This window comes from Lissotriton helveticus, chromosome 3_1 (assembly GCF_964261635.1).
Source record: "Lissotriton helveticus chromosome 3_1, aLisHel1.1, whole genome shotgun sequence".
NCBI classification, from domain to species: domain Eukaryota; kingdom Metazoa; phylum Chordata; class Amphibia; order Caudata; family Salamandridae; genus Lissotriton; species Lissotriton helveticus.
The window spans coordinates 989,572,826-989,644,914 of NC_136061.1; the positions used below are offsets into that span (position 1 = coordinate 989,572,826).

The following is a 72,089-nucleotide window of genomic DNA, read 5'->3' on the forward strand; positions in this document are numbered from 1 at the left end:
TCCCTCCCTCTGTCTCCCTTCCTCTGTCTGTCTCCCTCTCTGTCTCCGTCCCTTTGTCCCCCTCCCTCTCTCTCTCCCTCTGTCTGTCTCCCTCCCTCTGTCCACCTCTCTCTCTCTCTCTCTGTCTCCCTCTCTCTCGGTCTCCCTCTCTGCCTCCCTCTGTCTTCCTCCCTGTCTCCTTCCCTCTGTCTCCCTCCCTCTGTCTGTCTCCCTCTCTGTCTCCCTCTGTCTCCCTCCCTCTGTCTCCCTCCCTCCCTCTGTTGCCCCCTCTCTCTGTCTGTCGCCCTCTGTCTCCGTCCCTCTCTCGCTCCCTCTGTCTCGCTCCCTCTGTCTGTCTCCCTCTGTGACCCTCTGTCTCCCTCCCTCTGTCTCCCTCCCTTTCTCTCTGTCTCCCTCTCTCTGTCTCCCTCCCTCTGTCTCCCTCCCTCTCCCTCCCTCTGCCTCCCTCTGCCTGTCTCCCTCTGTCTGTCTCCCTCCCTTTGTCTCCCTCTGTCTCCCTCCCTCTGTCTGTCTCCCTCCCTCTGTCTCCCTTCCTCTGTCTGTCTCCCTCTCTGTCTCTGTCCCTTTGTCCCCCTCCCCCTCTCTCTCCCTCTGTCTGTCTCCCTCCCTCTGTCCACCTCTCTCTCTCTCTCTGTCTCCCTCTCTCTCGGTCTCCCTCTCTGCCTCCCTCTGTCTTCCTCCCTGTCTCCTTCCCTCTGTCTCCCTCCCTCTGTCTGTCTCCCTGTCTATGTCTCCCTCTGTCTGTCTCCCTCTCTGTCTCCCTCTGTCTCCCTCCCTCTGTCTGTCTCCCTCCCTCTGTTTCCCTTCCTCTGTCTGTCTCCCTCTCTGTCTCTCTGTCTCCGTCCCTTTGTCTCCCCCTCTCTCTCCCTCTGTCTCCCTCTGTCTGTTCCCTCCCTCTGTCCACCTCTCTCCCTCTCTCTCTGTCTCCCTCTCTCTCTGTCTCCCTCTCTCTCTGTCTCTCTCCCTGTCTCCCTCCCTCTGTCTTCCTTCCTCTGTCTTCCTCCCTCCGTCTCCCTCTGTCTCCCTGTGTCACCTTTCTCTCCAGCCTCCCGGGCACACACACAGCCGCACCCGAGTACTTCGCAGGTCTTTAAAAGACCATTTACTTGTTAATAAGGCATTGTTGTAAATCGCCTGGCCCCCATAGAGCAGAGTGTCTCGGAGTCCGCGCTGCTGCGGCGGTGTTTGCTGACACTCTTTAAATTGTTTTTAAAAACACAGGTACAATGTCTGCAAGGTCCGTGGGCAGCCAAGGAAGGCGTGCCGGGCTGCTGGCGGCCCACGGGCCGTACTATGAGTATCCGTGACCTAGAGGAACCTGGAGCTTTTGTAAAGGTCCAGCAGACCTGCTCCTAACATTAATAGACTGTATCAAAAAATTGGGGTTGTGTCGTTCCTATAAAGACATATGAGGGACGGTGAATAAAGCAATACTAGTGTTCCAGTAGGGGGCAGTGCTCCAAGTAGAAGCAAGTGCCTTCATACACCCCAAAAGTTGTAATGCTTCATCATTGTGAAAGCTCCTCATTGGGCTGGTGCTTCAATGCCCGCCGGGCATCCAAAAGGGGGCTCTTTGCCGGAAGTCTTTTCGTATATGCGGTATGATGAAGTGACGGTGAGCAGGTAGTAAATTTTGCAGTGTGTGGAAGAGTTTTTTGTAGTTGTGAATTAAAATAGGTATAGTGCTATTCGATGTTAATTAACATTATTGATGGAACTCGCTACCCTCGTTAAAAATGTGGTGCTTATACAGGAGGGAATGCTCCTATTAAGACTAATCAGTGTTTAATCTGGAACATAAAGGACAAACATAACATAGTTAAACAAGAATAGGGATACACATATCAGTAATTCCTCTGGGCACAGTTTGTATGCCAGTATTAAAAGTGCTCATCCTGCATGCCCCGTGGTGATTTCACAAGCATGCACAAAGTAATTATCTTTCAGCCAATAGTAACAATGGATTTTCAAAATAAAATAGTAACGACATCTATTTGTAGAGATTAGGTGTCACCTGATGTCTGTGGAGGGTGTTGCAGTACCACTGTTTCCTGTACATCTTACATTTACTACAAAATCTAGGCGTAAATGTGAGGACATCACCGCAATCAGGGCAAAGCTCTTTGCATAAAAAAGATTGCAGATTTACAATTTGGTTTGTGAATAGCATTTTCGAGCGTGTGAGTAGTACTATTGAACTACTACTAAACGTACCATCAAATGCAGCTTGTGAATAGGCCCCTTCGTGTTTAGAAGTAACTCAAACGGCACACAACTTCTAGATAAATATATGAATACTGTTTACTTTCACTCACTGTTAATCCACAGCTAGTCCGATAAGCTTCTAAAAACCTGTTCCCATTTAGAAACAACAAAAGTACATGTTCACTTTTGGCACATTACTTTTTGGAAAGATGTATTTTCTGATTGAGGTTTTATTCACTGGATTCAAATCCCAGCATTTTACGCAATGTTGTTGCTGATAATTTGTGATATTTATCACATTTTCGGATAGAAATTTCTGAACTGTTTTTGGCAAAATGTACATTTTTCAAATTTGAAAAGGACAAAGGAAATCCATGTAGTTGAGCAGAATTCAGATCTTCCAAGATCCCACCTCTTAATTCCTGCTATATTGACAATGCTCCACCGAAAAAGGTAATTTCTGGAAACAATTATTCATGATTTTGTTGAGGGTGAAGCCTGGAATTCGATGTTGCTCTGTCTAACCCACCTTGTTCTCTGAGAAGACTAAGAAGCTGCTCCTGAGAAAACAGAGGAAAGGGGAATTGGGAAAGGCACATACCACTGCGTATCATCCTCTTTAATCCTGGTATGGATTTGTCTCATGAATTTGAGCCCCGAAAAGAAAAGAATAAACAAATAACATTTAATATTTAGTCTTCAGAACTATCTCCCACTATCTGAAATACTGTGCATGATACGCCTTTTAGAGTTGGGAAACACTCTGCAGCCACGTCTTCTTGTGAATACAAATGGTTCGCCACCCACATATACCATGAAACATTAGTCTAGGGTCTAACTCATCTGCGGTTTGAGGCTATATGCAAGCACAATCTAACGCCTAAACTGCCTTGAGTAATATCGAATTCAATTTATAATGCATTCATAGAACCAAATCAAGCATATGGTTCGAAGGTTGCAGAGGGAATGTGAGAGTATCACTCAACAGACAAAAACATAGCTTTAGTTCAGTAGAATTAATCATGAAACAATACCACCTTTGAAAAAATAACCAAGTTCACACAAACACATATGTTGGCTCTCCAACAACAATCCATTCCACTAAGAAATTCAGATGATACCATGAAGAGGATATTCCTGAGATGAGCCCAGTGCTATTCAGTCTTCAAACAGATCAAGACGCAAGCAGACCAAAAACAGCCATTGGGAAGCAAGACACTACCAGGTAAGCTACTCTTGATATGCTAGAGTTCGCACATTGCTGCCACATTCCAGTTGATATTTGTTCTCATTTGGAATTTGACTCTCATCAATTGGACAACATTTTTGTTTTGAGAAAGATATACCAGACATGTTTTCAGGGCACGAGCGGAGAGCATCAGATTGTTGCAGTTCTAAAGTAAGAATATCGTTAACCAATATTTTATCTCTCCTGCGACGCTCAGCATTTTGTTGATACAGAAACTGCTGCGTGAACCCTCGGATGCTTGCCTTGCAAGCGTCCCACATGATAAGGCATGTGGTGGAATTAAGATTGAGCTCAATAAAGTCTACAATGTGCAATTTAAGTTGGGAAATAAATAAAGTGTTTGTACATAAGTGACTGGGAAAAGAAAAGGCTCGGGACGCTGTGCGGTTCTGTTTGGTATCAAAAGAAAATAAGATGGGGTTGTGGTCAAAATTTATTCGTGGGCAGATTTCTATAGTACTATCCTTCAACAGGTTATCTGACGCCCAAACCATATCAATCCGTGAACAAAGCTTGTTGGGAGCAGAATAATATGTGTATCCTGGCACGTTGGGGAAAGCACTGCGCCACACATCCTTGATATTATGAATGCGGCCTTACTGTAATATGGCGGCGCGGGTTCTCCGCGTCCGTTGGAATGAATTGTGCCTGGTGTTAGCGATCTGATAATTCATTATACAGTTAAAGGAACCCATAATGACTAATTCGGCTTCCCACTGTAGTAATTCCATGTTTAATTGATCAAAGATAAATGCTTCGTCAAAATTTGACCCATAGACCACACAAAAAACAAATTTACATTTTTCAATTAGTATTTGCACTAAAGCCCATCTGCCATTCTTATCACAAGCGGTTCTACATATCTCAATCTTAAAGCGTTTGTCTTTTCGAATAGTGACCCCTCTTATTGATGCATTAAAAGTAGAACAAACAATCACATCATAGCCCAATTGACCAAGTAACTTCCTGTCTTTGTAGGCTATGTGTGTTTCAGACAGAAAAACAAAAGTCGGGTCATGGAGAGCTAGTTCTTCCCGGACCAACCATCTCTTAATTTTGCTATTTAACCCTGCAGTATTCCATGCAATACATTTTATGCGCGCCATTTAAAAGAAAGAGTCTGATAAATCATGTCATTCTGTAAGGCTGAAATGAAAAACATAATATTCTTGAAATAATGCCACAATTCCACTACCTGAGTTGCTCTTTCCAGAAAATACCTCCCCGCCCCTCCACCCCCCCAAACCCCCCACCCCTCCAAACCCCTCCCCCCTCTCGGGAAGGAGCATCCCCCCCTGAACACTAGCTGCCGCTAGAGTGGCAGCCGACCTGAGGAGCAGCCAGTGGTCCCTCCCCTATCCCCACCCGAACTAAGAAACTCTACGTGTGTCTAAGAGAAGAAAAGATGCGTGATTCGATGATAGAAAAGAAGAGTAAAGAGAAAAAAAGTGATTGATAAGTGAAAACTTGAGTCTAAAGTATTATGTTACAGAGTCATTTTCAGTTCTCTATAGGTTTAGGAAAATGAAGCTAGAAGGCTCTCAGCTTCCTTTACATCTGTAAAGAAGTAAATGTGGCCACCTTTGATAACGTTGAGGCGGGCAGGCTCCTGTAGGAAAGCTTGTCCACCATGAGACTTAAACGGATCTATGAGTTTACGTAGTTGCCACCTCCTGTCCATGGTAGCTTTACTAAGATACGATTTGACAAAAAAGGATAGATTTCCTACTGAGACTGGTAGATTCGGCCTAGCTTTTAATGATACTGCCTGCCTTAGCAAGTAGTTACCAAAGTGGATAAGGAATGGACGTGGAAATTTGCTATGCTTGCTCCTCTGGACGAGTGGTAATCGGTGAACTCTCTGAAGTTGGGAGTCCCAATCCCAATCAGAGAGATCCGTAAAGGCTTTCTGAAGTAAACCTACCATGAATGCCCTCGGGTCGTCCCCTTCAGCCCCCTCTGGGATACCAAAAAGCCTTAGATTAGATCGCCGTTGGCGATTCTCCAAATCTTCAACTTTCAGTTGAAGAGCAAGAAGCTGAGATTCATGTTGGCTAACCATAGCACCAGTTCTAACTGAGCCCTCCTCCACCTGAACCACTCGCTGCTGCAAATCCTCCATTTCCTGAGTTATCCCCCCATCTTAGATGTAATCTCTAACAGAGCACTCTGGAGCTTGGTGTTATCATCTCGCAGCTGTAAGAAGGGTTCTTGCGCTTCTTTCCTGTGTCCAGTCAGAGTCTGTAAGATAATGTCCAGTGGAGAATCATGAGATTCTAGCTCCAGAGATCCGTTAGAACTTTTTGTACATTGAGGAATTATAGAAGTTTGTAGAGGAAGAGACGCTGGTGGTTTTGTCATATCAGGGAAAATTTTGGCTATATTGGTATTAGCCATGGAAGTACCATTGGGGTCGATTTCAATGGTTGGGGAGACCGGGTGGGATCTCCGGAAGCTAAGTCCTGGGGCCCAACCAAATTTAGTACACTGGTTGATCCGGTTGTTCCAGCTGAGGGCGGTCGAGCAATACCTGCTATGCCCGCTTGATCCTCTGAGAATAATGCAGAGGGATCGATGCCATCAGAATCAGAAGGGCTTGTACCAGGGAGTCTAAGTGTCATGCTCTTCACCAACTCCTTCGCCTGGATCCACTTCCTGAGGGGGCTTTTCTCGACCTGCAGGTTTTTCCTTGTCGGTGGGTTTAGACTTACTGTTAGACCCAAGGTTTTCCCCTTCTTGCCCCTTGCTTTAGGCTTGGACTTAGCCTTGTCCCTCCTTTTCAAAAGAAATTTAGCTGTGTCTGAAGGGGAACCGACCCCTGTTAAATCCTCAAATTCATCACTAGAAATTTCACCCTCTACTATGCCTTTTGATGCCTCCTCCTCCTCCTCTGTGTATAGCCTTCCGTTCGGACATTTAGTTGCCTCCGCATTAATAACCAGTGAGTTGACAACTGGCCCTCCCTCCATGGAGAGATCTTCACTGGAGCAGTCAACGGAATGTCCTCCTGTAGTGATTTCTGCTTCTATTTCTTCTGTGGGGCCCCCCCTCGGTAAGCCCTCTGAGGTAACTTCAGTGTGGACAGCCATGTTGGCTGAGATCCCCTCCGACTCCACTACACTCTTCCCCCCTTTTGTGGATTTAACATAGTTAGTATTGTTAACGTGAGTAGCATTGTTCATGCCAGATGTGTCAATTTTAATATTGCAATCTTTCGCAGGAGCTGGAGCAAGTGAGGGTGAGGAAGAGGGCAGAGATACCAGCAATATCGGAGGCTTCAGGATTTTCTTACCATGTACTATGGGAGCTATGGGAGGGCCAGCCCCCCACCTGGTGGTGAAGTGGTTCCTCCTGCCATATCTGTAGTAGTAGTGATTCCTGTAGTAAAAACCCCTCTTTCGATTTTCCGTGGGATGCAGGGACTTGTGCTGTGACTGTTACAATTGATCCATCGCCCGCTGGTACCAACTCGCTGTTAACTTTGATTGTCCTCGTCGATCTGGGTGGGTTTTTTGGAGCCATCTGTGAGCCACCGCCTTGTACAGGGTCTGCACTCCCCTGCGATCCGGGACGCAGCCCGAGACCAGACCAGCTGAGGGCCGAGCCGCTGATCAGCCGAGGAAAGAGATGCCGGGCAAGATGCAGGTAAGCGCGTAGCAGCCTCTGCATCCGTCTTAGGTTTTAGTAAAGTAGATTATGCACTTAGTTAGACTCAGAAGTGCTCGTAGTGCCCGTAATGCTCGTAATCTAGAATAAGTATCAGATAACTTCGAAGCCGTAATCACCGCTCCTCCTCCATTTGCTCTGTGAGAGAGACCTCCATTAATTAACCTTCAGCCACCGGCTGCGCTGGGCATCAATTCGATCCGTTTTCACCGGAGACACAATGTAGCCACTCCCTTCGCAAGTTATTAAAATGTGTTTCTCTGTTGCTCTTCATGCGCTCTCAGGAGCGCCAGACTAGCTGCGGCATTTGAATATCAAGAAATCACGCCGTTTTCGGGCAGGCACGGGGAGCTCTCACTAGCCACTACTACTCGGCGGCGTCTTCAGTCCGTCATCTTGCTCTTTCTTCACTAGGGTTACAACTAGGGTGTTTGAGGGCTAGACTGAAAACGATTTTTTGGGAAAAGAGTTGTTTAAACCTACACAAAACACGCTTCTCGCAATACGAGAGCGGGGACAAGGTTGAGAAACTGTTGGCCTATAAAATAGCTCACGAAAAAGCTAGCACTTTGATAAAATACATAAGCGGCCCTAATAACACAATATGTGATCAACCAGCTCAAATTCTGGAGCAATTTGCAATGTTTTATGAAAAGCTGTATACCCCGGAAGCATGCCCCACCTCGGCAGCTATTAAAAAATACCTTGATTATTTTGCAGGAACATCTGAGCCCCTTGAATTGGAACAACTATCTAATAATATCAGTCAACAGGAGTTCAGACAGGCGATCTCCTCCTTACCATCCAGAAAAGCCTCCGGTGAAGACGCAATACCAATAGAGATCTATAAATTATGCTTGGATGAATTTATCCCCCTCTTCCAACAAGTTATCAACTATATTGGGGACTACGGGAAAGCCCCTTGCTCTTGGAACAAGGTAAATCTTGTGTTCTTTCTGAAAAAAGGGAAACCACCTGATATGTGTGGCTCTTATCGCCCTATCTCATTGGTCAACGCTGACGCCAAAATATTTGCCAAGGTGCTGGCCACTCGTTTGGCCCCGTATATACCAAAAATTGTCAATCCACATCAACACTGCTTTGTAATGGGCAGAGATACCACGGCACACATCCATATGGCAATAACTGCCTTTGACATTGCAGATAAGGAATCCACCCCACTCGGTATGATTTTGCTTGATGCAGAAAAAGCCTTTGACCGAGTGGGGTGGGGGTACCTTTGGCAGGTGATGAGTAATTTTGGCTTCAGCGGTAAATTTTTTAACTGCACTCAATCCCTATATGATAATCCCACAGCTAAAATCAGTTATGCCGGTATCACATCAACTCCATTCTCTATTGCTCGGGGCACCTGACAAGGATGCCCCCTCTCACCACTACTGTTTGCCCTGTCAATGGAACCATTTCTTTTTGCCTTGCAATCTCAACCCTGTATATCTCCTTTTAAGTTTGGCCCTCATACATTAAAAATTACGGCTTATGCCGATGATATAGCTATTTATTCAACTGACATCCCAGAAGCATTGAAGGGTATCACGGATGAGGCCAATCGATTTGGAGATATTTCCGGGTACAAACTGAATTTAAATAAAACTCAAATTGTCTCAAATTACAAACCTGTAGTGTTAACTGCAGGAATATGCCAGACTGCAACCTATTTGGGGGTTCAAATCTCTGACAAAATAAAGAACATAATTAAAATAAACTATGAAGCCCTATTCAAAACCACGGGGATATTATTAAAAAAGTGGCACAAGATTCCTTTAAATATTATAGGTAGAATCAATCTGATCCGAATGATTATATTGCCAAAAATTTTATACCTATTTCGCTCCATTCCTTTGGCTCTCAATAATTGTTTCATTAAAAAACTGGATGGCATATTTAGCAGCTTTATATGGGGGTATCGTAAAGCAAGGCGATCAATGGCTTTGTTAAAAGGGCCTTTGGATGTAGTGGGGCTAAACTTTCCGGACTTTAAGTTATATTTTTGGGCAACTTTTATAGAACGTCTTCGACGTCTAATTAATTTGGTGACAGTAGACAACCAATTTTATTTTTTTACCTTTATGTTAGATAGGGACTCAAATATGTTTCTTTGGACGGTTAATGATCCCAATTACTTTAAAAGGGTCAGGTGCAAGACCGCCAGGGACTTAGTTAAAATATGGAGGAATATCTTGGATTTCTGCCGCACCTCTTTCTTCCATCCTAAACTACTATTATGGGGCAATCCTGGACTCCCGGAAATCTTTAATATGGGCGTAACAAATACTTGGTCAGCACACGGCATAAGGACACTTGGGGATCTTTATGGCGCACACGGATTTTTGAGTTTTGAAACATTGAAAATTCTCTATAAAGTAACTGATTGTATGAGATACAAATATATACAGATACACGACTTCCTTATCCGAAAGATGAAACTCTTTAATATCTCGGAATCGGATATTTGGGACTGTATATATTTACATAAAAATAAGGGGTTAATTAGTGCTGGTTATAAATGCTTGAATACTTATAAAAATACCGTATGTAATAAAATAGCGGAAAAATTGAGAAAAAAGCTTGATAGTAACATTACAATGACGATGATTAACACGTCGTTGCGTAACATTAATAATGCTGTCTCTTCATCTAGTCTAAGACTCCAGCAATTTAGAACAACTTGTATGCTTTATCATACTCCAGAAAGAATTTCCAAATGGGCTGGGAACTCATTAAACAACAATGAGCGAACTAAATGCCCTAAATGCGCGTTAGTAGCAGTGGACTTGGTACACATTCTGTACTCATGCCCAATGCTATCAGAATTCTGGAGAGCCCTGGGTAAGATAATTAATCAAAAACTGAATTGCCTTTTTCCTCTTACCGTTTTTTCTGTTTTACTAAATATCAATAACATTAACACCCCACATAAGGCTATTATTACTATTATGCTGTCCTGCGCCAAACTTACAATTGCACGTGCCTGGATTTCCCCAAATCCCCCGACAATCACGGAGTGGTGGGCTTTGTTTAACGAAATTCACGGTATGGAATCTTCTTTAGCCAGACTTAGGGGCACAAAGTCAACAATGAGGTTTGAAAAGATCTGGGGATCCCGCAATAATTGATTGTTTTCTGTTTGTCTGAACTTGCCCCCTTGTTCCTTTTGTCTTTTCTTTTCTCTTAATTTTTCTTCTCTTTTCTTACTGGAATACTTCTTACCTGCGATATTTCACGTCATACAAATTTACCATGTATTTTGTTTTGAATTTCAATGATAATGCTTTTTAAGTAATGTTCATTCTGGTTTTGCTGTATGACTTTTGTGTATGTAATGGTCTTTTTGTAAATGCTTCTCTGAGTTGCAATAAAACATTTTTTTTTAAAAAGAGAAAGATATACCAGACACTCATTGTTTCTGCTTCGATCTTAGAAGTATAGAATGTTACTTATTTTTTAATTCAATATTAAATACGTGAAATCAATATTCAACATAAAAATTTTGTGTCACAATGTAAGAAATCATAAAAGCACCTAATGCCTATGTCCCGATACCTATATTGGCCCCTGTGACAAATCTTCTCCTGCTCTGACCAAAAATAATGCATACTGTGTTGATGCTCCTGACATTCACTTTGCCTTTTTTGCAGTGCCGCTGCAAATTAGTGTATTCATATTGCATGTGGAAAGCAGTTAAACTGATTGTTCATGTTGATTTTATTGTATTGTAGTTACATTTATATAGCGCTTACTACCCCTGACGAGGCGTCAAAGCGCTTTTTCAGACAGTAGCATGCTACTCCGGAACCCATAAAGAATTAGTGTTGAATTAATATAGTGAAATATGAAAGTAATTTGAGTGGTGGATAGGTTAGTTAGTTATTTGGATTCAGAAGGATAACAGAGGGATAGAAGAGGGAAAAAGGTTTGCATTTATATAGCGATCGTAACCCCTGATGGAGTGTTGAAGCGCTTTTTTGGCAAAAGGCATCCTACTCCGGAACCAATAAAGAATCAGTGTTGAATTAGTATGACATATGAAAGTATTTTGAGTGGTGGATATGTTAATCAGTTATTTGGATTGAGAAGGGTAGGGGAGGGATAGAAGAGGGAAAAAGGTTTGTATTTATATAGTGCTTGTTACCCCTGATGGGGTGTTGAATCACTTTTTTGGCAAGTAGCACACTACTCAGGAACCCATAAAGGATTAGTGTTGAAAATTAGTATAGTGAAATAAGAAAGTAATTTGAGTGGTGGATGTGTTAATCAGTTATTTGGATAGAGAAGGGTAGCGGAGGGATAGAAGAGGGAAACAGGTTTGCATTTATATAGTGCTTGCTGCCCCTGATGAAGTGTTGAAGCGCTTTTTCGGCGAGTAGTACGCTGCTCTGGAACCCATAAAGGATTAGTGGTAAATTAGTACAGTAAAATATTAAATTTGAGCAGTGGACATGTTAGTCTTTTATTTTGATTGAAAAGGATAGTGGAGGGATAGAAGAGTGAAGGATTTAGACTTTGTTCGTGCTCTCCTTATGACGCTGAAAGCCTGCTCCTGTCTGTGCAACGCCTCATGGGAGGTGGCAAACAGTGCATCCCGGGTCTGCCAGGTGTGTAAATACCGTTTTCAGCCCACGCCTAACCCTTTGCCTCCCCGCCCTGTGGCCTCTTCACTGGTCCACGCCGGTTTGATTAATGCTAGGTCACTGGTCAAACATGCAGCAGACATTTTTGAGCTGCTGAGTGACAATCAGCTGGATCTCCTTTTCATAACGGAAACCTGGCTCAAGGATACCTGCGCCCCCTCTGTTGAATTGGCCGTTCCACGCGGTTTTAAAATTGTCAGATCTGACCGCCTTCTAGGTCGAGGTGGGGGGATAGCAGTTGTCTTTAGAGAACAGTGGACCTTTTCTTATGACTCCCAACAACAATTGCCTGAAGCCGAGATGCTCCATTTTTCCTTATTTTTTAACGCCCACTCTTCCATAGGCGGCACGCTGGTCTATCGCCCTCCAGGCCACGTTGGTAACTTTGTGCAGGTCTTAGAAGAATTGATAGTCCCTCGGATTTTATGCCATTCCCGGTATCTTCTCCTAGGGGATTTTAATATTCATGTTGATAGCCCAGACCTACCAGAGGCAGCTCGCCTTGCAGAAGCTCTCTCTATGGCCCAACTAAGGCAATGGGTAGCTGCCCCAACCCACTTAGGAGGTCATATTCTTGATCTGGTATGCTCTAATTTTGATATCACTATGACTCATCCTGAGCCAGTAACCTGGTCGGACCATAAGCTTATCAGATTCTCTTGGCCTCTGATAACTGCTGCTGTGATCCACCCCCAAATTGCCCATACACAGAAGATTAATCTCAACACCCTCTCTGAGGGTCTTGCTGCTTCTCGCCCTTCGCTACCTTCTGATATCGAGGCCGCAGCCAACGCATTTAACTCATGGGTGGAATGCGCATCCGCTGCATCTATTAATAGTAGCCGGGTCTGCAGACTCCGTTCTACCCCCTCCAAACCCTGGTTTTCCCCTGCTCTCCGAGACCTTAAATCAGACTGTAAAAAGCTGGAGAGGCTGTGGAGACAAGCCTATCTTCCCGAGGCAAAAAAGGATCTGCGGGTTGCACAAAAAAAAGTATTATGCTGCCATCAGATCGGCCAAACGCAGCTATTTTGCAGGACGCATTAATAAAGCAAACAACAACAGTAAGGAAATCTTTACGATTGTAAAAAGTTTTGTGTCCCCCTGTGCATCACAACCTTTGTTGCCTGCTTCGAAGGAATGGTGCGAAGAACTATCTGAGTTTTTTATTGAAAAAATCGCTAAAATTCAGGAGGACCTACAAAATGTGTGTAATGGCCCCACACCATCTCTAACCACTCTGCGTCCTTCAATGCCCCCACGTACTGAGCAATTGGTTACGTTTACTCCCCAACTAAAATCTGACATCACTTCTATTGTGGCTGCTCTAAAATCAGGATCTCCCTCTGACCCTTGCCCGGCTAGAGTATTTGCGGGATTAGCGGAAACATTGGGAAATGAGGTTACTCAGCTGATCAACCTTTCGCTCCGTACAGCTACTGTCCCTGCTTGCTGGAAGCAAGCCAAACTGCTTCCATTGCTAAAAAAAAATGGATTAGATCCGGCCACGCCGTCTAATTACCGGCCTATATCTCTGCTCCCAGCTCTTGCAAAGATTTGCGAAAAGACTGTCTTTAAGCAGCTGGATAAATTCGTTGAGTCAACTGAGGCCCTACATCCAGCTCAATCCGGATTCCGGGCCTCCTATAGTACCGAGACGGCCTTGGTCGAAATCTCAGAAGCTATTCGGGAGTGCCTTGACGGAGGTGGCAGAGCGGCTCTGATTTTATTGGACCTCTCTGCTGCCTTCGATACGGTGCCTCACTCCCTACTACTCGCCAGATTAGCAGATATCGGTGTCACTGGTCCAGCATTTGACTGGCTGACTTCTTACTTGAATAATCGTACCCAACAGATCTGGCTGCCCCCATTTGCCTCCACCCCTAAGCAACTTTCCACAGGTGTTCCCCAGGGGTCCATTTTAAGCCCCTTGCTTTTTAATATTTATCTTACTCCGCTGATTTACCTCGCTGAACAACTAGGGGCTAAAATTATGGCGTACGCCGACGATACGCAGCTTTTGTTCACCTGGCCTAAAGATAATTTAGATACGTCGGATGCCCAACTTTGTTTGTCCTCTGTTTTTCAATGGCTGGCACACGCACAATTAAAGTGCAACGAGAGTAAATCCGAGGTTCTGCTGTACGGCTCTTTTCCTGAGGATTTTAGTGAGCGTCTCTGGCCTGCTGACCTCCCCCCCCCAAAAGCCGCATCTGGCCCAGTGAAAAACTTGGGAGTCTGGTTTGGTAAGAACCTTAAGTTCGAGGACCATATAAAGAAACTCACGGGGGTTTGTTTTGCCACCCTAAAAACCCTACGTAGGTTCTTCCCTCTCCTTCCACAAGAAGCAAAAGAGACAGTCATCCGTGCCTTAATTCTCTCCAGGCTAGACTACTCGAACAGACTGTTCTGTGGATTGCCGGCATACCTGATTCACCGCCTTCAGGTCATTCAGAACGCCGCCGCCAGGCTCCTGTTTAATGCACCTAGGCGCTCCAGTGCCCGTCCCCTGCTTTGTGCTCTCCACTGGCTTCCGGTCGCCCACAGGATTTTGTTTAAAATTCTAGTGCTGGCCTACCGAGCCATCCATCAAACTGGCCCTGTCTATCTGAGAAAAAGGTTCTGTTTGTATGTTCCTAACCGCCCTCTACGATCGGCCAACATGTGCCAGATGTCTGTCCCCAAATTTAAATATTGCAGACTTGGCGGCCAATCAATCTCGGTAAAAGCAGCAAAATCCTGGAATGCCCTTCCCCTCCACTTAAAAACTGCACCGTCTCTTAATGTTTTTAAGAAAGGACTAAAAACTCACCTTTTTAATATTAAAGCTTAATTTTTTTTCTGCTTCGTTTCTTAAAATTTGTCCTTTCCCAGTCTGCTCCGCCTTTACCGCGCCAGGATACTATTTTTTAGTAATAGAGCGCGTTATAAAAGCCTTTAATAATAATAATAATAATAATAATTTGTTTTGGAGGTTATAGCAGTAGGAGGAGACGGGATGAGTAAAAAGGGATGTTGTGGGGAAGAGTCAGAGGGGGAGAGTTTAGAAAGGCTTGTTTTGGGGATCTGTATTGAAGATTTGGATTAAATATTGAAAATATTGAAGCAGCTACATGCTGGAGTGCTGCACGCTACTTGATATAATGTCCACCAAAGCATACTTTCGATCGAACACTGTGCCACCGATTGCTTGGATGAATGTGGGGGAATATAGAGGAGTCCGGGAGTGGGGTGGAGTCATAGGGCTAACTCTGCAGTAGGGAAGTGTCTTTTGGGGATTTCTGAAGGAAACAGACATAAGGCATTGAGCGCCTATTCAGTGAGACTTGACTTTGATGGTTTTCTCACTTGTGAAGCTAGTGAAGGATTAGACCATCCTTCACAAATGGAAATCATATGACCGTTGGAAGGGCTCTGACGGAAGATTTAGACTAATTGAAACAGTACTCAACACAAAGAACAGAGAGGAGTGTTTGCTGGTTTGGTTGGCAATGGTCAGCATGGCTGGTGCGTAGATGTTAGAAGCTATAAAGCTTGAGGGTTCCCGGCTGAGGGATATGTTTAGCGCCCAAGAAGTCAGTTTACCACTCACAATTTCTTGGGGAGCTTCACATTTTAGTTCACAGGAAAAAAGAATAAAGAATTTTAGTTTTATTTGGTATAGATGTTATGTACTATGTTGATTTTATTTTGTACAGAGCCTCTCCCATAAATTACACAAATTCGCCTTCTGTGCAAACTCTAATACCAGTTCTGAAATGTAGCAAAGTTAGTATATTTCCAAAGAAGGAACACACCAGATCAACCATTTTTGAATTCCTGGGATGCTAAAAATACTGGGTCTTTATTAAAATGTTTTCTTCAATGCACAAATAAATAAGGGTAATCTATTCTTACAGAGAATAGGATGGAATGAGTGACGGTAAGACAGATATTCATTTCATCATGAATTCTGCTTTCTCATTAGAAAGGTGTTTTGTGTTACTTCTGCCAAGCGTTAGTCCTTGCTAACTGCTTGCTTACAGGTTCTGTTGATGCTTGTAGCAAATGTGCCACACCTCAACACTACATCTGCTCAGTGACTTCAAATCTTCACCACCTTCAAGACTTGTTTGATATTATCACGTGCACAGTGTACTCGTAGGGACAATGGGAGTAAATAAAGGGCTATGCACACTGTCACAATTAACCTCATGTCCACATATTTACTAATCTCCGCTTGAACCATCAAACTATAGGCCTATCAGCCTTATTGATGTGAGCCAGAAAATCAATGCCAGGCTTCTTTTACAACGTTTACAGGACTGGACCAATGATAATAATATTTTGTCCCCGCTTCAGGCGAGCTTTAGGGCCAAAACGTCAACAATTGACCAATTATTCCGGCTCCAGGTCCTTTACTGGAAGCACGTTGTTTTGGATGGGGGCAGCCTATATTTAACCTTTGTGGACCTGAAGTCCGCATTTGATATGGTGGACCGGAACCAGCTTTGAACCATCCTACTAGCTATGGGGTTCCACCATACTTATGCTATCAATTCAAACATCTCCACGAAGGCACTTTTGCCAGAGTTCGCTTTGACAAGTATGGCCAATTAACGGGGCCGTTCCCGGTAGAGAAGGGGGTCAGGCAGGGTTGTGTGCTCGCCCCAACCCTCTTCTCCCTCTTTCTCAATGGTCTTATAGAAGACCTCCTCACTATCAAAGACATTGATTCCCCAAAACTGGCTTCCCAAAGATTTCCCACATTAATGTTTGCGGACGACACCCTGCTGCTTTCTAAATCGCCAATGGGCATGCAGCGGGTACTGAACCAGTTCATCAACTTTTGTAATAAAAGAAACCTGGTGGTTAACATCGACAAGACCAAGTACATGGTATTTAAAGCTAGTACCTTCAATTGTCCCCATCCTACGATGGAAGGCAGACCCCTGGAAAGGGTCCCAATTTTTGACTATCTCGGTCTATCTCTGAATGACAAATGTGGTGGGGTCCACATATGGCCAAGGCCAATTTAGGATTAACCCAGGCCGTAAAAGTAAAAAAAAACTGTGTGCAAAAAATAGTAAGCTCCCCGCTCGAAATATTCAAAGTTCAAGCTAGGTCTTCATCCCTTTATGAGGCGGAACTTTGGGGGCACTTATCATCATACGAGCTATCCACTACAGAAAAAACTTTATCAGGCAAATCTTGACCTTGCCAAGAAATACTCCGCTAGTCCCGCTCAGGCTGGATTTGAATATCCGCCCGATTGCAGATGTCATCGCCTCACGCCCACTCCTTTATTGGAGGAGGCTGTGGAGTACTCCAGAGTTGGCAAGCTATAAGGAGGAATTAAAGGTGGTGATGGCCTCTCTAGGCGCAGGCAGGATTCCCTGGTTATCCTTTGTAAGGCAGTCTTTTACCTTGATTGGGCACGAGAATCTCTGGTTCAATCCTGAGGTCTCCTGCTCAGCTATTTCTAAGAAAACCTTGTCTTACAATATAAAAGACTTTAATCTAAGGAAAGTATATTGCTCAGTTAAACCTTCAAGTCTAACTGATGCCTTCCTGGATTATAAGTCACATTATAGCTTTGAACAGGAGATAGATGCCATACAACCTACTTTAGCAAAGAAGCTATATCTCCAATTTAGATATGGAACCCTGCCTTTATATTCAACGACTGACAGGTGGACGGGGGGTCCTGCACGCCTATGCCCAGGCTGTCGAATAGAGGATGAAACCCTTCTTCACGTTACCCTCTTCTGTCTGGCCTATGGCAATATCCAGAGAAAGTGGATAAACCAGTTGTGCAACAACTTGGGTATTAAGAACTACCTCGTCTTTTTCAGGATCTTAAAATCTGACACCAACGCAGTGTTAGTGGCCGCTGTAGCAAAGTTCGTGTTCTCAATGTGGTTCACTCGAAGGAATTTGCTCAGTTAAAATTGGTACACATATTGCACCTAGCTCTAGCGCAGAGACGTAGGGAGTGAAGGAGTTCATCAAGGGACATTTTACAATTTTTAAGTATTTGTAGTCTAATTTAAATTTTTACAGCTTTTAATATCTTATCTCTTCCTACTTCGATGAATTTAAGACGATGTATTTTATATATCAATTGATCTTAAAATATCTGTGATATGTTTGAAAACTGTACATTGTATTTGTATGTGCTTTTATGGTTAAAACTAACCGCAATAAAGTTTTTGAACTGAACTGAACTAATATTACAGCGTAGGATGTAGTGATATACCGCCCTTTTAAATGATGGGAAGGTGGGAGTCAGTCCAGGACACTGTAGGGAGCCATCTGTAAACCTGTCAATTTACACCGCGCTTACTGGTGCAGGTCAACATAGATCAACTTGTGCAAAACTGCAAATATTTTAGCAGGCAAAGGACGACCACGAAGAGAGGTAAAAAGGACCATTAGTCGTCGGAAACTGTGGCGGCCTACGTCATTCATTTAAATGGATAATGGATAGAACCTAAACATACTAGCAACACATAGAAAGTCCCACAAAAGGGTGGGTGGTTCTATTGTCAAATAGTTCAGCACACATTGTAATAATATTCATCACAAAGTGTCATCCTTTCAAACTTCGTATCCAAGAGGAATACATATTTCATGAGCTTAGAATAAGTCAAAACATTCTGGTATTCTTGTCTGTGCCACAATTAACACAACCACTTAGAAGTATCCTGTTTTAGAGTTTTATTTATGACAGATAGTTTTGAATAAAAAAAATGTTTAGATTTCTTTTTATTGATGACAAAAGAAAAAATCAAAGCATCTCTGTGTTATGTTAGTGCATTTACAGCAGTGACAAATCAGGTACATCTCAGTTTTGGCATTTTCACAATGCATGCATATTTCACTATTCCATTGCATTGGCTTATTGGGACCCGTGCACTTGGCGTGTATCAATTAATGGTGAAGTACATATGTTCCCTCTATACAAATTCCACCCACCCCACAGCTGCTCCCACTTCCTAGCCCTGGCACTCATATATCATTTTTTCAGCCATCAGACACCAATCCATATCATTCTGCCATGCCTGAATCATGGGCACCTCGGGGATACCCCATGTTCGGGGGATGTTACACTTGGCTACTGACAGCCCAAGTTTTATCCATATTTTTTTTTTTCTCTTTAAATCTGTGTCTCCCCAAATATTCAAGAGGCATCACTTGGCTTCTAGCACCAATTCTTTCCCCAGCACCTCCCCCAAGCATTCCACAACCCTCTCCCAATATTTTTTAAAGTGGACACTCTCCCCTCCCATATCGTATGAAAAAACATACCTTCCTGGTTATATAGTCCTCTACATTTAGAGTTTTCCCTAAGACTCATTTTGGCTAACGTTTGACAATAGTACATTCTATTCAGAATTATGAGGTGTACTAGCCTCAACCTGGAACAGATTTCCACCTCCTGCGGGGAGGCCAGCGCTTCACGCCACTCCTCTTCATCCAACTCCCCCACATCTTGAGTCAAGATATCTCTAAGTGGCACAAGGGAATCCGAAGCATTGTTAATCGATTCAGGAAGTACTTCGCTCTTGGGAACTGCTGCCTGAAGAGCATGTTTAATCTGCATCTATCTAAACATTTCTGTAGTGGCCAATTCATACTCGTGTTGTAGCTGACCAAAGGGGGCCACTCCTCCCTCGAGCCATAGATCTCCCACCTCAGATATTCCTATTAAATCTAATTTATCAAATACCTTAGTTTTCCTCAGCATCCCCAGCTGATCCGAATCCCACAGTGGGGTGTACTGTGTAGTCTTTGATGTCCAACTCAAACTCTTATTTGCTGCATGCCAGGCTGGCACCGTGTGTTTAGTAGGGCCCAAGAGGTACAGTTGTGCTGATGTATTATATAGCACCCTTTCATGACTCCCTCCTGACATAACCATTTTGTCCACTCCAAATCCTGGCATATCAAATGGGCGGTATATACACTGGTTGAGGGCCATCAACTGTGCTGCCCAATAATATCTTCAAATGTCATGGAGTTCATTCCCTCCATCAAACCAACACCTCACCAGTTTTTGCATAGCAATTCGGGGTGGCTTCCCGACCCATAGCAGCTCCCTCTGTTCATTTTCAACAGACTTGTAATAGGAGTCTGGCACTAGAAATGGGGTGTTATGCAACACATAAAGGAAACGAGGAAGCGCCATCATTTTAAATAATGCAGTGCACCCCAATAAGGTTAGCGGGAGGTGTATCCATTGCCTCACATCACTTCTCAGGCGCTGAAGTGGGGGTAGTAAATTCCAGTCATAGAATTGCTCAGGGTTGGTGGTAATATAGATTCCCTGTTATCGGAATCCTTCTGTGACAATTGTCACTTCACAGTCTTTAGGAAGAGGGGGGCAACTCACCTCTCAGTACAAAGACTATAGACTTTGTACAATTGATTCTATATCCAGAGTATTTCCCAAAGTTAGTGAATATATTTATTACTCTGTGTATCGAGAGTTTGGATGAGGCGAGATATAGGAGTATATCATCCGTATAGAGAGATATTCGGTCTTCCCATTCTTCCGTCCAACGAAGCCCAGTTATCAAGGGATCTCTTTGGATCCATACTGCAAGAGGATCTAATACTATGGCAAAAAGCAAAGACAACAGGGGGCCACCCTGCCGCGTTCCTCTCAGGAGGGGAAAGGATGAGGACAGTGTGTCGTTGACCACCACTTGTGCTAGGGGCTCACTATAGAGGAGCCCAAGCTAGAAAGTTGGGACCGAAACCCAACCTCTTCAGAACTGCAAACAAGTAAGGCCATTCAATGATGTCGAATGCCATTTTGGAATCCAGGAACATCACCACTGCATCCTCTCTAAGCGTGCCTATTCGCCCCAAAACTCCATGCAGCCTACGTGAGTTAAGCAATGTTCTCCTCCCCGGCATAAAGCCGGATGGGTCAGGATGTACCAACCTCGTAACAACTTGTATTAGACGTGTGGCAAGTACTTTGGCAAGGATTTTGGCTTCTCCATTTAGTAGAGAGATAGGGCACTATGAGGAGCAGCTGTTTCTTGGTTTGCCCTCTTTGGTAAACAGTCAAAATATCGACTACAAAATATCGAATGGACAAAATATTGAGTTTTAAATATAGACTGGACAAAATATCGACTGGACAGAATATAGACATCAAAAATATTGTTTTTAAGGTAAGTGATGTAATATCGAATGTTAAAAATATAGACAGTTAAAATATCGAAGTATATAATATAGGTTATTAAAATTATCGAATTTTTAATAATATAGAATTTTTTATAGTGTTTTTTATGTTATTATATGTGTGAAAAGTGTGTATTTATGTTATAATTTATTTTAAGTAATGAAATGTGTTTTTTTAATTTTTGCGTAATTTCATTCTGTAGCGGGTTGTGGGTTTATAGGGGAATAGGGTGGGAAGTAATTTAATTATAATTAATTAAATATGTAAATGTATTTATTGGTATTCATTTTTAATTAATTGTTGATTCATTTATATTTGGTATTTAATTAAATTTTAATTGGCAATTAATTTTAATTAATTGATTAATTGTTAATTATGTTAATTTTATTAATTTATTTTCTGTAGCGGGTTGTGGGTATATAGGGGAATAGGGTGGGAAGTAATTTAATTATAATTAATTAAATATGTAAATTTATTTTTTAATATGCATTTTTAATTAATTGTTAATTAATTTATATTTGGTAATTAATTAAATTTTAATTGGCAAATAATGTTACTTAATTGATTAATTGCTAATTATGTTAATTCTACTAATTTATTTTCTGTAGCGGGTTGTGGGTTCATAGGGGAATAGGGTGGGAAGTTATTTATTTATAATTAATTAAATAAATACATTTATTTAATTGTATTTAATTTGAATTAATTGTTAATTAATTTTTAAATGTTAAATTATTAATTGTTAATTTGTAATTAATTTGTATTAATAGGTAAATAATTGTAATATTTAATTTAATTTTGTAATTTTAATTGATTAATTAATATATTATATTAAATTGGTAATTACTTTTAATTAATTTTTTATAGATATGAATTTATATTTATTGAAATAATATATGAAGTATTTAATTTTTCTACTATTGCACTCTCTGGAGTGGGAATAGTAATTTTCACCACTATGCTATCCAACGCTTTCCCTATTGTTGCACTCACTGGAGTGGGAATAGTAATTTTTACCCCTACGCTATCCAACGCTTTCCCTACTATTGCACTCATTGGAGTGGGAATAGTAATTTTTACCCCTATGCTATCCAACGCTTTCCCTACTGTTGCACTCACTGGAGTGGGAATAGTAATTTTAACCCCTACGCTATCCAACGCTTTCCCTACTGTTGCACTCACTGGAGTCGGAATAGCAATTTTAACCCCTACGCTATCCAATGCTTTCCCTACTGTTGCACTCACTGGAGTGGGAATAGTAATTTTTACCCCTACGCTATCCACCGCTTTCCCTACTGTTGCACTATTTGGAGTGGGAATAGTAATTTTTACCCCTACGCTATCCAACGCTTTCCCTACTGTTGCACTCGTTGGAGTTGGAATAGTAATTTTTACCCCTACGCTATCCAAAGCTTTCCCTACTGTTGCACCCACTGGAGTCGGAATAGTAATTTTTACCCCTACGCTATCCAACGCTTTCACTACTGTTGCACTCACTGGAGTGGGAATAGTAATTTTTACCCCAACGCTATCCAACGCTTTCCCTACTGTTCCACTCTTTGGAGTGGGAATAGTAATTTTAACCCCTACGCTATCCAACGCTTTCCCTACTGTTGCACTATTTGGAGTGGGAATAGTAATTTTTACCCCTACGCTATCCAACGCATTCCCTACTGTTGCACTCTTTGGAGTTGGAATAGTAATTATTACCCCTACGCTATCCAACGCTTTCCCTACTGTTGCACCCACTAGAGTGGGAATACTAATTTTTACCCCTACGCTATCCAACGCTTTCCCTACTGTTGCACCCACTGGAGTGGGAATAGTAATTTTTACCCCTACGCTATCCAACGCTTTCCCTACTGTTGCGGCCACTGGAGTGGGAATAGTAATTTTTACCCCTACGCTATCCAACGCTTTTTCTACTGTTGCGCCCACTGGAGTGGGAATAGTAATTTTTACCCCTACGCTATCCAACGCTTTCCCTAATGTTGCACCCACTGGAGTGGGAATAGTAATTTTAACCCCTACGCTATCCAACAGTTTCCCTACTGTTGCACCCACTGGAGGGGGAATAGTAATTTTTACCCCTACGCTATCCAACGCTTTCCCTACTGTTGCACTCACTGGAGTGGGAATAGTAATTTTTACCCCTACGCTATCCAATGCTTTCTCTACTGTTGCACTGTCTGGAGTGGGAATAGTATTTTTTACACTTCTGCTATTGTACGGTAATAATATTGGATATTATTTAATTATATTATGTTACTATATATATATGTTTTAACAAATATGATTGTAATAATTTTTTTTATAACTTTTATTAATTCTTTAATTATTATAAGTCAATTTAAGTATTTTTAAGTATATTTTAGTAATTAATTTTTACTATTAATTTAATTTAACACTGTTTTTAATAAAGTCGATAGTTTTATAAACTATATTTTTGTAAACGATATTTTGGACTCGATATTTTTGTACTTACCTGTTTTTAGATACAACTCGATATTCTGTCCATCGATATTTTGGCATAGATATTTTTGCTAGTCGATATTCTGTCCGTCGATATTATGTCAGTAATCCGCCCTCTTTATGGATGACCACAATTGTGGCTAGTCGCTGGTAAATAGGGAATTCTCCACAGCCCGACTCTCCAAATACATGTCTCTTAGGTATTGGGATATCTTATTAGTTGCCAACTTATAGAGTTTTATGGGAGGACCATTGGGCCCCGTCGCCTTACCGAACCTAAGTACCCTGATTGCCTGTGCTACTTCTTCCTGTGTTATGTCCCCCTGCAATTACTCCACTGCTTCAGTGGTTAGGGATAGGAGAGACATTTCCTGTAATAGTTCAGTTGATTCTGCTTCTGTTAAGGTATTCGAGGTTGTATACATTTGTTCACAGTACGTGGCAAACTCTGTTGATATACATTGCGGATCTCATATTAATTCACCTTTCTCTGTTACCAATTTTGTCACCAGTCTATTTGCCTATTCTCGCCTGTCGAGCCAGGAAAGGAGTTTTCCTGTCTTGTCCTCTGCTTCATAAATTCTATTTTGTGCCGCTCTGTGTGTTGTCTTTGTGGCTTCCATCGCTAAGTCTTTGTATTATTTCTTTTAAACATTTAGCCTATGTTTAACACTTTTGACTTGCTCCCATCTAATTCTCCCTCTAGTTGCATTAATTCGCCCTCTAATCTTTCCATTGCTGCCAGATTGTCCTTTTGAACTCCGGCAGCCAGCTAAGGGCCTGCCCACTAACCACCATCTTAAATGCCTCCCATAGGGTCTGGGCTGATCCCACTGAGTTTTGGTTTTCCTGGAAATACAAATCTATGGTTTCTTTAACCCCTTTCCGTATACTTAGGTATTTAAGACAACAGGTGTGACAGGCGGTATCCTCCCAGCTTGTCCTGTTGCCTGTGCGTAAAAGGCCCATAAAGGAGAGTGGTCTGATATGCCCCTCGCCAAGTGGCAGGTCTCCTTAACTCGGGCCACCTGTTCTGCTGGGGAGAGTATATAATCTATTCTAGAGAGAGTATTGTGGGCACCCGAATGGAACGTATACTGCAGCTCTTCTGGTTGATAGACTCGTCATACACCCATCAGTCCCATTGCTGCTAGAAATTCTAAGAAGCGTGTCTGAGGGTTTTGTAAGTCCCGGGGTGGGTGACGATCCAGCCTTCCAGAAATAATCGCATTGAAATCCCCTCCTATCAGAAGTTCACCCACTGGGAAATCCAATAACAACTTGCCCTGATCTTGGAAGGCTGCCTTGTGTAGGGACGGGGGAACATATACTGTCACTATGGTAATTGGGGTCCTCCCCAGTGCCCCGTTGCTGCTGCATACCTTCTTTGTGTGTCAGTCCAGGTGGGGGACACCCTCAGGGGAAGGTGAATTGCATCAGTATCCCCACCCCTCTGGATCTGGAAGTGAACCCTGATTGGACTGATAGCTAGTATCTCCAGCGGTTTAATGCTTTGCATGTATTTCCAATTAAGTGCGCCTCCTGCAGGAGGACCACATCGTGAGAGTGTCATTTTATGTACTGGAGCACGATTCCCCACTTAATCTTATCTCCCATCCCATGTACATTCCAGGAGAGGAGCCCTTATCCATTATCGAGTTTATCATTATTCGTTAAAAAATGTTTGATCAACCCCAGTCTCCAAATTAAGTCCGTTGTGAAGGTGGGGCATAAATATTTGACATTATTCCATAACCATCTCAGTGGGATGCATAGATCGGTCTTCCATGGGGTCGTGAATGCAGTATGTCTGGAGTGGTGTGTTTCCCCTCATTGCCCTACTTTTTCTTTCCTTAATGTCATCTAAACTTAGAACTCTAACAAAATATGCCTTAACACCCCTCGCCCTGCTATCCTGCATACCAGGCTTAAAGAACTAACCGCTCCCCAACTCTTCAGAGTGCCTGTCGCCCTAACCCAAACTAGTGTGTAGGTGTTATACGAATGTTGAGGGGGGGTCCCACACGATCCCACCTCCCCCTCCGCCACCCATTTCTACAGTACCATTATGTAAGCATTTTAACCATAAAATGATATAGTCACATCACAGCAACTGCTACGGTATTATTCAATCAGTGTACTGTTTGATTCTCTCACTTGATTCCTTCAACAACAGGAGTTCAGTATTTAGTGAACTCCATGTATGTCTCTGCCACCCACTCTAGCCAGTTCCATTAGCCTAGGTGCTGTTTGTTCCTTGGTCCCCAAAGGTCGCTGGTTTCTTTTGAGATTTCTCCCTTCTTCGTCTAGGGCTGTTCCCTTCGATTGTCCTCCATCCATCAAGCCACTCCAGAGCTGCTTTTTCCCTGCTTTTTCCCTCTGCCGCAACACACAGTTTAGCTGGAAACAGCATAGAATACTTCATCCCCTTGTCTCTCATTACTTCCTTAACCTCTAAGAAGGACCATCTGTGTTTCTGCACCTTTACAGTGAAGTCAGGGAAAAATTACTGTTTTTGAATAAAACTGGTGGTGTACTTTGAGCACTTTGTAGCACAATGTCTCGGTCACAGAAACGAAACAGTCTGGCCAACAAGGGTCTGGGAGGGTCTCTCGGCTTTGGTCTGCCCCCAGGAACACCATGAGCTTTTTCGACCGAAAAGAAGTTGGAGAGCCCCCTTGGTTGTAGATGGTTTGTAATTAAATCTTCCACGAAGAGATCTGCTGAGGCCCCTTTGGCCCGCTCCAGAACCCCCAAGATTCTGACATTATTACATCAGGATCTGCCTTCATAGTCATCCAGCTTGTTTTCCAAAATGTGGCTTGAGATTTACAGTTCTTTAATTTCCGGCTGCCTTGTCTTCGAGTCCGTTTGGAGAACGGATGCAACCGGCTCCTTCTCCATGGGCCGGTCACCCATTTTTTGCAGATCCGCTCTAATGAGTGTTACTTCATTTGTAATGGAGTCCATTCTGCTCTCCATTGATGCTTGTACACCACTTATGACACTCATAATGTCCCTCAGGGTGGAATCTCTACCCTCTGGGCCCTGCCCGGCCTGTGCCTCTACCCTGATCCCTGTTTCCACCTCAGACACTTTTGCAGTGTAAATTTATCAGGTTTTGTTTGATGGGTCCCCTTTTGACCTTTGACCCCAGCCATTTTTGTCTCATATATCGTTATTGGTGTCTTCTGCCTCCTGAGTATTAACCGCCGCCTAACCATGGAGAGACTCACCCCACTTGGCCTGGGTTTCCCCAGGAAGGCAGCTTCTGCTTTTAGATGACACTGTGGTCTGTCCTACTAACCACTCTGCAGTGGCCACTAAAAGGTGCGGAGGAACAAGTAGTCTCCTATCCTGACCAATCTCTCAAAATGGTACTCTGGGTTGCCAAAACCGGTCCAAATCAGAGTCGCAACGTCCCCAACAGCAAGTATCCACACGCACTGTTATCCTAGCTGGTCACTGTGTCTGCATTTGCCTCAGTGCGTTTGTTCGCTGAAGGGTGATCTGGCATCGAGTATCCCTCTGTGGGCATCGGGCCTTAGGCCCCAAGAGTACAATGCTCACCTTGTCACACCGCCCTAGGGGTCCACCAATCCGGTTTTACTCTCACCCCGTCCACGACTCCAGCATTTGCTTTACCCCTGGCTGTGCTTGCCTTAGTATGTGGATTTTCCGAAGGGGCGATCCCCTCCAAATACCATGCGGGAGGCGCAACAAGACCAGGGTTCACCCAGTCACACTGCCAGGAAAGCCTGCATCGTCACCCCGTTCTCTACACCCGCTGGGGTCCGTCAGTCCAGCTCCGCCCACACTCCGTGGGCTGCGGAACACTACAGGGACCAAGGAACGGTGGAGGGGAGAAAACAGAGCAGCGGGAGTAGCCACGGCCAGCTATGTGCGCCCAGTGTCCCGGACACTGGGTCCGATTCCTCCTCTTCCGAGCACTTCCCCGTCCAAACACAAAAGCGGGAAATGAGGTCATCAGTAGGCCTACCCCGGCGTCACTGCCTTAGCGCTACAGTGTTATTTCACGGATTCAGAGATAGACTTCCTCTGGTTCCAGGGAGATTCTGATCCGGTTTTGTGAAGATGCTTCGGATCTGTGCACAGATTAATGGGTGGTGGAAGACAGCGGGTTGCGGAGCCTCTCTACCATTGCGGCCATTTCCTTTCAGCTGTAGGCCACGCCCCTCTTTTGAATCATTTTCATCCCTGTTTAGTTTTCTAAAGATTTGCATTTTTTTATTTGTTATACTTGTAAAACACTACATTACAAAATAGCAATAATATACAAAGGAAAAAATAAAAACGAAATAAATTTGATCACACAAATTCCACAAATACTAATAAAAAAGATACATTAATAGACTGTCAAAATAAAGCATTACGTTTAATGTTATTCCCACAAAAAGCATGACAGTTTATAGTGATATAAATCAAGGGAATTAATTAATTGTACAAGGTTGTACAGGTAGCTGAGTCAGGAGCCTTCTCTAGCAACTTCCAATAGTTTACCTTCTTAGGGCCATATGTAAGTAAATTTCGGCTTTACCGACCGGTATTTAGCCCTGTGCGATGTACGTATTACCGAATGCCCTCTGTAATAACGAATCGGTAAATCGTTACCGCTTCCTTATTTACCGATCGGTGAACACCGAAACAAAGATTACCGAATCGGCAAATAACGAATCGGTAATAATTCCGAAATGTGATGTCGCAAAATTCGGTAATACCGAATTTGACCAAAATCGGTATTAACAAATCGGTATTTACCACTGATCCTGAGCAGGTGGTAATCAGGCGCAGTGCATAAAAACAGCCCCAAAATGCAACAGTGTGAACACAATGGCGGGCTTCTACCTCATAGCAAGGCAGCTACGTTTGAGAGCAGCAGGAGTGGGGATTTGGAGACGGGAAGAGCGGGTGCACAGACTGCGTGTCACATTGTTCCAATTGACTGAACCAGAAATCCATGAGAGGTACAGGCTGCACCCACACACCATCCTTGACCTCATACGGGACCCCAAACCATATCTTGAGCATCAGACACCAAGGGCGCACGCAAAACCCACCCATGTACAGGTGCTCTGTTGCCTGCACCTCCTGGCCTCAGGAAGTTACCAGGGTGTGATAGCCGCAGTGGGTGGTGTGTCACAGAGCTGCCTATCCAGATTTTTCAACACCTTCCTGGACGCCATGATGGACCAAATGCATCATTACATAACCTTCCCCAGTACACAGGCGGAGCTGCAGAAGACCAAGGTGGATTTCTACCAAATGGCACAGTTCCCACACGTAATAGGCTGCACCAATGGGACCCACATACCAATCTGTCCACCTGCAGCAACAGAATACATTTACCGCAACCGCAAATCCACACACTCCATTAATGTGCAGGTGATATGTGATGCAAAGTTCATCATAACTGACATTGTGGCAAAATTCCCAGGGAGTACCCACGACTCGTACATATTCAGGAACAGTGGTATACATACACGTCTGGCTGCTGGTGAATTCGGAGAAGGATACCTACTAGGTAAATCAATGTGACACACCCTGATGTATACTTTGGCTCAACCTATTGGTGACATAAATTAATGGCACTTTCTTCTGCATTTAGGTGACAGCCATATGCCCTCCGGTCTTACCTACTCATACCATATCTCAACCCATCCACAGCAAGGGAGAGGAGATACTATGTGGCACATAAGAGCACACGCAACGTGGTGGAGCGCACCTTTGGACTGTTCAAAAGCAGATTCCGTTGCCTCCACAAAAGTGGAGGTGCACGTCAGTACAGCCCCATCAAATGTTGCAAAATAGTTGCTACATGTGCAAGGCTACATAATCTAGCCACTAAAAAAGGAACAGCAGTGGAACTAACTGACTCTGAGGACGAGGGCGAGGACAATCCCCAGCCAGAGCCCTGCGCAGCTGGTGTTGCAGTAGAACAGGATGAGAGACACAGACGGGCTGAGATAACGTCCAACTATTTCTGAGTGAGTAAAGAGACAGAGACAGTTAATGTGTTAGTGTAATAGTGTTTAATCAGCACACCACCAGGATCTAAACCAGTGTCCATACAGACATGGGTTACATCACCCATTAAATGAGTCCCAAATAACTGTACAATCTATTTTTTGCGCCCATGCTCTGCATGTCCACGTTCAATGGCCACACTGTCTGTGCTGCCGCTATGTTCCTGCGCGGCGCTGTGGCGTTCGCTGCACCTCCTGCCGTTGGTGGGAGAGGGCGTAATGCTACCACGGCTGGTAGCCTCCTCACTATCCCCCCGCTTCCATAGTCGCCACCTTCTCATTCTGCAGCACTTCCAGTGCAGAGGTCATTGACACCATGCCCCTGGCCACATCCCTGCTACAATGTGCCATCTCCTCTTGCATGGCGATGGACCTTCTACACATTAGGGAGGTAGCAGTGGTCAGCCGGTTCACTGCCTTGGTATAGGCCTGTAGTCTCTGCCTCTCCCTGCGCCTACCAAGACGGTCCTGCTCCAACTGGCTTCAGAGCTTGTCCACAGAGGTCGCAATGTCTCTCATGCCCTCAGACATGTTGTTGCCCATTGCAGTGATGCCCTTCTCAATTCTGTACATATATTTGTTAATGTGAGCCACCTACCTATGCAATGATTGCATCTCTCTCCATTGCAGGCGCTGGACCTTGAGCATGTTGCCTTCCAGTCCAGCAAAAACACTTTCATCATGTTCTGAGCCTTGAGAACTGTCTGGCCTTGGCCTGCAGTGTCTTGATGATGTGTCAGCGCGCTCAGATGGAGTCCCTGCCTCACCATGATGCCCTCCTCATGGACTGGGGACTGTTGGCCCCTGTACCCTCCTCCTCCGACTCCTCCATCTGCTGGAGGGTGGCCACGGCATGTCTCCTGCCTGATTGTGATGATGATGGTGATTGTGGCACTGGGGATTGAGTTAGAGTAGATTGCGACGTTCTCTGGTGCTATGGTGATATTGGGGAAGGAGTGGTTGGTGATGGTGGTGGTGGTGCGGAGGTTGTGTGCCCTGCAGGCAAACTCTCTTCCTCCTGTTGCCTCCCCTCTGGCCTGGCTGCCTTTGGTCTGATCTCCTCTGCAGCACTGCGAGATGACTCGCCTGTAATGACAGAATGTACATATCCTCACTTCTCTGGCTGCATTTGCATTACATTAAACATCTTGTCTACAGTTCACACTGACTGTCCTCAGCTTGCTAATTTCTTTCACATGCTTTTGGGTTTGCTAGGCTGACTGTCCTATACATCTGTTCCCTAAGACTACATCTCCCACAATGCATAGCAGGTAATGAGTAAGACATGTAATGGAGTGGGAGCCCCTATGCCTCTATGGGGATTGGGGTTGGGGAGGGGGTAGCACAGCATGCTGGGCATGCATTATACCTTGTTTCCTGGCAGCTCTGGCAGAGCTGTGTGCGTCTCCCACACCACTCACACTCTCCGGCTGGATGGTGGACTCTACCATCAATTCCAGTGAGGTTGGTGCAGGTGCTGTGTTATTTCCTCCACCAGTTTTGCCGGCCTGCCTCTGCCTCTCAGCCATCCTTGCCTTCACCGTCTTCCTGAGCTCGTACCACCTTTTTTTGATGTCCTCTATGGACCGTTGGGTGACCCCAATTGCATTAATTTTACTCTGGATCCCAGTCCAAATCTGTCTCTTCTGAGACTCAGGCACATGGAGGGACTGCTTTCCGAAAAGCCTTGTCATGGTCCTGGCTCACATCCTGTATGAGTACCTCCAGCTCCTTCTCGCTGAACTTAAGCTTCCTTTTCCTTTCTGATCCCTCCTTCTCTCTGTCCTGGCTTGCCATTTCCAAGGTTTGTTTGGGGGGATTTGTGGATGTGTGGCTCTGTTGCTTCTGGATCCTCAGCTCACCTGCCTGCCTCACAGTCAGCTCCAGGTTCAGTGCAGCTGCCTGGATGTGGCCACTTCCTGTTTGGGAGGTAATTGGGAGGCACAGGATTGGCTGATTCATCAAAAAACGAATTTTTGAATTACCGAATCGGTATTTACCGATTCGGTAATGGATTCGGTAATACCGATTCGGTATTATTTTTTCGTTTTTTTTTATTACCGATTGATTCCGATTCGGTATATTTTTACCGATTCGGAATTTTTTTTTTACTGATTCGTTTTTTTACCGAATTTTACCGAATCGTTATATTTTAGCGATTGTTTATGTACATCGGATATACCGATTTCTTAATACTGAATCGGTAAAATTCGGTATTAAGGAATCGGTATTTCTCGATTACCTACATACGGCCCTAAATGTGTGAAGCAGCTGTTAGGAATGGGAATTATCAGTGTGTAGAGAGTAAATTACTTTTGGTTTGTGGAAATGGGTGTACACAAATAATATAATCATAAAGTTTAGTTAGAATTCAAGAACAAAATTCCATAAATGCCACAATCACAAATTGAGTAAAATTGAACATGAATACAAATACAACATATCTTGCTTTAATCAACATTATTTATCAAGAAATAAAATCTGATAACAACATAAAAACTGTTGGACCCAGACTCTAAAAATATTTGATTAGTCATCACTTCATCAATCTCTTCAAACAACATATGATAATGTTTTCTTTTTAAAATGTTCATAGTAAAACTATATGATTAGCAATTTTGTTTGATGTCACAACAAAGCACAAACTAATAGCTGGTATAAATTAGTATATATTGTATAGTTTTAAAATATTGGCAAGTTATGTCCTCCTTAAATGTTTTAAGTATGGATAGTTAACAATGTGAGAAAATATCTTTATTCAGTTGACACCAGCTACATTGCTAATTGCTGCTCTGAGTAAGCACCTTTTGCCAGTAAATCCTAGAAAATCCATTGTCTGAAACTGGATTTTTGAAAGAATACCTTTTAATCTATGAGCAAAGGCCCGAGATTAAATAGTGTTTGGGGGGAACAGACATATATTGGTTTACCAGAATTTGATTAAGCTTTTCTTGTGGTCTTCTTCTTTCTCTCTTCTTTATTGATCATATGTAACATTTTGTTTACATGTTTCTGCTTATCCCATGCTCCTAAAAAAAGCGGGGCAGGAAATAATAATTTGACTACATGACTAAGAAAGCCCAGGTCCTGAGTATGTGTGGAGTCTCTAATTATTCCATGTGAGGCATGGCCAACAAGATGGCCAACAGGACATGAATCCAACTAGCTTCGTCGAGCCTGAAGAATAATCCTGTAGAATCCTGCACAGTCACCAACATCTGGTCCTGACTCCTTCTGTGCAATACCTCCAGATGACCTACAAATCAACTTGATTGCACAGGGTTGCCTGTGGTGGAGTAACAATGACGAGAACCAGAAGGTGGCCTTCCTGTCCCTGGAATCAAGATGGTGGCCTCTGTTTTGCTGGACCCCAGAGCTCTATCTGAAGGAGACCCGCAGCAATGTAGGCTGCCTCCGCCCACCACTGCAAACCTTGCTGTGGACACAGTGCCATTCCCCATCCTTCGTGCCGTAAGGGGACCTGTGGAGCAGCAGCGCTTGGTGTCGGGGTGGCACATTTCCTTCCCTGGCAGAAGCTGCAACACCAGTAGGTAAGTAGGTAAGAGGAGGAGAATCGAAGTCGCCGTGGAGTACGGACTATGGCGTGCAAAGCTGTGGGGGTGTGCCTTAGAAAGACCAGCTCAGCAATTGAACTGCAGGCAGAGGTTGCTGCTGTGGAGTGTGCAACTAGAGAAAGTAACAAGAGGGTTGAGAGCTTGGAAGTGCAAGAATTTATAAACTACATGCCTATTTGGCATAGTGTGTCAGGCATGCTGAGAGACCGCTGGCCCTTGCCACAGCTATAGGGCTCCATACAGAGAGGTGCAACTAGTGCCAGATTTCGGGGGGGAGGAGGCTACTAAAAATTTCGGGGGGGGGGGGTAATTTTTCCAGCAATAGGCAGAGTGGAGATGAAGGGGTGAAAAAACAACAAAGCTTCGTAATGGTCTTTTAAAGACCTGTAAAGTACTCAGGTGCGGCTGCAATAAGCTCAAAAACTGTCTGCGTGTGTGCCTGGGAAGCTGTCTCAGCCCGGGATGACACACACGATGGTGGGGGCTGAAGCCCTTTGAGCCCTATGGGCGTTGAGCGCCTGGCTCCATAAGCTGTGCCCCTGCTGTGCTGGGGAGGCTGCCTGCTTGGGCATAGAGGTAAGGGCTGCTCTGAACATTGATGATTGGAGGTGATAAGAAATTGTACAACTAGCAAATGCTGTCCCAGTTTCCCATCAAAGGTGACTGAAGGGGTAAACAATATGCGTTCCAGTAATCTTGACGGCAACTTCTGCCATGGCAATGTATGTTACAGAGACTGGAGAGAAAAAGTGCAGGGATGCTGGTAGGCCTCGCATGGAACTCCGCTTCAGCCCCTATTTGAGCTTTGAGACCAAAAGTGGGGCTAGCTCCTGGCTTAGTATATCCTTTGACATGCAACGACTGGAAAGCGACTATCTGAATCACAACGTGATCCTTCTAGAAGGAAACAATAGTGGAGCATATTGCTGGGAAACCCTCAGAACATCACAAATATGAGGAAGGATAAAGCTATCATACCCTAATAAAATAATGCAATTATTGCACAAAGACTTCCGGCGATGCACAAACAGCAACACTAGAACCAGCATCCGCAGATCTCCTTAGAGAAATAACTGACTCCGAGCAGTCATGAAGGCAGCAAAAATAACTTCACTGAGAATGGAACTAGAACAATTCTTTGACTGAACAAAGGTGACAGAGGACATGGTGCATACACTCACTGCCAATTTCTATGAGCAGTGAACAACATTGAACAAGCTCCAACAAACCACAACAGTACTAGGATAGATGGTTGAGGAAGCAGAGGATTATTTGCAGCACAATAATATATGCTCTTTTGGCTTCCCAGAGAGAGATGAGGGCTGGGCAGTTGAACTCTTCCTAGAGGACTGGATATTGAGCACAATGAAGCCCAAAGGCCTATCAAGCCTTTTCCGAATAGATCGAATCAGTGAACTCTGACCCTACCTCCAAGATCTGGAGCTCCTCTGAGACCCATTGTAGCCAATTTCTTAAATTACAGTGACAAGGACGCTGCCATGCAAGGGGCACACAGAAGTGGGTCAGCACAGCATGAAGGATCGACAATTCAGATCTATCCGGACTACACACATAAACTGCAGCAAGACACAAAATCCTCCTCAGAAGGAACACGGAAGTATAATCTATCATTTCCTTCTAAACTAAAAGTGATAAATAACAATATAAAACACTTTTGTGCATCACCTGAAGTGGCATGGAACTGGCTTGAGTTTTGCCAGAATCAAAAGGGATCATAATGCACTGGACAATCTCCTGCAGAAGGAGCTAGACCAGGAGTCTCCAACCTTTTTTGCAGTGAGAGCTAATTCTGCTCAAGGAAAGTCCTGCTGAGCTATTAGCATATTTTATCACTGTCAAATGCTGATGATATGTATTAACATTACACTATGACCACCCTAAACAAAATTATCAGTAGTAACTACCAAAAAAAATCCAGGTGAAGTTATCAGTAGAATGCTAGGAAAACGTTTATCAATATTAAATGCTTGTAATCAAGTAAAATGTAAATCATCACATGCACTGTGCCACAAACGGTATTACTACAGCCGTAAGTCTCCCCAACTCAGATTTAAAGTGGATAAACATGTTTCATGTGGCAGACCAATAGGCAAACGCTGCAGCTTCCACATGCTTCAACACCCTCCACATACTTAGCAAGACCTTCAAATGGACCCACCCCCCCAATCAAGGAAGACGTCACACATGAACTCATCACCAGCAGGCTGGACTACGGGAATGCCCTTTATGCCGGAATCAACAAATCTCTACTCCACAAACTTCAGACTGTCCAGAACGCCGCTGCCAGACTCATCCTCAGCATCCCATGACAAGACCACATTACCCAGCATAAACAAGCACTCCACTTGCTCCCCATTGAAAAAAGAGTGACCTTCAAGCTGCGCTCACACACCTATAAAGCCCTCCACAACACCGGACCCCAATACCTCAATCTCCTTCTTCACCCCCAAAAGAAACCTTCACTCTGCTGACCAGGCCTTGGCCGACATCCTCTACATCCTCAGAACCAAACAGGAGGCACACCCTTCTCCTACATCATAGCCGAGGCCTGGAATGAACTCCCCCTCAGCATCAGATGAAGCGCCACACTGAAAGCATTCAGGAAGAGCCATAAGACCTGGCTTTTTGAATGACCAAAGCTGCACAAATCCCTCCCCCCCCACACACTCCCCCAGCATCGGGAGACCGTCACAGGTGAGTAGTGCGCTCTATACATCCCTGATTGATTGATTGATATGCCACCACAGTGTGTGTTTGAGTGTTATCAACTGGCTCTGCCATTGGTTTGGCTGTCTGTAACTCTTAAGGGTAGTGAAATAAGCAGTGCTGCCTTCTTTAATATACACAGACTCTCTAAGATTGGCTTGGTTTGGCTTCACCTCTGAGAGCTACTTTGAAGGTGCTGGTGAGCTACCGGTAGCTCCCGAGCGACTGGTTGGAGATCCCTGAGCTAGACACACCAGGAAACAAGGCACTGAGGTGACATCTGCCCCATTGGAGCAAATAGTGCTGAACTCCGATGGAACACAGGATGGAATGAGGGGCATGAACTAATATATTAGCAGCTTGTGGACATTTAAAACAACAAGTTTGGTTCCTAGATTGAACACACGTATGTGATGACCCCACCTTACTTTTTGATACACAAAAACTCAGGGTGATGGAGCACGAAAAGGGGCTAATGAATAACACTGGATTTGTACGGAGGGCCGCTACCGGGCTCATCAGCATAACACTGCTGGACGCCACATCGGCCTCAAAGCACCTGCATGAAATGTGTCGCACCGGCTAAGGTCTTGAGTGATTTAGTCCTATACTGTATTTCATTGGAGTTTATTTAATACTGTTATTGTTGCTGCGATGACTACTTTTATGGTGCAAAACAAAACAAAGTAAAGGAGACCCCCTTCTGTTAAAGGTCTGGGACCAGGGAAAAATATTCAAAAAGGCACAAACGTCCCTAAGGGAGCCACAAACAGTGGTCTTAAGTGAACACAGATGCCCAACAGTGACTTATTTTTAGCTATAATACCAATCTCACAACAATAAGAACCTTCAAATTCAAAGAAATATATAGAACTCTATTGTGGATATTTCAACTGTGCAGTTGTAGCTCATAATCCTAAATCAACATTATATAGAATACATGATGTAATGAATCGTAAACAGATAGAGAGGGTTATTTCTTAAATGTTATGCAAATATATATTTATTCAGCAACATTATAGTTGTATCACAATAGCAAGGACATTAGTAAGTACATGCAATCATAGTAAAAAAATACATGTTATATAAAAAACATAATCATACAAATAAAACAACCAGAATTAGCAATAATTAAAATGTTCATAAAAGAACAGGTGTCGACGCGGCGTTTTGGTTGAAGTGTGAATTAAAAACCTTCTTCAGGACAGTTTCTGAGGTTTATTATTTCCTCGGAGTTAGATAACAATACCGTTCCCTGATCTGGGCAAGACGGAGTTCAGATTCTTATATAATTGATATGTCTTGATGTTCATATTTCTCTTCAAGTGATTATAATCAAATCCACGCTATCGTAACAGGAGCCACCGCTATCTGGTTATATGTCCGTTCTCATTTTGCACTATTCACTAAATGGCAAATCACTGTAGTCGCAGCCCTTTCAATTGGCTATTCCGTATCGACTTTCCTAATTTGGGGGTTGTCCTCCCACACGGTCAGGGATTGCTCGTCACATAAATTCGGCCTCCCTGCTCCTGTTCCGACAGCGTTTCTGGGTTATAAACGCAGAACCCCAGAAACGCTGTCGGAACAGGAGCAGGGAGGTCGAATTTATGTGACGAGAAATACCTGACCGTGTGGGAGGACAACCCCCAAATTAGGAAAGCCGATACGGAATAGCCAATTGAAAGGGCTGCGACTACAGTGATTTGCCATTTAGTGAATAGTGCAAAATGAGAACGGACATATAACCAGATAGCGGTGGCTCCTGTTACGATAGCGTGGATTTGATTATAATCACTTGAAGAGAAATATGAACATCAAGACATATCAATTATATAAGAATCTGAACTCCGTCTTGCCCAGATCAGGGAACGGTATTGTTATCTAACTCCGAGGAAATAATAAACCTCAGAAACTGTCCTGAAGAAGGTTTTTAATTCACACTTCAACCAAAACGCCGCGTCGACACCTGTTCTTTTATTAACATTTTAATTATTGCTAATTCTGGTTGTTTTATTTGTATGATTATGTTTTTTATATAACATGTATTTTTTTACTATGATTGCATGTACTTTCTAATGTCCTTGCTATTGTGATACAACTATAATGTTGCTGAATAAATATATATTTGCATAAAATAACCCTCTCTATCTGTTTACGATTCATTACATCATGTATTCTATATAATGTTGATTTAGGATTATGAGCTACAACTGCACAGTTGAAATATCCACAATAGATTTTTATATATTTCTTTGGATTTGAAGGTTCTTATTGTTGTGAGATTGGTATTATAGCTAAAAAAAAGTCACTGTTGGGCATCTGTGTTCACTTAAGACCACTGTTTGTGGCTCCCTTAGGGACGTTTGTGCCTTTTTGAATACTTTTATGGTGCTACACTGGGTGGTATGTGGATGGTAGGAAAAGGGATCTTCACAGGAATACTATAGAATACTATGTTGAAAACAGATTACTAACAATATAATATGGGCGATTGCCATATGATATCTTTACACAGACACACATTACTAATTCTACGTGTGTTTATTATGCCAGGAAGAGTCAAACAGTGGGTTTTACGTTAGGGAACAAAGGGTCAAAAACAGATATGCTGCATTCAGTGCACACTTTAATAGCAGGGATGCCTTGTGGGCCTAGTACAGGTATAGTAAGAGCAGGATATGGTGGTGCAGAACAGGTCTTAACAGGCAGAGGCAGCATCTTTACTAATGAAGCTTGGCTACAGAAAAAGGAAACCTAACCTGAGCCAGAAGGGAAGAGATGCATTTGGAGTGATACATCCTCCCTAATTCTTGATCCTAAACAAATAAGTATCCCTCCTGATTAATGGGGATAAATTAATATAGGGCTCAGTACAGTCATTAGAAAATTATTCTCATACTCAACTCTTGGTAGCTTGGATGAGAGCAGGTAAACTTAACTACAAAGACAGGTATGTAAAGCATTTAAAACACCAATTCAGTAAATAATTAAGACACAACACATAATATAACTCAAACACCAATGTATAACAATAGGAAATATGTGTATCTTTAAATGATACCAAAACGAAAATAATCCAATGTGGAGAACCGGAGATATGAATTTTTAAAGATTTAGCACAAAGTAGAACGTAGGGACAGACCCCCAGGATATTGCGGCATGGATTTGCAAATTTAGCGGCACAAAAATTGAAATTTGGAGGCCAAAAATAGAATTTTGGCTGAATTATTGCGGCCCTTTATTTTACTCGTAATCATTCCTTTTCAGTCTTAAATCAATGGAAATTGTTTTAGCACAGTATTCCACTTTCAAATAGGCATGTTTAAGGTGTTTGGGAGTATTTGTTTGCTATGCTAAGTCCCCGAGTCCTGTAATGGCTGGTAGCAACATTGTTTGCATGTTGCTGGCAGCCAATCAGAGAACTTGCAGAACTCTGACTTCCTCAGGAGCGATATGGCCTACGGGAAATAAAGATCCCAGGGACAATTATAACTCTCTACCTTTAAATTGGCGTGCCCATGATAGTCTAAGATACACTAGCAAGCCTAAATGCACCCCTGCTGTGTCATGAAACAAGAAGAGAGGGGATGCGTTAGTGCCCAATGCTGCTTTCTGATTCCTATCTACTCTCGCCCCAGAACAGGGTGCAGGCACCCCATACCTGACCAGTGAGACCAACCCTTCTACTCTCCCGCCACCGACCCTGCTTACAAGCCTACACCATGGCTTGCTGTAATTCGATTCTCTCCCGTCTGCTCATGCACTTAAAACTGTGCAGTAAATAACAAGTTGCACATATTGTTATACTGACTGAACCCTCTCCCCCCACCTACCATATACCACCACCCCCTCCTCCAGAGCACAAGTCCTAAAAAAAAAGAATGGGGGGGCAAGTTAGGTAGTTTGCAAACAACATCATGGAGCGTGCCACCATAGCACATGACGCCACAACAGAAATAATTATTGTATCACTTTTTTCACAAGTCTCCACAGAGAAGGGGGGTGAGTATTCAGCGAAGAGAAGCATGGACTTGTGAAAGAGTGCACGATTACAGTAAATCCCACAAACTGTTCAGGGAGGGAGGGGTGCTTAGACCTGAAATTATTAAAGGTCTTTTATGAAATCCATGTTTGATGGAGTCACATGAACGGAGGGGTGATAGGTTTCCAAAGTATTGATACAAAACAAGAATGGGGGGGCAAGCACAGTCCCTGCCAAGCACAAGGTATCCAGTTACACACAAAGTGTCCAAAGCTGCCACTGACCCCAACCACTGGGAAGGGCCTTGAGCAGTTTCTGTACTAACCATACTGGTACCTTAGGCCTAGACTTAGGTCCATATTTACAGAGGGTAAAAGTGAAACTACTAATCCCAGCATGCAGTGGTGAAGCTTCAGAGACCTTGGTGGGTAGTTCACCCTAATCAGTTTGAGATAGAGGGACGACCAAGGAGTGCCAGAGGCGCCAGATCGGAGAGGGGGCTGAGTCACCTCCCTGTATGTCCTCGGAACCCCTGAAGCACAAGTGGACCGACAAACTGATACCCATCAAGGACTCCTCTTCAATATCATTTGAGGTTGGATCCCACGTCATCACAGCGATATTGTGACTTTGTACAGTAACAACCTGAGGCTGATTGTTACAAATCACTAGCTGCTTTTCTTGTGTTTGTCATGGTTTTGTTTGAACTCTGATGCATTTTGGGGAGGAATGTATATTTGCACTTGCACAAATACTTGGGGCTTTGGTGTGTTGGGTGGGATGATTTGTCCTAGGCTTGTGGAATAATGGTTCAGCCTACAATGATGTAACCTTGTTATAAAAAAGGAACTGCGGGGTGCTGGGCCCGGCAATTAAGAGTGTTACACTAACCAATCATGCCTGTATTTAAATTACTGGGCTAACACTACAGTTTGTGGCATTACAGCAGGGTTGCAAATAGCTTTTCGCCAAAATTGTGAAGTACATGGACATAAAGGAAAAAATGAATTATGGTACTTTATGTGCAGCCCTGGTGACGCCACCTCTTAATCATTACCACATCAATCACCTATGATTCAGACAAAAGAATGGCAATTTGTAAAGCCAAAGTGTCTTTATTTTACATTTCACCTGCCTCCACTTCAGTACACATTAATGAAGAAAATAACTTCCCAATTACGTATTTTGAAATGTATGATCAAGGTGCCCTATGGGCATGGAGTCGATAACCCTATTGTGATGGCATCTCTCTTTACCTCATTTGAGCTCCATGATTGGAGAAAATTATGGCACAATGGTTGAAATTAATACATGATTTCTGTGCTCAGGATGATTTTTGACTAGCGGAGGTAGACAATCTCTGCTACTCAAAAATCATCCTTTGTTTTTTTAAAGTGATGCAGAAACAAACAGATGCATTCCTTAATTTCGTGTGTACTTTTGTAAAAATCGCAGCATTTTTACAAAAGTGCTGATTTTGCTGCAAATCGCGAAATCCTGGAGGGTTTGTAGAAACCTATAGTGCCTATTTGGACGTCTGGTAGAGCTAGACCGGAACAAAGTCAAAGTTTCAGGCCAACCGCGATAGAGCTGTGCGTGGCTATCCTTTGTAGTAGGTCTCGGGCAAAGTTTTTACCTTCAGACTTAGAAATGTTCTTGTAGTTTATCTTCCCGGGGTCCGTCGAAGCTCTCTGCCAGTCCAGATTTGGTAAGGGTTCGCCGGCTTGCCTTGCAGCGAGCTCCCGGTCAAACTTGTGGAAGTCAGACCTCCAGAGCTTTCCAGTGGGACGAACCAGAGATCCAGGCCGGCGCGTGGTTGAAGGTGGGTGGCTTGACTCTCGCAGTTGGTCCCGCTCACCTCTCCTACATTCAGACTTAGAAACTTTCACAAAGCTTTTTCTTCAGGGGTCATTCGATGCTCTTCACCAGGCCGGCTTTGGCGAGGGTTTGCAGGATTGGGTTTCAGCTTACTCCCAGTCAAACTCTGGAAATCAGACCCCTTGAGCTTTTCAGCGGGATGAACATGGAAGGCAGGCCAGCTCACGGCCAGCTCACGGTTGAGGGTTGCTGGCTTGGCTGGCCAGGTCGAGTTGATCCACTTATGGAGCTTTTTTTCAAAGTTCCTCCAAAGTTCTCCAAACTTCTGGAACTTCTTCCTGAAGTTCCCGGAAGGGTCCCAAAATGTCAAAAAGTACTGCAAGGGTCTGGAAGCTGCAAGATAGTCCTTGAAAGTTTGTGACTTCAGTTCCCACAATCCACTTGGACAAAACCCTTACAAATCCACTGGTAGTACTCTAGGCTGAGCATTCTTGGTCATGATGCTCCAGGTGAGCTCAGTTAACCTGTACCTTGCAGGGAGTCCACTTTTGAGTCCTCTCGAATCAGGGTAGCCCACAGGGCTTCAGTTCTAGATTGTGCAGCAGGCTCAGTCTTCAGAGTGCAGGGCCTGGTTGGTACATATAATACTTCTCAGCATGGACCCTTCTTCTTCCTTGAAACTCCTCTCCAGTCCCGGGGGTCCACGCTAGCAGCTAAGTACAAGAACTTAATAGGGGAGATTAGTATGTTCTTCTCCAAAAAAAACAAGGGATGTCCACTGATTAAACACACCCAAAGGAAGGGCAACCCTTGGTATACTGTCTCTTGTAGGGAAAAAAGAAAAGCCATCTCCTTGGCCATAAAAAATAAGGATATACTAGCTGCTAGAACAGCAAGGCAAGATTATCGCATCAGCATTGCGAAAGCCAAAAAAGACTGGGAAGAGGAACATTGGCAGGCACTAAAGGAAGCGGCTTATGGGAAAAACGCCACTGTATTCTGGAAACTGATAAATATTCTTGACAGACGTGGTGCTGAGCCCATCCCAAACCATATAACCGAGTGCCAATGGCACTCTCACTTTTCTAAATTATATGGCGAAGGCAGCCCGGAATCTGTGCCAGCCCTTCCAGCACTAGATACTGGCTGTTTGGTTCAATTAAATGGTGACACTATAGATGTGTTGTTCACGCCCCGTGAAGTTCAGGAAGCCATCCATAAAATAACACCGGGCAAGGCACCTGGCCCGGATGGAATTCCGGGGGATCTACTGTTGCATAACCCCACGGTTTGGGACGATTTGATTGTAAACATTATGAATCTTATCCAGTCTGGCCACCAAGTACCTGACTCGTGGAAAGGCGCCGAAGTTGTCACTATTTTTAAAAAGGGTGAGAGAGAGGACCCTGCCAACTACAGACCAATTAGTCTAATTGATGCCATTCAAAAAGTAGTTGGTAGGGTCATTATAAACCGGATTGAGTGCTGGCTTATGGAAGATAACATCTTGTCCCACTTCCAGGCAGGATTCAGAAGTAATGTAGGAGCAATCGACCAAGTTTTTAGATTCTGTGCAGTTTTTTGGAAAACAGTGTCAATAGCCAGAGGGAGTCTTTACCTGGCCTTTATAGACTTAAAAACTGCATTTGATGTAATACCCCGTGCCAAATTATGGGACGTTTTATTGGACATGGGTTTCCCACCCTATTTGCTACAATTTATTATCAAACTTCACGAGGGTACCTATGCTAGGATTCGATGGGGGACGCAGGGACAACTCACAAAGAGTATCCCTGTTGACAGAGGGGTACGGCAGGGGTGCGTGATGGCCCCTACTTTATTCTCCCTCTTTATAAATGGGGTGGTGAAACATCTGCAAGAGATACCGGCAGATGCCCCCATTATAGCCGGGGAGAAAACACCATCGCTCCTCTTTGCCGACGATACCCTTCTGTTATCAAAAACCCCCATAGGTCTTCAAACTCTCCTTGACCAGTTTAGTGTTTTTTGTCAGGAACGGGGACTTACAATAAACACTACAAAAACTAAACTAATGGTTATGACCGCCAAGAGAAACCACAGGAATATACACCTGACTTTGAATGGATCTCTCCTTGAGGTGGTCGATGAGTTTGACTACCTCGGTGTTAGAATTAATAATAATATGAAATGGGAACCCCATATAAGTAAAATGATTTTAAACCTTAAAAGAGTTTCCGGCACCATTTTAAAAAACCAGCGTCTCTCAGTGAGCAGGCCAATTGCCCCTGCCTTGTCAGTTTATGAGGGAAAAGCAATAGCCTCAGCGGTTTATGGCTCAGAAATATGGGGCATTGAGAACACCAATAATCATGTCCTAACTGAGAATAAGTTCATGAGGGACTTGGTTTCACTTCCAACTTCCACCCCATTAAAACCATTATTTGCAGATCTGGGCAGGAGGTCCATTCGGGACATTGTTCAGCTTCATCCCCTCCTATATTGGGTACGTTTGAGGAGGACTCCCGAATTAGCCAACTATGCTTTAGTGTTGGATGAAATGTTAAAACTAAACACTTCAGGTAAAATCAAGTGGCTAAATGTCTTAAAACAACTTGTAGCTAGCGTGGGTTTAAGCGATGCATGGGCCTCCCAATCCCCTCCACCAAAACAAATGGTTAAAAAACTATACTGGGATTGGATTGAGGCCAAGGCTTTACAGAACCCAAATTGGGGACAATTAACTGAGAACTTTTTGACCCATAAGTGTAATACAAAGCTAGAACTGTTTTTGGATTTTATCCAGATTCCTCGGGATAGGACACTTTATCTGAAATTTAGACATGGAACATTGCCCCTTAAAAATTTTACGTCTAGATGGAGTAGAAGGAGGGAAGAGGATACAAAGTGTCCAGGCTGTACAAATCCTGAAGAATCATTAGGCCACTTCTTTTTTGCCTGTAAAGCGTATACCCTACCTAGGAACAAATGGCTAAAACCCGTATTAAAGAATCTTGGAGTTAGGGATCACAAATCAGCATTACGTATTCTCATCTCCAATACCTCTTGTATGGTTACTATTTGTGGGGTTGCAAAGTTTTTATCATGTGCCTGGAACATTAGGTTAAAGTTGTTAAATTATGTTTCTTCAGTCAACATTCCCACATGATCTTTATATGTATCCTTTTAAATGATGAAATGGTTTTTATATTTATGTGTATATTGTATGTTTGTACTTTTTATGATACATGTGTCGAATAAAAGTATAATGACTGACTGACTGAATTTCAAGCAGCAGATCTGAGGGATACTTATTCCAGATTCTCTGTGTCAAGCAGGAGGGCACCCCTGCCCAGTGAGGTGCCGGGCAACACCCCAGGGTATGACCTCATCCTCCAAAGTGTGGCACTATTATCTCCCAGAGAGCACAATTTATACAAAATTCATCAACATTCATCATGGCTGATTTTCCAGCAGGGAGAGAAGAGCTGGTTAAACACACCTCCAGGATTGTAAATCTCCATAGTCGCTCCCCCTTGCATCTGCTCATTCATTCCTTAATCCTGCCATCTGGCTGTGTTCAAAGAGTAGAGGTGTATATGAAACTGGCTTTGCCTGCCTGTCTCTTCCTTCCATTGAAAAATATTGTTTACAACCTCTCTCCCTGATCTAGCATTTCTATGTAGCAGAACCCTGCCCTTCCAGAAGAGTTTTCTAACCCCATGGGCTATTTATCATCTCATCAAAGGAGCCTGGCTAACCCACTTAACTCTGACCAATCACATCAGGACAGACCACTGGAAGGCTGCATTTTGGCTTACAGACAAGAATGTTATATAACTTATTGTCTGCACACTTTAGGAGAAATTCAACAATACAATAGTGTTGGATTTATCGATACCATTCTAGGAAGTAATTGCATGGTATTTTTATGATTCTCCTAGCAGGAATTATTAGTTAATAACTTCTTGCCATGCTAACCTATGTGGTAGAGGATTTGCAATGGGAGAAATTACTTGGGGCATTTTTTCCAACACCAGGTCTTATAAAAACATATTTTATAAGGACCCTGCCTACATCTACAGGACCCCTCACCCCTGGAATACCTAGGGGAGACGTGAATATGCAAAAAATATTGCAGATTCTCACTCCACAGTGTTCCTAATACAAAATTCGATTTTGGTAAGCACTTTACCACAATGTTGGTAGTGAAATGTGCAATTGCACTTAACCCAGGGCATCTAAAACTAATTTTTTACGGGTCCTGCTTATTCATACCGGTCCCCCCACCCCTGAGACACCTAGTGAAGACCCTGGGGGTACCTTATATGCCCAAACATCGTACTTTATTATTGCCTCAAACAGCAAGTAGAGTTTGGGCACAATTTGCATTTTAAAAGCCGTCCTGCAACACAGGGCTACTTTTAAACTGACCTCAGGCAGCAGCAGTGCACACATGCAAGTGCAGAAAGGGCTGCTGGCCTTTAAACTGCCATGTCCTAATATATACTAGAGACTTAAAGGTAGTTTCAATCCTCCTGCCCTATTATGTACTAGGGCCTTGTAGGGGAGGCCATGTCAATCATAGGAGTACCCTAACTCATAGTGTACCCTAGTGAATGTAGGTGTTTTCACTGTTTTCTAATTGTCTCTATCAGCATAGCACTTGCCCTGGGCCTGGTTAGGCAGAGCCCAGGGACTGTCAGCGTCATTTACCACCAGTACCAGTCAGCAAAAATGTTGGGGGGTGCCCAGGGCACAGGATAACTTTGCAACAGTAAGAAATTGAAAGAAGCATATGGGGAAATGCAGACTGCGATGACAGATGGTGTGATGGCTACATTATTGAAGAGGGCAGCCAATCAGTTGGGCAGTCTACCAGAGACAATGTAAGAAGCATTAATAGTGGTGATCCCAAAAGCAGAAAAACAATCCCCCTTATCCATGCTTAATATAGGCATCAAGATAGTTTGTAAGGTACTGGTTTGAAGGATGCTGAAAGTGTTACCTGACTTAGGACCTGATTTAAAGATTGGATAATGGGTTACTGTCTCACAAACATGCTGGGTATCAGGTCCACTGTATTACAACTTCATTATATCCTGTGCCACTTTTACTATGAGCGACATGATTTCTGTCACGTTTGTGATGAAGTAAACTGTGCGCCGATCCCTATATCCAGCCCTTTGCTTGCAATGACCAATTGGGGATTTAAAACACATAGAAGCATGATTTCCAAGTTGGATGTAAAGGGTTATGTAAGCAAGATGATCAAGTCTATGCGGTGGCTTCTCTCAACATTGGAAAAGCGTTCACCACCATCCTATGGGAATTCATGTTCGGGTGTTAGAACAGATGAATTTTGGTTTATTTATAATGCACTTGATTAAACTCTTATGCACCCGCTCTACTGCAAAGGTTAAGACGGTATATTATCTTTGAGAAGTATGAACTTGAGTGGGGCACAAGACAGTGATATGGATGACATGGTAGTATATATGAAGACACCTGGAATCAGTCCCATCTAGGCTTCATATGTAAGATGATTTTAGACAGCATTCTGGAATGAGCACCAACTGGTCAAAGTCACACCTTTGTCTTGCAGGAGCAATGCCCCAGAAATGGGATGCATGTGCCCCGTTCACTGGTAGTAAAAACAGAGTTGACCATAGGCAAAATACTGCACGGGCAGAAGACTCTCTTGCTTTCTGGCACTGATTGCCTGTGTCATTTATAGAAAGAGTGGCTCTTGACAAAATGATCCCACTGCCCAGATATCTTTATGCACTTCAGGGAATAATCGATTTGCTTCCCAGATCGATATTTCACAAGGTTGATGAGATACTTACTGTTCTGGTGTCTGGTGGAGGCTGCCCCAGAATTAAACTGACTACATGCAGTAGCCATACAGTGGTGGCCGGCACAGCTAAGAGCGTCGGGCGGGGGAAGTCAACAGATGATTAGATAGGTAAAATTAAATAAATAAGTAAAACCACTTACATTGCGCTCGCTGCATCGCAAAAGGTAAGTGGTTTTACCTATTTATTTAATTTTACCTATACCGTCTTTTGTTGACTTTCGCCCATCCCAAACCCCACCTCACTGCCCTACCACTCTAACCTGTGCCGCCCGTCACTGCTACCATATGAGCAGAGCAGGTTAGCCCTAACAGAATTTGAACGCTACTACCTGATGTCTCAGCAACTGCAAGCCAGGAGAAAGCATTATTTGCAGTGTACAGAGGTAGAAAATAATTTGCAATAAACGCGGAACACTTCCTGATTCCTGCTTTATGCTAAACTAACTAGAGCCCTTAGGCAGGCTTGGGGGTGGATTCCCTGGATGCCCCTCTGACTCGGCCATTATGGCTGCCTTAACTTTTCTCACACAGGGTGAGTGACCCATATCATATACTTATAAAAGCTGCAATGGGACCAGAAACTTTACTCACTGAACACCAGGGGGAAGTAAGAAGAAGACACATCCTCGTCATTCACTGACATTGAATGGACAAGATAATACAGCACCACAAGATACACGGTTTCGTCTCATTCAGTTTATATTGCTACGCAGGGTCTACCTAACCCACCTACTATACCGCAAAAGCAGGGGTTGGATTGGGATCAAAAATTGGCCCGGCACCCTAAAAAAAAGTGGCCCACATTTGCGGATTGCGCCTTTCCACAAAACACTGCTTCAGTGTTTTAAGTATTATGAATAGAAGGAGGGGGTTACTTTAAAAGCGGCATTTTTTCTTAGCGTCACTGAGATAAAAAAACTATTTAAATATTGCCAGGACTCTTTGTGCATGGACTAGTTCACAATGGTCAATCACACCTGAATATAAGTGATGCCACTTCTGCTCAGGCCCCCTGCCCCCTGTTCAATCTGCATACATTAACGAACCGGCCTAGCGAGAGACTCAGAATGACACCTCTGCCCCATTGGAGCAGGAGGATTAGATGAGGAAGAGGTGGTGGAAGAAGAAAAGTAGCGCAAGCCCAATAGGTCTGGCTCTGCCCTCCAGTATATACCCTTCTCCCACCCACGCCCGCTCAGCATGTCGCTGCTCTGCCTTCTCAGGCTGCAGGCGTGGGTGTCCATAATGAGTTCTCACCGCCTACTCCACCTAATGCAGTGAGGCCACCCCCGGGACCTCATCAGACCCGATCCCGCCCGCACCGCCAGGATCCTCAGATCTCAAGAAGCAAGACCACCACAGTGGGGGCATTTTTAGACAAGCCAAAGATGTAGAAGCATAATACTCATGGGCATGGTAATGAGCGGCATTATGTACTAAGTAGTTTACAAGATTGGTGGTCTGAGATGTAGGATGCACACACAGTAGTGATTGGCCTGCCAAATTGACATTGCAGGATGGTCTTTTTTTGCTGTTTATGATGGGCAGCTAGATACTGATGTGAGCATTTACTAGATCACATTACGTCTAACCAGGATTTCATGGCTTCTGATGGTGAACTCTGTGTTGAAAGTGTAGCAAGTGGAATTCGAACAAGTTTTCTGGAAATTGATGCACACATGAGAGTAATCTCCAAGAAGAAACATGGGTAAGGCAGAAGTGGGTCAACAGCTGCAGGGTCATGATTTCGCCGATTCAGAAAAGGGGGTGGTGATGAACAGAGTGTCTGAATTAAGCAGACCACTCTTACCCAGTCCAAAGATCAGGGCTTGATCCATCACCGTTATTTATCTCACTGCCCCATCCCAGCTCAGAACCTGGCTATATGCAAATTAGTCTGTCCCTGGCCCAGTGCATCATGGGAACAGGGCAGACCAAACTACCAAGCCAATTCTTCACCAGAAAGGAGACAAGCTACCGGGGACCGGTTTCTGGCATTTCAGCCTCTTCGGCCCGGCTTGCTTGAATCCTGATGGAGCAGTGAGAAAGGGACTCATGTCTGAGTATACCCTGCCACACCTATAGTGGCCAAAAACGATTCAGAAAAGGGGGTGGTGATGAACAGAGTGTCTGAATTAAGCAGACCACTCTTACCCAGTCCAAAGATCAGGGCTTGATCCATCACCGTTATTTATCTCACTGCCCCATCCCAGCTCAGAACCTGGCTATATGCAAATTAGTCTGTCCCTGGCCCAGTGCTTCATGGGAACAGGGCAGACCAAACTACCAAGCCAATTCTTCACCAGAAAGGAGACAAGCTACCGGGGACCGGTTTCTGGCATTTCAGCCTCTTCGGCCCGGCTTGCTTGAATCCTGATGGAGCAGTGAGAAAGGGACTCATGTCTGAGTATACCCTGCCACACCTATAGTGGCCAAAAACGATTCAGAAAAGGGGGTGGTGATGAACAGAGTGTCTGAATTAAGCAGACCACTCTTACCCAGTCCAAAGATCAGGGCTTGATCCATCACCGTTATTTATCTCACTGCCCCATCCCAGCTCAGAACCTGGCTATATGCAAATTAGTCTGTCCCTGGCCCAGTGCATCATGGGAACAGGGCAGACCAAACTACCAAGCCAATTCTTCACCAGAAAGGAGACAAGCTACCGGGGACCGGTTTCTGGCATTTCAGCCTCTTCGGCCCGGCTTGCTTGAATCCTGATGGAGCAGTGAGAAAGGGACTCATGTCTGAGTATACCCTGCCACACCTATAGTGGCCAAAAACGATTCAGAAAAGGGGGTGGTGATGAACAGAGTGTCTGAATTAAGCAGACCACTCTTACCCAGTCCAAAGATCAGGGCTTGATCCATCACCGTTATTTATCTCACTGCCCCATCCCAGCTCAGAACCTGGCTATATGCAAATTAGTCTGTCCCTGGCCCAGTGCATCATGGGAACAGGGCAGACCAAACTACCAAGCCAATTCTTCACCAGAAAGGAGACAAGCTACCGGGGACCGGTTTCTGGCATTTCAGCCTCTTCGGCCCGGCTTGCTTGAATCCTGATGGAGCAGTGAGAAAGGGACTCAAACGTGTTCATGTGAAAGGCCCCACAGAGCAACTTGTTTCCCAAGAGCCAGAAGTATATGAAATAGGAAGATCAGAAAACATGATGCATTAATCATCCTGGCTTCCAATGATATCTCGGCTATGAGGGGCTTGAAGAGCTTTGTGATTTTGTAAGATCCAGGCTTAAAGTTACAGATGACATTGCAAAAGTTTGCAATGAAAGAGCCAACACCTCTTTGTTTAAGGGTAGCAGTGACAACATGAGTGTCATACTGATATGTTTTCTGAGTGCATCAAAAGTATTCCCTGATGTAGTGAAGGGAAAGACTGAATTGGGCAAGTACCTGGAAAACAGAGTAGAAGAGATCACAAAGTAGCAGGGTGAAGAAGGGTGCCAGACTTTGTCCATGTGATGCGTACGTTAGCAACTGAGAGCATCCCAAATCTCCCACCAGAGTGTGAATTGGCAAGTAAATGAAGTGTGATGGAAGCAGTTTACAACAGATTTAATCCTTATAGAAATGACGACACAGATTCTGCATCGACGGATGACGTGGTAAAAAGCCGATTCAGCCATGGAGTTAGCGTGTATTCGCTAAATGAACACGAGACCCTTACTCAGTGACCCTTCTCAGCGTCCATCCTCAACTATTCAGTCAATAAGAGAATAGGATGTGGGAGAAAATGGCAGCACCAGAAACCCAAGCAGCGCTAATCCTGGCCCCGTAACAATTTTTTTTCTTTGGGTAAAATTGAGACTTCTATAAATGTGATCTTAAACAATAATTCATGTTGTGAATCAGACTCCTGCAAAAACAACAGTTGATGGACAGAATGCAGAACAATGTCATACATTTACCCCAGTACAGAGATCTGGGCCTAAATCCATCATTTTTTTGCACTCCACACCACTCCAGTTCAGACATGGTCATATGCAAATCAGCCTTGACCCTGTGCCTGATGGGAACAGTCCAGCCCGAACTCCCAAACCATGTATTTCCTGGACCGGAATCAAGCATCCTAGAACCGGTTTCTGGCTATCAGCCGTCTTCAGCCAGGATAGCTTGACTCCAGTGGTGTGGAGAGCATGGGACTCACGTCTGAGCAAACCCATCCCACTCGGGGTGACAAATGCAAAAACAACAGTTGATGGACAGAATGCAGAACAATGTCATACATTCACCCCAGAACAGAGATCTGGGCCTAAATCCATCGTTTGTTTGCACTCCACACCACCCCAGTTCAGACATGGTCATATGCAAATCAGCCTTGACCCTGTGCCTCATGGGAACAGTCCAGCCCGAACTGCCAAACCATGTCTTTCCTGGACCGGAATCAAGCATCCTAGGACCGGTTTCTGGCTATCAGCCGTCTTCAGCCCGGAGAGCTTGACTCCAGTGGTGTGGAGACTCACGTCTGAGCAAACCCATCCCACTCGGGGTGACAAATGCAAAAACAACAGTTGATGGACAGAATGCAGAACAATGTCATACATTCACCCCAGTACAGAGATCTGGGCCTAAATCCATCGTTTTTTTGCACTCCACACCACCCCAGTTCAGACATGGTCATATGCAAATCAGCTTTGACCCTGTGCCTCATGGGAACAGTCCAGCCCGAACTGCCAAACCATGTCTTTCCTGGACCGGAATCAAGCATCCTAGGACCGGTTTCTGGCTATCAGCCGTCTTCAGCCAGGATAGCTTGACTCCAGTGGTGTGGAGAGCAAACCCATCCCACTCGGGGTGACAAATGCACAGGAGATGTGCACGTGTACACGTCGGCTCCAGATCATCTTGGGAGCTCCCGGGAACCGTGCACGGCATCAGCATTAAAAAGCACTTGGTGCGCTTTCGCATCCCCCCCCCTTGTCGGGCCCCTCCTTCTTCCATTGTGTACCGGACAGGAGATTGTGTGCGGGCAAGTCATCTCCTGTCTCTTCTACTTTGTTTCCTCTGCTGCATGATACGCATTAAATTCCTTTGGGGCCTCTCAAAAGGACAAAGAGAATTGGGCCGTACAATGTTGGTTGCATTGCCTGCATTGTCGCACTGACCAACGTTTCCAAGTTTGCCTAGTGCGCTGCCTAACAAAGTCAATACATGCCAAAAGGAATCAAACGGCATACCACTAATGCACAGCCATCTGCAGTTACCGTTTGTCCACCGCCATGGACTCTCAGAAGGTGAGGCTTCAGCACAGCCCCACACCTTGGCTGCCACAGTGCACATATATTTCATCAACTGTGGTGACTCGAGAGGTTTACTGTGTAGGACCAAGAAGGTTCATTTCTATACACTTGATCACAAACCAAGCAATCCATTTGAAAAAGAACGTGTCTAGAACGCATGTGGTTCTGTAAGGATTCAACGTGTAAAGGGTTTGCTTGCTGTTTCCTGGACACTCGGGGAATTTGATTACAAACGTGTTCATGTGAAAGGCCCCACAGAGCAACTTGTTTCCCAAGAGCCAGAAGTATATGAAATAGGAAGATCAGAAAACATGATGCATTAATCATCCTGGCTTCCAATGATATCTCGGCTATGAGGGGCTTGAAGAGCTTTGTGATTTTGTAAGATCCAGGCTTAAAGTTACAGATGACATTGCAAAAGTTTGCAATGAAAGAGCCAACACCTCTTTGTTTAAGGGTAGCAGTGACAACATGAGTGTCATACTGATATGTTTTCTGAGTGCATCAAAAGTATTCCCTGATGTAGTGAAGGGAGAGACTGAATTGGGCAAGTACCTGGAAAACAGAGTAGAAGAGATCACAAAGTAGCAGGGTGAAGAAGGGTGCCAGACTTTGTCCATGTGATGCGTACGTTAGCAACTGAGAGCATCCCAAATCTCCCACCAGAGTGTGAATTGGCAAGTAAATGAAGTGTGATTGAAGCAGTTTACAACAGATTTAATCCTTATAGAAATGACGACACAGATTCTGCATCGACGGATGACGTGGTAAAAAGCCGATTCAGCCATGGAGTTAGCGTGTATTCGCTAAATGAACACGAGACCCTTACTCAGTGACCCTTCTCAGCGTCCATCCTCAACTATTCAGTCAATAAGAGAATAGGATGTGGGAGAAAATGGCAGCACCAGAAACCCAAGCAGCGCTAATCCTGGCCCCGTAACAATTTTTTTTCTTTGGGTAAAATTGAGACTTCTATAAATGTGATCTTAAACAATAATTCATGTTGTGAATCAGACTCCTGCAAAAACAACAGTTGATGGACAGAATGCAGAACAATGTCATACATTTACCCCAGTACAGAGATCTGGGCCTAAATCCATCATTTTTTTGCACTCCACACCACTCCAGTTCAGACATGGTCATATGCAAATCAGCCTTGACCCTGTGCCTGATGGGAACAGTCCAGCCCGAACTCCCAAACCATGTATTTCCTGGACCGGAATCAAGCATCCTAGAACCGGTTTCTGGCTATCAGCCGTCTTCAGCCAGGATAGCTTGACTCCAGTGGTGTGGAGAGCATGGGACTCACGTCTGAGCAAACCCATCCCACTTGGGGTGACAAATGCAAAAACAACAGTTGATGGACAGAATGCAGAACAATGTCATACATTCACCCCAGAACAGAGATCTGGGCCTAAATCCATCGTTTGTTTGCACTCCACACCACCCCAGTTCAGACATGGTCATATGCAAATCAGCCTTGACCCTGTGCCTCATGGGAACAGTCCAGCCCGAACTGCCAAACCATGTCTTTCCTGGACCGGAATCAAGCATCCTAGGACCGGTTTCTGGCTATCAGCCGTCTTCAGCCCGGAGAGCTTGACTCCAGTGGTGTGGAGACTCACGTCTGAGCAAACCCATCCCACTCGGGGTGACAAATGCAAAAACAACAGTTGATGGACAGAATGCAGAACAATGTCATAAATTCACCCCAGTACAAAGATCTGGGCCTAAATCCATCATTTGTTTGCACTCCACACACCCCCAGTTCAGACATGGTCATATGCAAATCAGCCTTGACCCTGTGCCTCATGGGAATAGTCCAGCCCGAACTCCCAAACCATGTCTTTACGGGACCGGAATCAAGGATCCTAGGACCGGTTTCTGGCTATCAGCCATCTTCAGCCAGGATAGCTTGACTCCAGTGGTGTGGAGAGCATGGGACTCACGTCTGAGCAAACCCATCCCACTCGGGGTGACAAATGCAAAAACAACAGTTGAGGGACAGAATGCAGAACAATGTCATACATTCACCCCAGTACACATCTGGGCCTAAATCCATCGTTTTTTTGCACTCCACACCACCCCAGTTCAGACATGGTCATATGCAAATCAGCCTTGACCCTGTGCCTCATGGGAACAGTCCAGCCCGAACTGCCAAACCATGTCTTTCCTGGATCGGAATCAAGCATCCTAGGACCGGTTTCTGGCTATCAGCCGTCTTCAGCCAGGATAGCTTGACTCCAGTGGTGTGGAGAGCATGGGGCTCACGTCTGAGCAAACCCATCCCACTCGGGGTGACAAATGCAAAAACAACAGTTGATGGACAGAATGCAGAACAATGTCATAAATTCACCCCAGTACAGAGATCTGGGCCTAAATCCATCCTTTGTTTGCACTCCATACCACCCCAGTTCAGACATGGTCATATGCAAATCAGCCTTGACCCTGTGCCTCATGGGAACAGTCCAGCCCGAACTGCCAAAACATGTCTTTCCTGGACCGGAATCAAGCATCCTAGGACCGGTTTCGGGCTATCAGCCGTTTTCAGCCAGGATAGCGTGACTCCAGTGGTGTGGAGAGCATGGTTCTCACGTCTGAGCAAACCCATCCCACTCGGGGTGACAAATGCAAAAACAACAGTTGATGGACAGAATGCAGAACAATGTCATACATTCACCCCAGTACAGAGATCTGGGCCTAAATCCATCATTTTGTTGCACTCTACACCACCCCAGTTCAGACATGGTCATATGCAAATCAGCCTTGACCCTGTGCCTCATGGGAACAGTCCAGCCCGAACTGCCAAACCATGTCTTTCCTGGACCAGAATCAAGCATCCTAGGATGGTTTCTGTCTATTAGCCGTCTTCAGCCAGGATAGCTTGACTCCAGTGGTGTGGAGAGCATGGGACTCACGTCTGAGCAAACCCATCCCACTCGGGGTGACGAATGCAAAAACAACAGTTGATGGACAGAATGCAGAACAATGTCATACATTCACCCCAGTACAGAGATCTGGGCCTAAATCCATCGTTTTTTTGCACTCCACACCACCCCAGTTCAGACATGGTCATATGCAAATCAGCTTTGACCCTGTGCCTCATGGGAACAGTCCAGCCCGAACTGCCAAACCATGTCTTTCCTGGACCGGAATCAAGCATCCTAGGACCGGTTTCTGGCTATCAGCCGTCTTCAGCCAGGATAGCTTGACTCCAGTGGTGTGGAGAGCAAACCCATCCCACTCGGGGTGACAAATGCACAGGAGATGTGCACGTGTACGCGTCGGCTCCAGATCATCTTGGGAGCTCCCGGGAACCGTGCACGGCATCAGCATTAAAAAGCGCTTGGTGCGCTTTCGCATCCCCCCCTTGTCGGGCCCCTCCTTCTTCCATTGTGTACCGGACAGGAGATTGTGTGCGGGCAAGTCATCTCCTGTCTCTTCCACTTTGTTTCCTCTGCTGCATGATACGCATTAAATTCCTTTGGGGCCTCTCAAAAGGACAAAGAGAATTGGGCCGTACAATGTTGGTTGCATTGCCTGCATTGTCGCACTGACCAACGTTTGCAAGTTTGCCTAGTGCGCTGCCTAACAAAGTCAATACATGCCAAAAGGAATCAAACGGCATACCACTAATGCACAGCCATCTGCAGTTACCGTTTGTCCACCGCCATGGACTCTCAGAAGGTGAGGCTTCAGCACAGCCCCACACCTTGGCTGCCACAGTGCTCCTGAAGGGTGTGTCTAGTGTTCCTGTCTTAAGTGGTCCCCAGGATTTGGGAGATGTTGATGTTGTATTGCCCCACTCCTGTTTCCCCCCTGAGGGGCGAATGCGCCGCCCTGGGCTACCAGAGTTAGGAGTCACCCCTTCCCAAACCGTTACTGCTCAGCCACGTCGACCAGTATAAAAGAATGCACAATGTAACGGTTTCACTAACAGACATGCATACAGACCATTATCATTTGGTGCAACACTTGAAAATAAAATGCACGTGATTCACACACGACAGAATGAGTGAAGAGCACGGTCTGCACATTTCGTTTTCAGTATCCCCTAGGCAAGTATAATGAATTGCTTTTAAACACGTGCATGTACCACTGCCTCGGACTGAACTCAGTCCCCAGTACATTTAAATTCTAGTATCCTCGACGTGAGGGACAGGCTGAAAAGCTTGCACTTTGGGCTCTCTTTGGCCCCTGCCTCGTCCCCTCACACAGGGTGTCCCTTGTTCCCATGTCCTCTGTTGCTTCTGGGGAGCGGGTAAGGAGTGAACTGAGACAGCGTCTGCCTTTTGTGCTGCCTCTGGCCCAGAGCTCTGAAGCTATCCCGTTTGTGCCTTATGATGCTGCACCCGATCCTTTCTTGCTGAAAACTCTCGCATGAGAGCAGGTGCATAGTTATCCCGGGCGCCCAAGGATGTCTAGAGTGCGCTGATGTGCAATGTCGGTGAATTCATTGCTATTGTGCTTCTCTGCAAGCCACACCTAACCTGCACAAGGACTCTTACACTGGCTAATCCAAGACGAGGAGAGGGAATCCACTTTATTATTTTATTTGTGTACGGGTTGAAGTTCCGTGGATGAGCGGAAGCCGTGGCACTGGCCAGCTTTACAGCATAGCCACTGGATTGATTAGGGTTAAAAAGTAAACCGGTACTTTGTGCTGTAAAAGTGGCTCCTGCCTTTTTTGTGATGGCTCATGTCCGGTGCGAGGAGCTGCAGTCCTGATTAATCTGTTGAATTATGGTGTTCCCAGTACATTTATTGATGTATAGTGAGCTTCCTGTAGCTATGCGTGTTTCCTTTCGGGGACTTCAGAGTGCCTAATATTTCATAATATACAGTTAAATAAAAGAGATGGGCAACAAGAGAGGTTACGCTCCAATTGGAGCAGTTAAGCCCCTATCTAGGATTTTTCGAACAAGACCCTTAATCTGAGAAAGCAAGCTTGAATTCTTCAGCCTGTGGGAGTGTCCTTTCATTCATTAATATTCTTAGGCTAATTCTTTTGTGTTTTTCATAGGAGACAAAATACAGTACCTTAGAGCAATAACAGTGAGATCCAATTATTTCACTCCCCCCACAGACTGCAACTTTGTATAATATGCCTCAACTGTGGATTTAAAAACTGGAATACAATAGTACTAAAATAAAAACTTAAAGTGTCATAAAGCAAACCAAAAATACCAACATCCAGTGAAGTACTTACATCTTATGGGGATGAACTTGGTGTTTTTAGGCAGATTTGAGACAATCAAGTTTTAGACTTTTGAAAGGCTGCATAGTGATACTTGCTGTTTTCAAAAGTGCAGGCGGGGGTTTACAAAAATTCGTAAAATACGGCAAAAGTACAGGTACGAAATCCATACACATTCACACAATGAAACAAACAGTATCTCTGTAGTTTTTGTATAACATGATGGCAGAACAGAAATATTCTCTACCACAGTGTATATTGTACATAACTAGTTACTTTAAAGATGTCAAATACATTTTTTAGCCGACTTTGGCAATGTTAAAGTACTATTATGTGGAAAAGGTTGAGGGAAACATTAGTGGCTAACAAATGATAAACACCTGGGATTTGTCCTTTGAGAGTATGAGGCGAATACTTGAAGCAGACCGCAGTGATTGCTTGCCAGTTGTAAAAAAAAAAAAGACACCTCTAAAGTAGGATATGACGAGAGGACTTTATTCCCCTTTTGGAACCAGCACCTAAGTAATCCCCGCCCACCACCTTTTAAGATCCTCCAAAGTGGTGGTTGTCCACTGTATTGGTGTTGGTCATGCTTCTGGCATTTAGGCTCTTTAGTGGGGAGCAAGTGACTGATAAACATGTGCAATTAATCATGGGGGAAGGATCACTTGTCATGCAAAACCGGGGTATGCAGAAGGAATGTGGGGTGTCTCCAATAAAAAACCCTTATGCACATGTTGGGAAGTCTTGGTAGCAGTATATGTTGGTTCTCCGCTGTTCATACATGTGTGTGCATAATCATAGGGTTGGTTTGGTTATGCAGCCTCCACCAGGAGGTTCTTACCCATGGTTAAAACAGTAGTGATCTAGTGATGTGGGATTTCTTGTGGGCCCACAAGTCCTAAAACCGGCATATTGGGCTGAAACATGTCGGCCATTTTTATTCACCAACTGCTAGTGCGTTAGAATTCCTAACATATTCACAGAACGCATATTTATTAGCATTCCCTGACGGACTACCCGAATCCAGACTCAATAAAGTTCAACATCTGACTGTCCGGGTATTTTTAAATACAAGCACTGTCCACATAACTAGATCACTACTGTTTTAACCATGGGTAAGAACCTCCTGGTGGAGGCTGCATAACCAAACCAACCCTATGATTATGCACACACGTGTATGAAGAGCAGAGAACCAACATATACCGCTACCAAGACTTCCCAACACGTACATGAGGGTTTTTTATTGGAGACACCCCACATTCCTTCTGCATACCCCGGTTTTGCAGGACAAGTGATCTTTCCCCCATGATTAATTGAACTTAAGAAAAGGAAACTGAAGGGATCAGTATTTCCTCCTCCCCCATTTGATTCATAGATGATAAACATGTACAACCTGTAGATTGGGAGATTTTGAGCAAGCCCTTGATCTCCTCTCTTAATTTTTGGGCAGTGCTAAAGGTTATCACTGAAGGAGAGGTAAGATAACTGGCAAGCCCAGTGAAGTTGGATGGCTTTATCTGGCCCTGCTGGGGATTTCAAGTGGCTACTTAGTGGTGGGCCTGTGAAGCAAAGCATTGTGGGAAGGTAATTTGCTTGCACTGTAGGCAGGTTAGATATGCTTGCAGCAATAATCTGCCCTCTTTTTCTACATGTACAATGTCTTTTGGGGACTCGGCTGATAAATTCGTGTCATAAGGTAAATGCTTTGCAAATAACTGCAGAATGCTGAAAATTCAAATGAAAACCTAAAGTTTTTTTTTAGATATGTTAAATTAATAGCCCAAGGTCTAATGAAGCTGCTGTGAGTGTCAGTGCTGGTCTCTGTTAACTATTTCCGTGGATCATGCTTTAGGATCTCTGTAACAAGCATTTGTAATGTAATAGGTCTCGCATTTAGTTTTTTTTTTTTTTTTTTTTTTTTTAAAACCTTTATTGAGATAAAAGTAGGAGATACATGCGCAAGCCCACAACCATCACGGCCAGCCGCAAAGACAGGTGATAAAAACAGGAGAACAGCAGGCCAATAAACAATCAGGATATTGCAAAGTACGCCAGAAGGGACTACGGGGTGCGCAACACAGGATAGGAGGTTTTCGTTTTTAAGTTTAGATGAAGCGAGGGGGCTGCAACAGGAAAGACTACACACCTTACATAAAGGGACACAAAAGAAACGCAGCAAGAGGGGCGTACCCCATGTACAATCGAAATTAGGCTATAAATACCGCAACTATATGGGCTAAGCCACCGCAACAATAAGACTGGACAATAAGCAGCATTACAAAAAGCGACAGTTCCAATTACAATCCCAGAGTGCCCACCCCTAAGAACAGGAAACAAAGATTTGTCGAGACACAGGAAGAGAAAGGTGCAAGACCCAGAAACAGCCAACCCTACGAAGAGGAAAGAACCCTCCCAAGCCGGAAAAGAGCGATAGAGACCATAGAACAAAACAAACTAAAATAACAAACCCCCCCCCACACCCACCACCCTGCACCCCTGTAATGGCTACGGCCAAGACCACTAACAGCGTGCCTGTCGCCCCGGAACTGCCCCACAGTAAGGAAAAATATAAAGAGTGGAGGAGGAGAGAAATAGACCAGCTCCCAGCATGTATTACTCGGGCCGCCCGTCCCTAGACCCCGGTACCGATACAAGACGAATGTTCAATATCCCCGGCTATCCATCAGCATCCCAGCAGTGCGAGCAACAACAATCCTGACATGAGAGGAGACACCCTCAACCCTCCCCCCCGCGGTCCGGTGTAGTGACATAGTCCAGTTTCATAGTAGTCATCCTGGATGAAGTGAGCGAACAAGGTGACCACAGCAAGGTAGGACGCCGCCCACCAAAGTCCATCCGACACATAGCCATGCAAGGAGCAGCGGTACAGGAAGAAGCGCACAGTAGCGATCCTCCAAGGTCGGCCAGTCCAAGCAGTAGCAACCGCTCCAGGGTAAGGCAACGAGGCACGCCAGTAGTCCCAAAAGGAGTCGCTATACGTGGTACCCGGTGACGATTTCCCAGCCATTTCACAGCTCCACGAACATCAGACCTCTCCAAGGATATTCCAGCCAGCACCTCAGCAGGAGCAGGGTCTCGCACCCCCAACGCTTCCGTGGCGACCGGGGCAGAAAAACCACAGTAGTCAAGCACAGGGTGTGGCGCAGCGTCCCGCACTAGAGGGCAGTCACCGACAGGCATGGGTACTACAGACAGAGCCGCGTCCAGCCGGTCCCCCAAATCCCGGGCAGCAATACGTAGGGCAGTTCTCAGCGTGCCTAGAGCGCCCAAAACGTCACCAATCGACATTGGAGCCTCAGGGAGAGAGGATGCAGCAGTCCCCTGAGCATGGGGCGCACAAACGCGTAGTAGTCCCGGAAGCTGGCTGCCATCACCCCCAGCAAGTAGTTGATCACCCCGCCAGCACTCATCGTAGCACAACCAGTCCGGGGGCACAGGGGTAGCACACTCCATTCCCACACGGTGTCAAAGTGGCGTGGACTGGCGTCCGTGTCGTAAGTAGGAGCCCAGTATCCTCACAATCAGGTGCCGAACGTAGTCAGCAAAATGGCGCCCACCACAGCGCTCGGGGAGACAAAGTAGCGAGCAGAGCCGTCCGGGGGCTGGGGAGACGATACAATGTATCCCTCTCTGCGGCGGTTCACAAAGCCTCTGAAGCGGCGAACCAAGATGCGGAAAACACAGTGCGGCAACCACGTTTCGCCGACCGGCTCCGTCTCGCCTGCAATGGCCGCTGTCGTTGAGTTCAGGGCTGTCCGCACTCGGAGAACAAAGACCCGGACACCGCCGCGGAGCACCAGGAGGAGGCGAGGGCGCCTCGTCACTTCCACTGCGGGGACCGAACAGGAAAGCACACCGGGAGAACCGGGGTCGCCTCCCGATTCCGACGTCGCCACTCAAAATCAGGATCACCAGCAGGATAGGGCGGAATACGGGAGAAAGGCAAGAGGGTCGACGGAGCCGAGGAATCAGGCGGCCATCATGGTTGCGGGCTAGGCTCCTGCATTTAGTTTTTAAAACATAAATAAAAGGCATTGCCATTTACAATGCCAATAGCTTAAACTCGCGTAAAATGCGAGACCTATTGCATTGCAAATGCTTGTTTACTATTCTGATTGCCTGGGACTGTTGCTGCTTCACGTCAAATTATCTGAATACCATTTTATCAATAAAGCTTGATTCAACCTCTGCCCCGATGGTAAAAGGGTCAATAAAGGCCCATCTGCCGCCGGCGAGGCCGCTCAGGACCCCCCCCCCCCCCCCCCCCCTACCTCCTGGGCCGCTGGCGGCATCTGAACTCCCAAATCTGCAAAGCTGGCCAAAAAAGCGGCCCAAAGCTGCAACTTGGATACCAACCAACCCTTCGCCCATTGCCCGAGTGGCCGCATAACCAATCTGACCCTGTGCAAAAGATGTATCTGACCCAGTTGGGAGACTGCCCAGTCTGTCACCAGGGAGGAGATTTGCTTTTTACACATGGTAAGGGCTTGCCCTGTGTTCGGTGATTACTGGAGACAGATGATTGGTTCTTTAAAGCAAGTGCAGCTGAAAGCGTTGACATACTCAGTAATACACTGTATACTTGGCTAACATCCCAGACAGGAGAAGAAAAAAGTCAGTTATAATCGTGTAGCCCTTTTGTTCTGTTGGCGAAACGACGCATAACGCAACCACAAGCCCCCTTCCTAGACTTGAGGCAGAGAGAGTGTGGCTGCTGGCAGAGGAAGTCTGTATAAAGCTGGTATGGAGGGATGAGAAACAGACGATTTACAAGACTGGCGGGAAATGTCGGGCGTTATAACGATCTAAAACCCTTACACCTCTCACAAAGCTAGCCTCACTCTTTTTTACCAAGTAAAAGCTCCTGCTTGAGCGAAACTGACACTGTAAGTGCGTTATTTGATATGTTGGCACTGTACTGACCCTGTGGTTTAGTTATATGAAAGAAAAACTAATAAAATGTGCTATCAAAAAAAGTAATCACACCATTTTAGAGAAGAGTAAACAATGGTTAAGCTGGGTGGTTGCCTGTGTTCTCTTCCAGAAATGAACTAATAAAAGTAGGAACGTCGGCTTCCAGTAAATGGTATGAAAAGTAAATTGTTCAGAATATTAAAACACACTCACACTATTCAGATTTCCACTGCTATGGATGTACAGCAACTCACACATATACAAGGGGGATATGGTTTTAAGAATCTCTTTATTCATTGTCTACTTCATTAAGAAGTATTTACTGCAGCTGTTGACATAATGACAATGAAAATAGGTACACTGTAAACTGGGAAACTGTGTTAGGGCTAGGTTTGCAAAGCTATTAAACCAAAATCCCTTGAATGGCATAGCAACAGTAGGCTCATTCTGGACTGTTCTACGTTTTTATCTTGCATACATATATATATATATACATATATATACATATATATATATATATATATATATATATATATATATATATATATATATATATATATATATTTATATATTTTTTTTTCCCTAACACAAACTGACACTGACGAAGCTGGAATAGCGAAACACGTCTGTCTGGGGTGAGGGGGTTTGCAATAAATAAGTTAGAAATCGGATACTTGTGTGCTTGCCGTCTTTTCGACTATATCAAGTTGGAACATGCTGCAATATAAATATATACATGAAAACATAGAAATTCAGCAGTTATAGTTGGAGTTATCTCAAGTAACTATAACTCATGCCTTAAGGTAACTATAATCCATGCCCCTCCATGCACAGTTTTCTCATCAATAGTTTTACAGCAAACATTTCAGTGACATTATCAATTATTACATAGAAGATGTCATGAGTGGTATAGTATGAGGTGTAATTAGCAGTGCATGGTGAGGGCGCAAGTTTTAGTTACCTTACTGCACGAGTTAAAGTTACTTTGGATAACTCTAATTATATCTGCTGAATTTCTATGTTACTGTGTGAGTATAATCTGAACCTAACTATGACGTCTCTGCAACCGTTGTTTTTTAAATTAAATTTCTATGATTTTTCTAACTGTATTTCCTCACTATAACGTCCCTGTAACCTTTGCTTTGTCAATGAATTTCTAGGGTTTTTAATACTTTCGGTTAACTATAATGTGCCTGTAACCTTTCGGTGTTTCAGTGAATTTTTAAGGTTTCTAATGCAATTTTCCAACTATAACGTCTCTGTAAATTTCTAGAGGTTCTTTTTAACATAAACTAATATTTAATTACTATACATTGATCCAATCGCTGCTGCACATGGCGTTTGGTCTTGTGGCCAATCCTGTGCAAGCAGCCAACCCCTGCAGTCAAACCCCTGCATGCAGCCAACCCCATGCCGTGCACAGACTTTGGACGCCAGCAGCAGGCAGTTGCTCACAAGACAGCCCCCAAAGGCAGCCAACGCACAAGGGGACCTCATCCCCTGAGTCCCGTTGGATTTCTTTTAGGGGAGGGGGCACGTGGACCCTCTCAGGGCTGATTTTGAACACGGGCCCCCCTGGGACCCACCACCTAAGTAACTGAGGAGGGTGGTATTCAGCCCCTCTCCCCGGGTCAACTTGATCCCTGGGGACCCTATCCCACGGGGTCCAGCATATTTTGTGGCGCAAGGAGGCCTGTGTTCGCCTTCCTAGCCTGATTTTGGCCCAGAGGACCCCATCTCCCGAGGCCCAGGGTATTTTTATTAGGGGAGGGGGATGTGGTCCGCCTGGCTGGGCCTTTTTTGGCCCGGGGACTTGCAGGGCCCTGCCATATTGTAAGAGAGAAGGGGGACCATGAACCCCATCCCAAGGCCAATTTGGCCCTGAGGACCCCATCCCCAGCATATTATCTTTAGGGGAGGGGGCGCATGGCCTACGTGCCATTTTCGACCTCGGGCCCACCACTTTAATTATGGGAGAGGGGGGCACAAAGACCACCTCCTGTGCCGGTTTTGGCCCTGGAGGCCCCATCTCCCGGGACCCTGCCATAATGTAAAAGGGAAGGTGGCATGCAACCCCCCTTTCCCGGCTTATTTTGTCCCAGGGGACCCCATCCCCGGGACCCACCACCTTTTGTAATTGGGGATGGTGGCACACAGCCCTCCTCCCCAGGCCGACTTCTGATCCCTGGAGGCCCCAACCCTTGGGCCCTGCCATATTGTAAAAAGTATGGGGGCATGCAGCCCACCTCCCTGGGCTAATTTCTTCCAAAGGGAACCTATCCCTTGAGGCCAGGTGTATTTATTTTAGGGGAGGGGGACACTTGGACCCCTCCCTGGGTCATATTTGGCCCTGGGTAGCCCAATCCCCTGGGGCCCACCAATATAATTATGGGGAACAGGGGATGCAGCCCCACTCCCTGGGCTGATTTTTTTCCTTGGCGACCCCATACATTGGAGCCTACCATCTTTTGCAACTGGAGATGGTAGTCCGCAGCTCCCCTAATCGGCCAGAGACTCCATCTCCTGGAGCCTGACATATTAGTAAAGGAGGAGAGGGCCCCCTCCTGGACAGATTTAGGCCCCTGGGACCCCATCCACCGGGGCCCGACCAATTTGTAAAGGGGGAGGGGGGCTGCATGGCTTCCCTCCCCAGGCAGATTTCGGCCTCTGGGACCCCTTCCTTGGGGCCTAGCCAACAAAGGGTGGGTAGTACCCTGGTGCCCACCTAGGGCAACCACCATCTCCTTGTTGAGGGATGCAAGGCCCAAACCAGCTCCCCGCATCCAGCGGGAGTGGGCATTGCCCCGCTGGAAGGGGCAGCTAAAAATGCTGCTTCCTGCAGGCAAGAGAAATATTCAGATCTGTTTCCCAGAGCAGGGAAACTGATCTGAAGCCCACCACCATCTGGCGGGAGCATTTATAAAGCTCCCGCCAGCAGGGTGCTGACTTCCGTTTGCTCTCGCTTGGTGAGAGCTTCGAAATTGCTCTGCCAACCGACAGCAAACACAGCTTTCCCTTCCCATGTCAGTGTGAGTAGCAACATTGCTTTGTCCTAGGGCTGGGTCCCCAGGACATAGCTGCAGCTGATGAAGCAAGGATTCGCATATTACGCGACTTGCTTGGATTCATGAACCTCGAATAACTTATAACAACATAATTCAACCTGTTCGTTTTACTAATTTCCCTTTATTCTGACATTTGGGGTGTCCTAGAGACGCTTGCGTATGTGTTTACTAACTCAATAACGTTCGCATCTAAAATGGCCGCTGCTTGGCGGGTTTCGTTCTGCGCATGCGTTAGTCACACTCACGTGACGTGACGTACTTGCAGTTCTGGTGGGAACCTTTGCGCTTACGCATTTGCTTTTAAGATGGCTGTCTGGGTCCTAACGTGGTGAAGCTTGCGCTAATGTTTTATGTTATTGTCTGTTTGCATTAATCCCTCACGCCATAGTATATTTTTAAGTAAAGGGATATAGAGTAGTTATTCATGGTATACAGTGAATTCATTTTTTTTCTATGTTTTAATTTGTTTTCGCCTACTTTTCATGTGTCGCAACTCATGGGCCTGGGAGGGAAGAAAACCCCATCTTGAAAATCCCTACTGCGCATGTCACCCTGGCAGAGGGAAGACAACCTTGAACAGTGGAGCACAGCCAGCTGGCCGCCACAGTCAAGATGCTCCTGAGAACATGACCTGCGACCCAGCAGGATGGAGCTGAATTGTACCGCAACTGAAACAAATGTATTCTTTTATTGTATTCTGTAGAATATCTCATGGGAACCCCAAATTCACTAGACGGTCCCAGAGAACGCAAATGCAGGCTTGAAGAGAGTTAATGTGATTGGTGTGTTGACCTATCCTACATGGGGACCAATAAAAATTGGGGATTCTGACACTTGCAACATTTGGGGGGTGGTACACTGACCCGAAAACAGTATAACTAGCCTAGGTTTAGCTAGAGAAATTGTCCGACTTGTCCGAATAGCTGACCTGTCACTGACCCAACGCACTCAATAGGTGACTGAATACAGAGCGCTGCGAAGCACTCTGTCCGAAATATACCATAGACTCAAGAGGTTTTACTAAACCTTAAGTGCTGGCGAAGCACTTTGCTGGGGAGTTCGATAACCCAATCGGGGTTCTGGCCGATAGATGCAGAGAGGGTGGAGCGCAGGCGGTGCTTCCAAACTGCGGGTGCTGGTCGTGCCTTGGTGGTCCTCTCCTGATCCTAATCTGGGTTTCCTGTCCTGTCCTGGGGTGTCCATTCTGCACCTGCTGTCCCATTGATGACTGTCCTTCCTTGGGGTTTTTCCTGTCCTTGACTGATCCGTGGCCAGGGTTGGTCTTCACACCATTCTAGGTAAATATATAGTGCTGAAACTCTATACTGCATCTTCTATTTTCTGTCTTTTGCTTTAATAAAGACACACCTTTGTGCATACTTGATTTTCCATGCTTTCGCATAGCTACTGAATAAAAGCTCATACGTTATTGCTGGTTTTAGCATGTTCCTATGTTACCCTTCCTTTAAGCACAATTCTTCATACCGTTTATGAAAATATAGATGTGGTTTATAATTTTCTCTTCTCAAATTGATTGAAGTAAGGTTTCTAGAACTATAGCGTGTTCCAATTTTACCCTTCCTATAGATGTATAGGATTTCTAACTTCTAACCCGACTGTTGAAGTATTTCCCCGTAGAAAAATTCTAGTACGTGCACAAACTTGCCCGTTCATAGTTATACTTTCTTAAATTCCATTCCTGAAATCTGTTTAGTATTTCTCATGTCCTTTTTTCTATAGACTCATAAATGGTTGCCCTGATTTATTTTCTCTGTGGCTATGTGCTGTTCGTTATTTTGATTATTGATTGCCTTTTAGTTGTAAACTGTATGCTATCCGAATCTGAATTCTAGATAAAACTTTAAAACTTTCCAGTAGTCTGTGGTCATTTAATGAAAGTATAAGAGTATATGTTGGTATTTGGTTGTCTGCTTTTCTTTCACAGCTAGCTCCCTGATCCATTGTGGCCATAGGTACCCGTAAAGGTGGATTGGTAAGTCGGGTACACGACAAATAAATAGGAAAGGACTCAGGGTTACTGGTAGTAGAGAGTAAGGTCACCTGATTAATGTATATGATATAAATTGGAAATATATGGGCCCGGTACGTATATTGGTGAAATTATTGGCCGGGTGACCTACGATCTCTATCAGTAATTTTCTGGTAGCAGAGCTATGGTTAGGGACTAGTTAAAATAAGATAGGACTGGTTAAGGTAGCTAGGTAGGTCGGATGCTGCTAAAAAGTTATTGCTGCTAATTGTGAAAATTTTTGCTGCTAAAAACGTGCGAACGTATTTACAAATGTGTTATTGCTTTTGAAAATTATGAAATGTTTAAACTGTTTTTCTTATTGTTATATTGATTTATGTTCTAACAAAACTCGTTAGTCAATGTTACGTGTTTGTTTGGAATCCCCGGGGAATTGAATAGCGAGTGGTGAAGAGAAGCCACTTTGCTCTGAGGTCAGTGGCTTGAGGAAAATTAGTGCATGGTTAGGTAGAACCGGAAGCGCTAATTAGGGTTTCTGTATGAATACTTGTATAAATGATAGCAACGAGTTCGCTGGCAAAACTTCTATTGTGGCATAACCTAGTGAGGGTCACACGGAAGGAGTAGCAGGTTCGTCGAAGCTTGGGTGATAGCAAAAGGGTTCGCTGGTGAAACTTTGAACTTAGTATATATCCCGAAAAGAAGTGGATGAGTCAAAAGGAGTAGCAGGTTCTCTGATGCTTGAGTGAAGGGTAGGCGGAAGAGATCTATCCGTAGCGCATGAAAAGTAGACAGAAGAGGTTTACTTGCAGTGAAACTTAATCTTTCCTTTCTAGACACTCGAGTACAGTGGCGAATGTGTTTTTGTTGTTAAATAACTAAAAGCACTTGCACTTTGAGAGAGAAATTAAGTTTCCGTTACCTTGTGAGGGAGGGAGTCAGATGCGGAGCTGCTCTGACGTCACTCTGTGCTGCGCTGGTATTGGTAGAAACAGTGGGTGTGTAGCGGAGCTGGAATTGTAAAGGAGGGGTGAGTGCCGAAGCGTGAGAACCTGTCTCGCGAAAGGCCGCGCACCCATTGGTCGGAATTATTTGAACCCGTGCACTTGATTGGTTGCACGAAAATAAAAGGCGCTTTTGGATTGGGAGTGATTTGTAAACAAAGTCGCTGGCAAAAATCGTATGTGGCACACGTATAGACCAAATACTAGACCTGATCCACGACATTTAGGGTTTGAAAACGATCAGTGGAAAGGGCATAACACTAGCATTATGTACGGGAACAAGAGAAAATTGTCCCTTGTAAATAAGGTGAAGAATTATTTCAAAAAGGACAAACCTATCAAAACTAGAGAAGGTGTTGTCATACCGCCACCTAATACCCCCGCATCTTTCATGATGTTTGATAAAGGGTACCACTCATGTGTATGGTTGGAAAATTGAGCGGAATACACAAAAGACGACGGAATTTTGGCTTTTCCGTTAGAAGGTACATTTAATGGTAGAATTCTATTTAATTTGAGAACCCAAATGAATGACTTGCATCCCAGACCTAGATTAACTCAGTACGAAGCATTAGATGAATGGGAGATCGAGGCTTTTGAGAGAGACAAGCCCCGATTGGACAAAGGGTTAACGAAATTTTATCCGAAGTTAAAACAAGAGACCCGTGATAAAAAGATGAAACAGTGGAGGCAGAATATGATTGTGGAAGGATTGTTTCCAATGATGCCAATGGGTGGTCCTGGGGGAGAGAAAAAGACAGAAAAATGCAAACATTGGGTGCCCCTTGGGGAGTCGGATGATGAGTTATTAGATGACATGTTTATGAAAAGTCCGCCTCCTTATAATGAAGGACCCAGATCACCTAGTATAGGGGATACCTCACAACGTCCCCGTGTCAGGAAGGGAGTGGATCTGGAAACCCAAGAAATAGCTGTCAAATACCTTCCTATAGCGAGGGCCTAGGACTCATAGGTGCCGGAGACACCTGTCTAAGACCACCATTTAGTGGAGAATCAAGATATTCAGGTGACAGAGATTTCGGTTCAAGACCTCCTTATGAGGGAGGACCGAGAGTTTTAAACACGGGAAACTGTTTCCCAAAACCTAATTATGGGGAAGGACCAAGTACGACGCATCCCACTGCCCCAAGTTGTGCTCCAACTTTGACTCCACAGGTATTGCATGAGAAATCCCTAGAACAGTTATTGGAGGAAGCAGAGCGAGAGGCTCTAGCTAAACAGAGAACAGAAATAATTCAGAAACTCTCCCAGTTAAATACAAGCCCCGAAGCCTTGACAATCCCAGTAACTATTGGACATGTTGTTCCTTTGTATGGGGATAGACAAGTGACTCCACAAGCCCCAATTATTACCCCGACTGTAGTACAGCCCCGAAAGGAGCCCTTAATTGTAGATGATCAGACAAGCGAATGTGAATCTGAAGCTTCTTTAATGGATTTACCAATTAGGAACTCGGGAAAGAGTTTGCAGAAGAGACATAATCCTTTCAATACGAGAGAGATTCAAATGGAATCGACTTCAGGTACCAAGAGTGTCACCTTAGTGACTCCTGAGGAGATTGAGAGATGGAGTCGAGAATTAGAGAGACAAACTCCTCAGACCAAACCATTAGATATTTATAAATTAAGAATTGAAATGGAAGAACTGACAGCTGGAAATGTGGGATTAGACAGATTAAAAACCTTTTCCGAGGAAGAGCTGCTGTTTATCTGCAAAAGTCTTACCCGTAATACCAAAGTGCTCCATGACAAACTAACAGACACTGCAGCTAGTATGGGAATAGATATTTCAAAATCAAAGCCATTACAAAAACCCTACAGAGCAGATTTTTCAGACAAGGATCTGGAGAATATGAATGTGTCAGGAAAGAAGGTTCAGATCAAAGAATTGTTGACCGTGTTGCAAAAATGGGGAGATGTAGACAAGTGGAAAGCCAGATGGGCAAAGAAAAAGGAAGAGGCTAGGTCCAAACAGACGACTTCTGAGTTTGCTTTAAGGGAAGCAGACAAACCAGAACAGTTATACCCCATGCGAGAAGTGCCAGGTGGAAAATATGTGGACGTTCCATGGTCCCGACAGGATATTGTGTCCTTTACAAATGACTTTCCAAAATTGAGAGAAAAGCCTGTGGAATGGTACAGGCAAGTGGAAAGGTTTGTGAAGGTGCAAAAATGCCTATGGAAAGACCTGGATGGGTTTTTCGACATAGTGGTTCCTGTGGATTTATGGACCGAATGTAAAATTGCTGTTGATTGGCCTAATAAAGAATACACAAGGGACTCTGCTACAGGAGCTCCCTCTGATGAGGTGATGCGAAAATACGACCAGGTCATGTTACACCTAAAGAAAAAGGTGCCTGCAAAGGAAACTGATTGGACCAAGATAGATAGAACCACGCAGGAAAGGGATGAGACTGTGCACTCCTTCTATGAAAGACTGTTACAGGTGTTTAAAACGTACAGTGGTATAGATAATATCGAGATGAAGGATATGACCCACTTCATTTACAGGTTTGTAAACGGTTTAAGACCTGAAATTTGTCAGTGGATCAAAGACAATAAAATCTGTTGGCAGTCTAAGAAAATAGATGAAGTCGTGCGATACGCAAAGTATTGCGAGGACGAGATGGCAGACAAACGAAAGGCTCTGAAGGAAAAATGTATGTGGGCACAAGTAAAATTAGTGGAACAACAGGAAAAGCAATTGGGTAGAATGAATAAGAATTCCCAAAATCAAGGTTCTGGGGGTGGGGGAAAGCCCAAGATGAAAATGAGTCGGGAGGAAGCTAAAAAGAAATTTCCCTGTCACCAGTGCGGAGAAATCGGGCACTGGAGAGACGAGTGTCCATATTTACAGAATGGTAACCTCCAAAACACTGATTTAAATCCACAGACGCAGAATGAAAGGCCAAGAAAGACCCAGCAACAGGTAAAAGCAAGTCAGTTGCCCCGTGCACCTAAACCGAATTATAAGGGAAAAACACCGCAAGGTGATGACATAGAGATCTGGGGAGGAAATGAGGACAGAAATGCAGCAACTTCGCAATTTTTATTGAATGATACTTTTCTTTGTGACGATCAATACTGACGGGGCCTGAGAGGGGAGGACGAGGAGTGCGTACTTGGCGCCTCTTTGCCGGTAGACCAGTCAGGGCCATACATTGAAGGAAAGGTTGAAGGTAATGATGTCACCTTTCTGTTGGACACTG

General features: G+C 44.5%; 2 pseudogenes; both read left to right on the plus strand.

Moving 5' to 3' along the window:
• The first annotated feature begins 7,081 nt into the window (after positions 1-7,081).
• On the plus strand, positions 7,082-53,502 carry LOC144824197 (protein phosphatase 1A pseudogene; annotated as a pseudogene).
• On the plus strand, positions 50,462-51,100 carry LOC144825315 (protein phosphatase 1A pseudogene; annotated as a pseudogene).
• Positions 53,503-72,089: the final 18,587 nt, after the last annotated feature.